The 70,696-nt window shown below is 54.2% G+C and overlaps 1 protein-coding gene across 1 annotated transcript; it reads left to right on the forward strand.

Annotated features, from left to right (window-relative positions):
• The first annotated feature begins 2,084 nt into the window (after nt 1–2,084).
• On the forward strand, nt 2,085–32,988 carry CYTH4 (cytohesin 4). The gene is made up of 13 exons (XM_082635129.1): nt 2,085–2,173; nt 10,296–10,378; nt 12,322–12,386; nt 13,818–13,884; nt 15,376–15,494; nt 17,183–17,263; nt 18,818–18,930; nt 21,228–21,376; nt 27,131–27,242; nt 28,673–28,749; nt 29,093–29,164; nt 29,674–29,828; nt 30,626–32,988. Exons 1-13 carry the CDS (start codon nt 2,155–2,157, stop codon nt 30,696–30,698), a joined length of 1,185 nt encoding a protein of 394 aa, XP_082491255.1. The 5' UTR covers nt 2,085–2,154; the 3' UTR covers nt 30,699–32,988.
• The last annotated feature ends 37,708 nt before the right edge of the window (nt 32,989–70,696 follow it).

Genomic DNA, 70,696 nt, shown 5'->3' on the forward strand with positions numbered 1-70,696 from the left:
CTGCACAGGGAATGACACTTTTCTCTCCAATTCTCTTTTTGAAGTGACCCAGGAAATGGTTTTCTTGTGCCTGAGGCCCTGATGTGTTGAGAAAATTCTAGTTTACCATGAAGATAATTTCAACAAGTTTCCTAGGAAATAACCTTGAGCTAGGCAAGAACTGGCAGGCAGGGGGTGCTGGCGTGGGGGCAGGTTTGAAGAGCCTGACAGCTCTAGACCAGCAGTGAGTAGGCCCAGCTGCTGGTCCTCAGCCGGCTACTCACTCAAGTTCCAACTTGGTCAAGCGTGTCCCCTAAAGGAGCCTCAGTTTTCTCTTCTCCATGTGTCTCCATCCTCAGCAGGCCACCCGGGGCAGCTGGGCTACAAGGTTTCTTAAGGCCTCGCCTCGGAAGTCATATAACATTCACTTCTGTCACATTCTAGTGGTCAAAGAAAGACACAGCCCAGTCCAGATTCAAGGGGAAGAGAAATAGACACCACCTCTTGATGGGAAGAATGACTGCATCACAGTGCAAAGGGGTATGGAGACAGGAAGTGGTGAAAATTGTAGCCAACTTTTGCATCAACCACACCATCTCCCCTGTGTGCCCTTCATTCATTCATTCATTCATCCATTCATTCATTGCACGCTTGAACACCCCCTAGGTTCCCAGCATTTACCAGACGTGGGACACAGAGGTGAACTTGTCCTCATGGGGCCTCAAGACTGGTGGGGAAACAGACGAATAAACCGATATGTGCCACAAAGTTACAAGGAATGAGCATTTACTTTATAGATCTTTATTTACAATGCACCTTTTTCCATAAAGTATGGAATCAGCCTGCCAAAAAAAGGCACAAGCAATAAAATTATAAATTTTAACCCCCAAAGAAAATTTAAACCAAAAGGGTAAAGAAGATAGTGTTTATTGAATAGCCAAGCATCTTACACACATTATCTCCCTCCATCTTTTCCACAACCCTGAGGTAAGGATTATTATTCCCGTTTCGTAGTTAAGCAAACTGAGGCTCATGGCAGATAAGTGACTCACCCAAGTTCACACAGGTCCTGAGTGGCAGAGCTGAATCACACTGCTGAGTCTGGCCTTAAAGTCCGTATGCTACAACAGAACAGCTGTAAAAGAGCTTCAGATTTAATACTGACTATACTAGGTAAGGATCTTGACACCAGTACTAAAAGAGAGAAGAAATGGGTCTGTTCTTCACTGGAGCCTTTTGGGGTTTAAATCAAAGTACTGAACTGGCCTCAGTAAACAAGAAGGAGTATATTTTGGTGATAACCCAAATAGCCAGAAAGTAACATTCCTATTTTAGAGGAAATATTAAAAGCACAGAGAAAACAAATATAAAACTCTTGCTAATTATCCATGTAACTGAGTTAATATTCCATAGTTGTTGGACTACAATTTGTAATGTGACTTAATGATTCAAAGAAATTGTCATATATTATGACACACACATATTCATATATACACCAATTTCTACCGTACACCATTCACAAAATAAATTCTAAAAAAAAAAAAAAAAGAGCTTCAGATTTGACTGAGCTTCCTAGCAGCCTGGGGGAAAAGGGAAACTGAACATAATGCCTGACTGATCACTAGACAGGAAAAAGCCAGGCATTTCACTGAGGGGAAGCAAAGCCCTTCCTAGCACTCAATTAATTTTTCTTTGCTCAAGGGAGAGTTGATGAAAGAGAGCTTGTGGGGTGGAACTGATGGGGCTCCATGTTGAATGATACTTAAGCTTATATGCAGAGAGGTTCTGTCCTCCAGTAATCATCTTCCTCTGGGGTGTGTGTGTGTGTGTGTGTGTGTGTGTGTGTATCTGTGTGTGTGTGTGTTTCTCTGTGTCACCATCTTTCTCTTTTTATCCCTCTCTGTCTCTTTTGCCTCCATCCCTCCCTTGCCCACACCCACAATGCAGAGTCCCTGCTACTCAAAACTCTGCTGGGTTTTAGGAAGTGCTGCCACATCAAGAGACTATGCACCAGACCCCAGCAGGACAGGACTTCCTCCCCACACTGTGCTGGGCGGGGCAAACGGGAAGGGGCCTGTGGTAGCTGAGATGACGCATCCCTGCCTGAGCAGCCCGAGCAGCAGCTGGGTCAGTGGGCCACAGGAGCACAGGCCACCTTTCCCCGGGGGCTTCAGAATGGACTTGTGCCACCCAGGTAAGAACCTGGGCTGACCTGTCAGTTTCCTGTTCTGTAGAATGGGGTAATAGTGCCTGCCTCACAGGAATCGGTGTGTAAATAGATATAACACAGATGGGACATGCAGAAGCAGGCAACAGATATTTATGAGCTTAGGCTACGTGCCAAGCTGTGTTGCATATGCTGGGAGTCCCGCGAACAAAGCAGGCATGGCCCCTACCCTCATGAGCTTACGCTCTGGAGGGGGAGACAGACAGTAAATATATGAATGTACTATGTCAGGTGGTGACAAGCAGGCTGAAGACCAGTAAAGTGAGATAAGGAAGATGGGTGGCTGGAAGTCCTCAAGAGGAGACACCGTTTGAGCAGACTTGTAGAAGGGAAGGGAGTGATCCATGTGGGTTTCTGGGGAAAGAATATTCCAGGCAAAGGAACAGCCAGTGCAAAAGCCCTGAGGTGGGACTGAGAAAGGTTGCTTGTGTTGAAGATGATGATGTCTGTGAGAATGATAACTGTTTGGGTGGCACAAGGGCCCTGCAGCCCGTTTGGCCTCTGGTGGGTGACAGTGGCCTTTGTGAGGCTGAGGGCACCACTTTTGCCAGTGGAGCGGCCAGCAGGGGACCATGGCTGAGACCCTACCTGGTAAGCAGGAGAGGAGGCTGTCAGTTGGTACAGGAAGAGGACAGGACTGTGTTGTGGTGTGTTTCTGTGAGACCGAGAGGAGAGCGGCCAAGTCTCTGCACCCTGCATCTCAGAATGTTCCAGCATGGCCTGGAACTTCAGAAGACAAGGGTTGCCAGGAGCTGTCCAGTCCCCCAGGTCCAGATGACGTGAACCCTGTTAGCAACAGACCCCTTTCTTCAAACAAAACCTAAGACAAAACAGTCTGAGTCCACTCACTGGGCCTCCCCTCACCCCCAAGTGTTCTGGGGAACACAGAGAACCACTGATCCATTTCAACAGCCCCCATTTACAGCTGGAACAAAGGAGGCCAGGAGAGGGACAGTCTTGCTGAGGCAGAATGACTCCCCACCTCCAAGCTCCCTGTCCAGTGCTCTCTCCCCGAACCCCATGCTTCTCCTGGGGGCTTTTGGGGGCAGGTGGTTTGCGGACTGTATGGCTCAGTGAACACATCTTAGGGGCAAGTAGGGACGCAAGCGGAGACCCAGGAGGAACAGTGCCTGGCTCGAGGTCACTCAGCAGATGCGAGGGTGACAAGAAACAGTGAAGTAATCCCCCTCACACTGCCTGTCTTTCCACCATTATTCTTGGGGTCTTCGTGTACAGAAGTCCTTAGGATGTTTGTCCCCATAATGCAAAGAGGAAACTGAGGCTCACAGAGGTGAACTGGAGGAGAGGACGGAATTGCCCAAAGTCGGGTGGCCAATAAGAGGCCGAATAAAGACAAGACCTGAGAAGAGCAAGAGCCCCAGTTGAGCCTGGGCTGTCAGGGAGAGGAGGGGCGAGGCTCCCCCAGGGAGGCCAAAAGATGAGTCACTGCTTTGCTTCAGGCTGGTCCTGGGACGACAGGGATTGAATGGAGTCACTGCAGGCAGTCTCTTGGGAGATGTGAGGACTCCACTGATCAATTCATCTACTCATTCATTCATTCATTCATTCAATAAGTAGTCCTCTGGTGTGCAGGTCCTGGCCTGTGCAATGCTAGAGACAGCAATGACCCAGCCACAAGCCCAGCCCTGAGGGAGCTGCTGGCTTGGGAAAGGGGGGAAGGGGGAGAAAACCCTATAGGACAGTGACCCAGGACAGATGTGCAAATGGGCACAGACCTGCAGCCTGGGAGGGAGTGACTCTCTCTACCCGGGGCAAGGGAGATCTGGGAAGACTTCCTGGAGGAAGTAGAGGGAAGGAAGGTCATTTCTCTGCTACCCAGACTGGGTCTTACTCGGAGCTCCTTCACAGCCTGGTGACTTTCCCTCTCTGAGCTCTGATTTGTCCTCTCTAAGTGGGCACCATCATCCTGGCCTCACCCCGGGGAAGTGGGGAAAGAACAAGGATTTGGAGTCAGCCCGACCTGGCTCAGATCTCAGCTGTGCACCAACCTGCCAGTGGTCATGATGGGCCTCTTCCTTCTGTGGGTTTCAGTTTCCCTGCTCATACAATGGACAGGATGGTGGCAAAGGGGCTGCCTGCCCTCCTCCTCCAGCTGTGGGTGTCTGACACCCAGAAGCAGGTCCCTTCCCCCTAGGTCTGCTGAAAAGCTGAGAGGTCCAGGTAACAAAGCCCCAATGTGACCAAAGACAGCCGTGGGGCTGGTGCAACAAGACTGCAGATTAAAAATAGAGGCAGATGGCTTGGGGGAGGAAGCCACACGATTTGATGCGCCTGCAGGCCCTCTGGGGCTGGGGCGGGGTGCAGCTCTGCTAGCCGCCCCCCCATCTCAGACCCCCTCGCACCCAGACTCTGAGAAGCCTCCGCCTTCAGGACCCCAGGATCGCACCCTCCTCCTGCCCTGGAAAGGGGAAGCGGAGCCAGCTGTCCTGGAAGCCAGGCTGCGAGCAGATTTCTAAAAATATGATGGGAAAGAGGAAGGACAAAGGGGAAGTAGAGAGGAGCTGGGGTGATGGCCGGGGCGGCACCTGGGCACACTCAGCTGGCTGGGCACGGGGTGCGGAGGGCAGCCCAGCCGTGGAGTGTACGGGTCAGTGTCCAAGGGCAGCCTTCACGAGGTGTGGGAAGCACAGCCCAGTGAGGAGTAAACAGAGCTCACGGTGGTGGCGGTTGTTACCATCATTTTAATACCTTTGTGTTTTTTAATCATTATTGTCACTATTATTATCATTAAAATCCATCTCCCATGAGCTGCACCAGTGCCTGAAACTCCATCATCACTAGGCTTGGAGTCAGTAGTGACCCCCCTCAGGCTGTGTCCTTGTCACCGTCCCTGCACCTCAGTGTCGTCAGCTCTGAAATGGAGAGAAATCCCCACTTTTAAACAAATAGGTGAAGGGTTGGAGGACCCCCCATGCACCACGGGGTGAGTGCCACCAGCTCGGGGCCGTCAGCACTGTTTCAGGGTTCAGATGTACTCAGCCAGCTGCCACCTGTTGGGGTCAGGACCTGACAGAAGGGGACAGTGGACTGAGAGGGTTCAGGAATGCGCCTGTCAAACCACGAAAAGAGCTGCATGAAAAAAAAAAGGCAAGGGCTTCCCTGGTGGCGCAGTGGTTGAGAGTCCACCTGCCAATGCAGGGGACATGGGTTCGTGCCCCGGTCCGGGAAGATCCCACATGCCGCAGAGCGGCTGGGCCCGTGAGCCATGGCCGCTGAGCCTGCGCGTCCGGAGCCTGTGCTCCGCAACGGGAGAGGCCACAACAGTGAGAGGCCCGCGTACCACAAAAAAAAAAAAAAAAAAAAAAGGCAAATAAAAAAACCGTACCCTAACTCTAAACTGTAGCCATAGCCTCAACTGTACCATAACCCTAACCCGTACCTTAAAAGAAAAAAAAAGGCAAATAACCCCTCTCTACCCTCATGCCAACCCACTCTCCCAGGAAAAAGAAAAAAGCACTTTCCCCAGCTCTACCATGTTGGCCTTGTTTTTGTTTGTTTGTTTGTTTGTTTTTGGCTGTGTTGCGTCTTCGTTTCTGTGCGAGGGCTTTCTCTAGTTGTGGCAAGAGGAGGCCACTCTTCATCGCAGTGCACGGGCCTCTCACTATCACAGCCTCTCTTGTTGTGGAGCACAGGCTCCAGACGCGCAGGCTCAGTAATTGTGGCTCATGGGCCTAGTTGCTCCGCGGCATATGGGATCTTCCCAGACCAGGGAAAGGCTCGAACCCGTGTCCCCTGCATTGGCAGGCAGATTCCCAACCACTGCGCCACCAGGGAAGCCCAGGAGACACAAGGTGGTTGGGAACCCCAGGAGACACAAGGTGCCTCCTGGGGTTCTGGCTAGGGTATCTGGGGGGCCATTCCCAGAACTTGAGAACTCAGGAAGAAGGCCAGGTTGACGGGAAATTCTAGGAGTTCCGTTTCAGTCACAGTGACAAATGAGCTGTTGGTCAGGACACAGGGGGATGGAAGGGTCTGAAGCTCGGGGAAGGGGTTGGAGCTGAGGGTATGTGTGTGACTCCTTGGCCCAGGAGGGGAGAGGGGGATTAATGAGACCCCATGGGGAGAGAAGAGAAGTCGGCCTGGGACCCAGCCATGGGATCCACATTGGGGATTATCAATAGAAACACGGAATTCCCACCCAGCTTCTCTCCAACAAGCAGCCTGTCTGGAATCCATGTGGCCTCCAGCAGCAGGTGTGCCCTGGGCCAGAAACAGGCTTTCAGGACACAAGCCCCAGCCAACAGGAAAACAACGAAAAGCAAACAAACAAAACACAAAAGTCTGATCTTTCACCCCAAAGTCAACTAGAGGTGATTGGGTTTTTCCACCGTGGAGCTCAGCCTCCCTTCACTCCTGACAGAGGAGTTCCGGGTCCCAGCCTCTAACGCTGCCTCCCTTGCTATGGCCCTGCTCCTGTCTCCGTGTGAGGGGATGGCCCCTCACTCCTTCTGTCCCTGCATGTCCCCAAAGGCATGCAGAATCCACCTCTCCTGGGATGGAGGCTTAGGTGTTGGCAAACTAATGTTTTGATCCCAGCACTGCCACTTCTTGGCTATGTGACCCAGGGCAAGTCTCTTCACCTCTCTGACCCTCAGTGTCTTAAACTGAGAAAGATCCACTTGAAAGAGTTGTGAGGATTAAATGACATAATTTACATGGAGCTGCTGGCATGGAGTAGGGGTGTTTGAATTTAGAGGTTGATGAGACTCTTGCTTTGTCCCCTGGTGTAAGTGCCACCTCCCTTCATCCCCCAGGAAACCAGGATCTCTAGACCTCATAGTTGCAGGGACGGAAAGGAAAACTCCCAAGTGGGTCACTAGAAGGATGGTACCACTCCTATTCCTTCCTTGTTCCTGAATCCCAGGAGATTACCTCTTGGGGAAAGAGCACCATCTAATGGTCATTGATTTATGGTGTATAGTACATCTTGGAGGATGATGCTCCATCCAAGCAGTATATCATCTCCAAGCTGACACCTCAGCAGCACCTTCCATAGGCTGCTCCATCGTTCCATCAGGCCAGCATCCTCTGGTGGTGAAATGTGTAAGAGGACCATTGGATCCCATGGCCACATGCTCCTCCCACACCTCCTTTACTGTAAAGAGGGTCATCCTTTAGTCTAACATGATGTGTTGCAGGGTTCTGGGTCAGCAGATCAAGCCCTTGGATAGTGGTGCTGGCCAAGGCTCTGTGGGCAGGAAAGGCCACCATATCCAGAACAAGGGATCCAATGTAATCGGTTTGCCACCAAGTTGCTGTTTGGTCTTCTCAAGAAACAATGGGTCTCTGTTGCTGGCAGGTCTGATATTCAGCAGTGGTGGAGAGCCTGGGTGAGTGGGTCCACGCAGACTCTCCACAGAGGCCACATTCATTCGTGTACCGTTGTACCAGCACTGGGCTAGCCAGTCAGAAACTGGCTGATGTCAATTGGCTGAGTCATTCTATCTGCCTGGTGATTTAGTGCCTCTCCTGTGGTGGCTGCTTCCTGGGGAACATTAGTGTGCTTTACAAAAATCTTCATACTCTGTGCCCACTCCCATAGGGCCACCCACTTGACTCTTCCCCAGACCTCTCTGTTCCCAAACTTCCTTTTTTCCTTCCTTCTGACTGAGAAGTCAAGGCATCTTCTACTGCCCATGAATGCATGTATATTCTTACTTCATGCCGCTTCTCTTTCCACATGAAATAGATGACCAGGTGCCCTACCCAAAGCTCTGCTCACTGGGAGGACTTCTCACCACTCTCTTTCTGGAACACCTTGAGCAGGTCTGTAGTTCAATAGCTGTCCAGTTTTACTTGTACACAAACACTGAGCCACCCATCCTGGAACCGAATTCAGGCATTTTTCTCCTTTGTCATGAGATCACAAGGGACCCATCCATAAAGACATAGTATGAGCTGAGGGACCTGGTACAACAGAATGACAACAAGTGGATGACATGAGGGTCTGGGTCACCTATCCCTGGGGCTTCCTGGAGCCTTCTGTCTCTGCTCATACCTGTTCCTGGGCGAACCACTTACGAAGGATTGCTGTTGGGCTCACTTGACTTTATGACTAGGTGGGTCAGACCCATCCTGGCTGCTTGACAGGGGAATCATTACCATTTACACTTGACACAGTGTTGCAGGAGCCTTCCTTCCGGGGGCCTGACCTCTTCTTCAGTCAGTGGGGCCTGGAATCTAAAACCTGCTCAGGTCCACAAACCAGGCAAGGGCTCTTGGATTTTCATGTAGTGACTGCCCTTTGGGAGGGGCGTATCCTTGGGCAAGGCAGCTCCATTTGGGCTGAGGTAAGTTCTTGAGGAGGGACTCAGCTGTGAGTCATCAGGAGGCTACACACACACACACACACACACACACACACACACACACACACACACACACACACAGAGCAGCTGAGGGAGTGGGTGCCTTGGTCCTGAGGGGGAGAACTGGGTAACACAACATGGCTCCCATTATACGTGTGTTGTACCCTTCCCGTATGTCAGATCCTCACTGAGTGTTTGACAAAATTCAGATTTTTTTAATCCTGACCACCACCGTCTAGGTTATGGTTCATGCTTCAGAGACAAGGACACTGTGCAAGTTGAGTTTCAGGTGTGGCGGATGTAACAAAAAGACTCAGAATAACAGTGACTGAGACATTCTCAAAACTTATTTCTCTCTCATTGAAAAGTCCAAGTGGGTAGCTGGTGGGGGTGACCGTGATGCCTCTTCTCCACATGGCTGCCCAGGGCCCAGCCTCCTTCCAGCTTGGCGCTCTGCCACCTCAATACCCAGCTAACATCTCAAAGTCCAAGATGACTGCTCAGTCAACAGGAGGGGAAGTAGGGAAAGGGACCTCTTGATATTCTCTGCTTTTATTTGGAAGAGATCATATCTGTCCTTGCAAAACCTTTAAGAAACGTGACCAGGCGCTTCCCAAAGCTAGGACTTGAGAGTCGAGAGGATTTGAATGGGCAGGAAAAGGCATCACAGGGTGGAGGAGCTGTAGAGGCAAAGGTGGAGAAGTAAGACTGAGAGTTAGACCATTTGGGGGCAGTGAGGAGCAGGCAGGCTGGACTGGCAGGCTCTTGTTGAGAATGGTGGGGAATAAGCCTGGCTGGATGAGGACTTTTCCCCCTGTGGAACAAGGATTCCATGGAGATTTTGACCAGGAGAGTGTTATGGATGGGACAGGAAGCGGGGGGCGGGTAGAGGTAGGTCAGCTGACCCAGGTGGGGGAATGGTCATAGCACGTTGCCAGAACATTGGCACACCTGTGTCTCCTTTAATTCAGTTCCAGGTGATGAGGAAAGAACTCAGACTTTGTCGTCATCCCAACCCAAGTCCCACCCTGGCTCAGCAACTTGTCCCTTTGGGACCCTGATCAGGTCACCTCACTTCTCTGAGCCTGAGTGTCTGGGGCAGGCACTGTGAAATGTCCCCCCAAATTCAGTTTCCCCATCTTACATAGTAAGGATATCAGGACCACCCTCTTAAAGGCTCATTACCCAGCCTCCCTTGAAGGTAGCTGTAACCGTGTGGCTACATGTGGCCAATGGGATGTGAGGCAAAATGATCACCACTTCCTGGTCATACAAACAAATGAATAAATGACAGATGTGTGATCCAGTGAAGAAGTAAAGTTGCAGCAAAGGATGAATGCCTTCAGCAAGTATTGCACTGAGCACCTGCTACGTGTCAGGCTCCTTCTACGTGCTGAGGATACAGCAGTGAGCAAAATTGTTGAAGTGCCTATTCTCATGGGGCTGAGTGGAATGAGTAGAACACAAAAGATGCAAGTAAACAAGATGGCTTAGGGAGTCTGTACCCAGAGGGGCAGAAGAAATATAAAGGTGGTAGGAGGGGAGTGTGGGGAGGGACTGCTTTAGACAGGGCAGTCAGGGAAGGCTTCTTGGAGGAGGTGACATCTGAGCCAAGGCCTGGATGAAGAGAGCAAGCAAGTCATGGGTTTCTAGAAGGAAGATGGCCCTGGGGAAGTGAGAGCTAGCTGGGGTGGCTGGAGCCGAGTGATGGAGGGGAGGGTGGGGAATGAGCCAGGGACCACCAGTTCTTCTCTCTCCAGACCCAGGGGAGCAGAGCAGCAGGGAGGCGGAGGAGCTGCAGCGGATCAAATGGCATCGGAAACAGCTTCTGGAGGACATCCAGGTGTGCTCACACTCACGCTCACAAATACACATGCTCTTGTCCACCCACATGTTCGTGCTGACACACCCTCAAACCACACATACCCACAAGCAAGCAGTCATACATGTTCGCACACCTCCTGACCCAGCCTGGGCCAAGAGCGGGGCCAGATTCCAGCCCACATGTAGCCTCAGCCCCGGCCCCCAGGAGTGGGGAGAACTGAATTCTCAGGGAAGTCCCCACTCCTGGGTTCAGCTGCCAGGGCTCAGAGAGAGCCAGGAGAGCAGGGGAGAGAAAAGGAACCATCAGTTCAGCACATACTATGTGCAGAGCCCCACCTGCATGGCCTCAGTCTGGTCTCATCTCCAACCCAGACCTCAGATTCCTCCCCCCGAAAATGTAGACCATTTGGTCAGGATAACACCATTATCTGCCCAGCACTTGTCAGTTCACCAGTTTCTCAGACATTAGCTCATTTGATTCTCAGCAACCTTGTGAAACAGGCCCTGCTTCTGCTCCTGGAATGTGCCACCATGCTCGGTCCTGCCCCTGGGCCTTTGCACTCACAGTCCCCTCTGCCTGAGACTCTCCTAATCCCTCCTCATGGCTCCTTCTTCTCCTAGTTCATTCTCAGCCCAAATGCCTCTCCTTCTAGGGGTCACCCTGTCCACTCTGGCTGTAGTTGGTGTGGGACCCCACTTCCCATCCCAACACATGTACACCTAAGATTCCAGAGAAAGACGAAGGCACAAGATAACTCCCTCAGCAAGTACTTACCATGTGCCAGGCTCTTTCTAGACCATTACTCTGACCATTTTCTGCATGGTCATTTCATTTGCCCCATGATCCAAAGTCCAGTGGGGTGAGCTCCATGTAAGGAGAGCCTGGGTCTGTTTCCCACCACTATATCCCAAGTCCAATAGTCAGAGCATAGTAGGTGCTCAGTTAATACTTACGAGTGAACCTTCATTTTATTTGTGGGGAAGCCACTCAGTGACTTGGCCAAGTTCACGTGGACAGGAGCTGACTGGGCTCAGAAAGATGCTCCAGGCCCCATGCTGCTCCTGGGCCCCAGGACAAACCCCTATTAGGACTACCCCCATCCCAAAGTTCTTGAGGGAGGTGAGGGAAGGCTGAGGTGCCTTTGGGGGCCCTTTCTGCTGCCACTGAGTCAGGGGGTCTCCTCTGCCACTGGGCACCTCCCGCCAGGTCAAGATGGAAAAGGCTAGGGGGGTGTCAGGGAAAGCACAGGCTTGGCGTCAGATGTTGGACATGTCCCTTCACCTCTCTGGGCCTCAGTGTCCTCTTCTGTAAATTGCACTGGAATTGCAAAGTCCCTGAGAAGAGGTCCTGTGCCATCTTGTACCCTGTTGACCCATAGCACCTGGCTCGTAGTGGCCACAGAGTCTAGGGAGCGGGACAGGGTAAATGGATGGATGGAGGAAAACCAGAGAGGAGCTGGGGCCTGATCATTGGGTGAGAGTTTGTACCTCCTGCCTGGCAAGGCAGTAAGGAGCCGTGGATGGAGTTTGAGCGGAAGAAGGGCCGGCACCAAGCTGTGCTTCAGAAAGATGGCAGCTGGGTGGAGGAGGGCTTGTCGGGAAGTTTTGCCTCAAGGGTAGGACACTTTTCAGCTGCAGAGATGAGAGATGGGGAGACCAGAAATAGAGTGGGGGAAAGGCTAGGGACTGGGGACTCCCTCACCCCAAGAGAGGAGCCCCGGGAGAACTAGGTATAAACAGAGGCAAGAGGTTTGCCTTGGGATTTTGAGGATATGAGATATTCGGGAAAGCGATCCACCAGGGGGAGGGTCCCTTAGTGGCAGCTCAAGACAGAGGTTTGGGAATCATGCCTGGAAGTGGGAATGGTTGTGTTTGGGGTTGGGGGGTGGGTCGTGAACCCCTTTCTGTCCCAGTCTCCGCCCCCTGACTCTACCTCCCCACCCTACCCCCGCCACCCCACAGAAGCTGAAGGACGAGATCGCAGATGTGTTTGCTCAAATCGACTGCTTCGAGACAGCAGAGGAGAGGTGAGGGGCCCGGTAGGGGACCCTGGGAAGCTGCCACAGTGGCTTCCTGAGGATGTCATATGCCATGAGTGAGAGTGAATGAGCCCAGGCCCTGGTGAAATCAGGGGTCGGACCCCCAGAGGGGAGGCATAGGCGGGTGAAATAGGAACAGGGCGGCCCTGACACTCCATCCCATGGTCTGGTCTGGTCCTTACTTCCAGCAACCCCTCTCTTCAGCAGCAACCCCGTTCTCCCACCTCCTCCACCCAAAGCCTCTCCCAACTCACCCTGACCCAGCCCCTGACCCAGCCCCTGACCAATCGCTGGCCAGGAGCATCCTGGGTTGGGCCAGGGAGAGGGGAATTTCAGCCCCAAGGATGAGGACAAGGAAGCCAGGGGCCTTACGGGGACAGGAGCCTGGCCTGTGGCAAGGCCAAGGCTGGTCCACTTCACTCCACCCATAAGGTGTCATCACCCCACCCCTTCTATAGGAAGACTGCCCCTGGCTCTGTGACCTGCGGTTGGTCCTCCCCTCACTGGGCCTCAGTTTCCCCACTTGTACAATGAGAAGGTTGGTCCCTACATAATCCCCTAGGGCCCCAGGGCACTGACTCCTCCATACGGTGTCCCAGGAGACCCCCACCCTGCCCCTGCCAGCCTTCAGTTCTCTGATGCCTCTGATGTTCACCTTCCTAGCCCGGACACGTGCATGCACTCACGCCCGCATACACACGTGCACTGCTCCTGTGCCTCCAGCCCCAACAATGACAACAACATAACATTTTTTTTTTGCAGTACGCGGGCCTCTCACTGCCGTGGCCTCTCCCGTTGAGGAGCACAGGCTCCGAACGCGCAGGCTCAGAGGCCATGGCTCACGGGCCCAGCCGCTCCGCGGCATGTGGGATCTTCCCGGACCGGGGCACGAACCCGTGTCCCCTGCATCGGCAGGTGGACTCTCAACCACTGCGCCACCAGGGAAGCCCAACAACATAACATTTACACAGCACCTAACACTAGCTATTTTCAATGATTTAACCTCTCAACAATGCTTGGGGGGCAGGTGGTAGAGTCACCGCATGCTATAGGTGAGGAAACTGAGTCCCAGAGAGATGAGTGGGACTTGCACCAGAAGCCTGGCTCCAAAGCCTGTGCTCTCACCCCCAATCTCCCTGTTATCTTCCTCCCCCTCTAAGCACGGGGCCCCCCTAAATCCCTCCCCAGGAGTATCTCTGGCTCCTGAGGCCACAGCTCCAGAGCTGGGCCCATTGGAAATATGGTCTTGTAGCTCAAGAAGGGGCCCAGACCCTGCATTTCTCACGTTCTCCCCAGTGATTCCAGCCCCACTTGGAGGTCCTTAGGGAATACTGGCTCTAGCTGAGGGAAGCATCCTCGGGGATTGGAGGGGTGTCCTGGGGTCCGGGGGCGTCCAGGCTGATGTCTTCCTGTCTACAGCCGCATGGCCCAGAAAGAGAAGGAGCTGGGCATCGGGCGCAAGAAATTCAACATGGATCCCGTGAAGGTAGGCAGTGCAGGGGCCGAGTCAGGGGGCTGGGAGAGCTGCATGCTGGGTCCCTCCACGATGTCCTCTTCTTCCCCTCAACTGACACAATTACCCACTTTACAGATGAGGAAACAAGCCCCGCCGGGCTCAGCATCTTATCCTGCGCCCCACGCCGGTTATGGCTGGGGCCTCCGCCACCCCACAGCATAGTAGCCCCGGGGCATGAGGTGGGAGCCAGGAGAATGGGGTGGGGTCTGTGATGTCTGTCCCCAACTCTGTGAGTTGGACTTTGGGCAATGGGGCCCTTAAACTCTGGGACTCAGTCTCCGGAAGTGTCTACCAGCCCCCTCCGCTGGGGGAGCCAGTCCTGGGACGCTGGCGTGGAGCCCTGAGCGCTCAGGGCTCAGCTACGCTCTAACCCCACCCCCACTGGCCTCAGAGCAGCCCCAGTCCCCACCCCTCGCCCAGCCAGGTGGCCCTGGGCTCCTTTCCTGTAGGAGCCGGGACAGGAGGAAGCCACAAGTTGACACACGGAGGTGGGGTCAGGGAAGCCAAGGGGTCCCTGGAAATTTACTGCTCTCGCTTAGAAGGCTGCCTCTTCCCCATCACAGGCCTCCCGTGTCCCAGCGGCACAGCAATCAACCCCTGCCCCCATCCACACGGACCACACAGACCACACACACACGTGCACACAGGCGTGTGCACATGCGCTAACTCACTTCCTACCTGATCCTGCCTGAGCTCCCCTCAGGGAGGGGCCACTGAGGGGTCCCCTGGGCCATCTGCCTGTCACTCAGAGCCGTCCACAACCTGTCCCCCGTCTCCCCTCTTCTCCAAAAGAAATAGGGACTCGAAGGCATCATCATGGAAAACCAGACACCAACCCCTCAAACTCCTAAAATTAGATGACAGACTTCAAGTGCCTGGATTGTGGGGAGAGATGTCTGAGATATTGTCAAATCAGAAAATCGGGCGAGACACACTCCCATTTTCACACAGAAAAGGGAGGAAAGGACCACAAGGGAAACTGTCTACCTCCGAGTGGTAGGACTGAGCAATTTCCTCTCTTTTTGACTGAGCAGTTTTTTTCTAATTTTTATACAATGGACATAGATTACTTGTAAGAAAAAATGAAACACTATGTTTAAATAATATGAATTTTAAGGGGGACAAAAGGAAGGGCTGAATCATTCAATCTTAAAATTATAAATTCATAGAATCATCGACGCATATCATCAGAGTGTCAGACTGAAGGGCACCCTGGGGAGCACCGGGCATGAGCCTGGTTCATGGCAGGAACCCCATCTCTCTTTGCACGTCTCTGCTGACGGAGAACTCACCACCTTACAAAGGCAACTTCTATTAAGGAGGGGACACAACTCCCCAGAACAAGCTGTGCCAATGCTAGAATGCCAGGCCCAGGGCTCTGGCCACAGTGGCTCCCTTGCTCCCTCCTCCCAGGTCAGCTGCTGGGCGGGGCTACTCACGGGCTCTGTGTACCACCTCCAGGGCATCCAGTATCTCACTGAGCACAAGCTGCTGACCCCTGATGTCCAGGATATCGCCCAGTTCTTGTACAAGGGCGAGGGCCTCAACAAGACGGCCATCGGCACCTACTTGGGGGAGAGGTAAGGAGGGCGGGGCCTTAGGGAGGCAGAGAATGAGGGTGTGCAGGTGTGCACAGGCGTGGGTGAGGGGATTGTGTGTGCAGGTAAGTAAGGGAATGAGTCATGTTAGGAAAGTCATAACTCCTGGGGTTCAGCGGCCTAACTGATCACACCCCTCCAGACCCTGAACCCAGGGCTGCCTGCCTGCCTTCTTTCCTTCCTTCACTCATTTAGAAAACAAGTAGATATTTTTAGTGTCTACCGTGTACCAGGCAGTGTTCCAAGCCCTGGATTTACACCAGTGAACAAGATAGACAAAACTCCTGGTCGGGGGGCAAGCAGGGGGGTTAAATTGGGAGTATGGGATTAACAGATGCACACTACCATATATAATAGATAAACAACAAGGATTTACTGTGTAGTACAGGGCACTATATTCAGTATCCTGTAATAAACTATAATGGAAAAGAATTGAAAAAAATAATACAGATATATACATATATATGTATAACCAAATCACTTTGCTGTGCACCTGAAAATAACACTGTTGTAAATCAACTATACTTCAGTTTAAAAAAAAAAAAAAAACTACTGGGAATTCCCTGGATGTCCAGTGGTTAGAACGCGGCACTTTCACTTCCATGGGCCTGGGTTCAATCCTGGTCGGGGAACTAAGAGCCCTCAAGTCACGCAGCCCGGCCAAAAACAAAAACAAAACAAAATCAAAAAACTCCTGCCCTCAAGGAGGTACATTCTAATGGGGAAGACAGATCCCAAAATATGTAAAATAAGTTAGAAAATTATAAATTATTTGGAATACAAATAAAGCAGGGAAGGGAGATGAGAAAGTTCTGGGAACCATGCTTCGAAGGCTGTGACTTTAAATAGTGTGGACACAAAGGGTCTCACAGAGAAGGTGAATGTCGACTGAAATTTAAAGGAGGTGAGCATTGTAGCTCTGGGGGAAGAGCATTTCAGGCAGAGGGAACAGTGCATGCAAAGGCCCTGGGGCAGAAGCCTGCTTAAAGAACAGCAGGCTAGTGAGACTGGAAGAGAGAGAGGAAGGGAGAAAGTTGTAGGTGACAAGGTGGGGATCCCTGAGAGAGTTCTGGGCAGAGAAGTGGTCTGAGGGGACCCTTCTGGCTGCTGGGTGGCAGATAGACTATAGGGGACAGGCGTGGAGCTGGGCCAGCAAGCCAGGAACCCTTCCCCCAGGCTCCCCAGAGGACACTCTCCTTCTAAGCAAGCAGGGAACCCAGGTGGCAAAAAAGGCAGCGCTTTCTGATTTCAGATCTGGGAAGGGGAAGGAAATGGGGGTGGGCATTTTCTCTTGATTTTACAGATGTGGACACTGGGGTTTGGGGAGGTCAAGTGGCTTGTGTGGGGTCACCCATGAAGGAAGTGACAGAGGAAGGATTTGGCTCAGGGCAGGCCGTTCTGAAACCAGAGCTCCCCTCCTGGGTGAGGACAGTGCTGGTGAGCCGTCAGGGGGCGGGGCGTCTGCTGTGTGTGGGAGGACATGGACGTGCACACGGGGGCGGGGGGACAGTGATGTGGGCTCAGACAGATGTGAACAGTCCAGATGGTGGCTGGATTCAGAAGGAGGACATCTCTCCCCTCCTTGGCCTACCCCACCTCAACCGTCCCCAGGAGGTGGGTGCCAGCAAATGCCCGAGTGTGTCCCGCCCTCCCTTCTGCCTCCTCGCCAGGGACCCCATCAACCTGCAGGTCCTCCAGGCCTTCGTAGATTGCCACGAGTTCGCCAACCTCAACCTTGTCCAGGCCCTCAGGTGAGTGGTCCAGGGGGCAGGGGCCTGACCCTGGCACGGGAGGAAGGGTTGGGGCATCACCATCCACATGGATAACAGCACAAACAAAGCATCAGGAGAAAGAATGAATAAATGAGGGAACTCCCTGGCGGTCCAGTGGTTAGGACTCAGCGCTTTCATTGCTGAGGGCCCGGGAACTAAAATCCTGCAAGCTGCGTGGTGCGGCCAAAAAAATTTTTTTAATAAATAAATAAATAAACTTAATTAATGACATTATCCCCCACATAGAGCTGAGGTTAGATGAGATAATAGGTGTGGACTGCCTGGATCAGCACCTGGCTCGTTACTACTACTAATTATTATATTACATCATTATTATAATAATATTTAATCATTATTACTATTATGATGCCATTCCCATCCCACTGCTCTTTGGATTAGTGCTTGTTTTACTTATTTTATTAATGCAGCTTAGTGTGTACTGCATTTATTATTACTTATTATTTTCTAATTAGGATATTATTGTTGCTACTCATTTTTATAACAATGGGAGGCATTACAGTATATGCATTAGGAGCACAAGCTCTGGAGCCAGACTGCTCAGTTCATATCCTATCTCTGCTACTCAGCCCTTGGGAAAGTCTCACACACACACACACACACACACACACACACAAAAACCTCTCGTGCCTCAGTTTCTTCATCTGTAAAATGTGGATACTAACAGTACCAACCTCATAGGGTAGTGAGGACTAAATGAGAAAATGTTTAGAATTGGTCCACTGTAAGTGCTTAGTTAAGTCTTGCTGCTGCAGATGATGCCTGGAAAATCAGCTCCTGAGTGGGGGCATTTGTTCTGGGCTTTGATGGATGATTAGGAGTTTGCTAGGCAGAGAAGGAAGAAGCCACCACCATCTAAGCAATGTGGCCTTCCCTCTAACTCCCATGCTTTTTAAAGGAGAGGGGTAGGTTGGGAGTCTCCAACATTCATTCGTTCATTTATTCACCTGTTCATTCTTTCACTCATTCAGCTAGCCTTTACTGAGCAGTTACTGGCTGTCCCAGCTCACCAGGAGATGTGAGAGGAGCAGGCACTGCCCTTGCCCTTGGGGAACTTAGTTGGAAGCTGTGGAAATCACTCACTTCTAAGAAAGGGATGCCCAGCCAAGGGAAGACACTCCCCCAGGGTCCCACAGTCAAATCCCAGGGCCCAGTGGCCAGGCGGGGAGGGGCCTCAGAACCCGGGAATCCACAGGGCTAAGGTGGACTGGGCCGCAAATGGTGCTGGGTCTCAGATGGGCAGTGGGGTGTGCCCGCTCAGCTCCTGTATTCTAGAAGAAAAAGCATTTCTTGGATCCCCCCTGCAGTCTTGGTGCTCAGAATAACAAATTCCACTGACCACCCCCCCCACCCTATGAGCCTAGATGACAGGTGCAGAGTCTCTCATTTACAGGATAAAGAGACTAAGCCTGGGAAACACAGAGCAGCTTATGGTGGGGGGGGATGGGGTACCCCCTAAGCCCCCTCTGAGAGCCTCCCCCACCTCCACTGCCCATGGTTTTGTTCTTCCCCCAGACAATTCCTGTGGAGCTTCCGACTGCCAGGCGAGGCCCAGAAGATTGACCGCATGATGGAGACCTTTGCCACCCGATACTGCCTCTGCAACCCAGGTGTCTTCCAATCCACAGGTGCCAGTGTGGGAGGGGACCCTGCCAGACACAAATCTGCCTTCCGAGGCACCTCGGCCTCTCTACCCCCTCAGGTCTCTCCCAAGCACCCAGACCCTGGGAGCCCAGATCCCCTCATGAACACTCACTACTGAGTGTCAACTCTGTGCCAGGCCCTCTGCTGGGTGCTTGTCAGGCAGAGCTGCCTCAGGGCATGATCCTTGGGAGAGAAGGGAGGAAATAATGGCACAGGGTGCTAAGGCACCAGTGCCTCATCTGAGGGCAGGGATGGGGGACTCAGCGTGTCCAGGCTGGCTTCCCAGAGGTCCTGAGGTCTGAATGGGGTTTTGAAGGATGAATAGGAGTTCTCCAGGAGGTCAAGGGGAGAAATGGCCTTTTGGGCAGGAGTTCTAGTTTGAGCAAAGGCACAGAAGCATGAAACAGCCTGAGCAGGATGCAGGGCGCAAAGGGGTATAGAAAGATATCAGCAAAGCTCAGTCGTCCACATCCCCCAATATGGTGGGCGAAAAGTCATCATGGAAGGCTTGTCCTGGCCTCTTCTCTGGGTCTGAAGATACCATAGCAATAACCAAGTCCATATACTGAGCACTCCCCAGGTGCTAAGTGCTTTACCCATGCAAAGTCATGTAATCCTTACATCCACTCTACAAGCTCATCAGTGTTCTCATCCCTGCAGAACACAGACTCCGAGAAGTGACAGGAGCTTTTCAGCAGTATATCCATGGGCAAGTCCTACAGAGCATTTGCCTACCTTGTAGTTATATATAAATTAGGGATTTGCTTGTTTGTTATCTGTCAGCCCCACAAGTCTAAATGTCTCACAAGGATGGGGACCATACAGATTTTTTCACCAGTGGATCCCCATTCTGTAGCACTTAGGAGGTACACAATAAATATTTGTAGGAAGGAAGGAATTTTAAAGCACCAGATTTGAATCACAGTCTCACTACTTAATTTTGTGACCTTGGACATGTAAACTCACTCTCCCTGTGTCTCAGTTTCCTAATCTGTAAAACAGTGGTGGTAACAGTGCCTACCCCATAGTGCTGTCAAGGGCTGTAAAGAGCTTAGCACAGGGGCTTCCCGGGTGGCGCAGTGGTTGAGAGTCCGCCTGCCGATGCAGGGGACACGGGTTCATGCCCCGGTCCAGGAAGATCCCACATGCCGCGGAGCGGCTGGGCCCGTGAGCCATGGCTGCTGAGCCTGCACGTCCGGAGCCTGTGCTCCGCAACAGTGAGAGGCCCGCGTACCGCAAAAAAAAAAAAAAAAAAAAAAGAGCTTAGCACAGGGCAAGCACCAACATTAGTGCCACTGCTACCAGAGGCAGAATCATTGATGTTCTAGAACATGAAGCTACTTCAAAGTTAAACCTCCTGGGCTTCCCTGGTGGCGCAGTGGTTGAGAGTCCGCCTGCCGATGCAGGGGACACGGGTTCGTGCCCCGGTCCGGGAAGATCCCACATGCCGCGGAGCAGCTGGGCCCGTGAGCCATGGCTGCTGAGCCTGCGCATCCGGAGCCTGTGCTCCGCAACGGGAGAGGCCACAGCAGTGAGAGGCCCGCGTACTGCAAAAAAAAAAAAAAAAAAAAAAAAAACAAAGTTAAACCTCCTAATATTGCAGATGGGGAAGCTGAGGCTCTGGGAACTCAGGTACTTTCCAAGGTCAACCAGAGAGTTGGGGACACAGCTGGACTTCCCTGGCTCTGGACCCAGGGCTTTAAAACATCATAAAGAAAAAAAAAAAATCATAAAGTAGCGATCCCCTCCTTCCCAAACGCTCAGCCCAGCCTCGCTCCCAAGCACATGGAAGTCTGAATAATGGAACAGGAGCGCGGCTCCGGGAGCCCCACAATGCTAATTAGATTACCAAGTGGCACGTGACGAAGCCCTGAACAGTGTTGCCAATAATAAGCATCCTCTGAGTTCCGAGAAGGCAGAGAACAGAGTAGGCAGGGGAGCTGGGAGGGCTCTGTGGGGAGGAGGGCTGGAGCTGGAGCCCAAAGAGGGGGAGGGTTTAAGTGGGTAGAAAGGGAAGAGGAGGCCTGGCAGGGGCCCCAGCAGGAGCAGAAGTACCAGGGTGGGAAGGCACACAGGGGCTGGGAACTGACAGCTGAAGCTTGTTTGGAGCAGGGAGCCCCATAAGAGTGGGAGGCATGGCCAGGCCTCAAATGCCAAGCCGGGAGGGCAGAGTGGACCTTCAGGACATTGAAACGGCCCATTCTTGTTCCCTAGAAGGGATTGGGGCAGGGGAGGGAGGAGTGGCCAGGGCCAAGACTGTGACCGCTGTCCCGTCCCGCAGACACGTGCTACGTCCTGTCCTTCTCCATCATCATGCTCAACACCAGCCTCCACAACCCCAATGTCCGGGACAGGCCACCCTTCGAGCGCTTTGTGTCCATGAACCGTGGCATCAATGATGGCAGTGACCTGCCTGAGGAGCAGCTGCGGGTAAGAGGAGTGTGGCCTCACCCAGCCCCATCCCCAGGCATCCAGGAGGAGCCCGTCCTTAGGTCCATGGCCCAAGAGGGGCTCCTCTAAGATAGGCCGCTCCAGGAGAGGGCGCTGCTGAGACGGCCCTCCCAGGTTGGTAACTGCCTTGAGAGGGACCATCACAAAAGAGGTTGATCCCAAGAAGGGCTTTCCCAAGTGGGCCCATCTTAAGAAGGAGGTCCAAGACTGAACACCCAGGAGGTCCTCCCAGACCTCAGCCTTTAGGGAACTCTGGGCACCCATCATTCACACCTTCCAGAAAGGGTGCCTCACGCAGCCTAGCTCTATTTTTTGGAATCCCAGATTCTTAGACTCTCAGTGGGTCAGGGCTGAAAATCCCCAGACTCTGCTCAAACCCCTCCCTCTTTCAGAGAGGAAGGAACAGGTCTTCCACAGGCTACACATCAGCTCGAGAGTCGAGCAGAACCCAGGTCTCCCATCCCCTCCTCAAACAGCTCCACCCCTGCTACACTGCACCGAGCCCTGTGCCTGGCACGGGGCACCCAGGGATGAGTAAACCCACGTTCAGGGTCTGGTGGGAGGATGATATACATGTGAATTATAACCCTGCATGATTCATGCTGCACTGACCATAGGAGACACAGCTATGGAGACACAGAGGACACTATTATCACTCTCCTGGGAGCAGGGGAAGGGTGCCATCCTGGAAGACTCCACAGAGGAGGTGACTTTTGAACTGGGCCTTGAACGTTGAGTGGGAGTTTGCCCAGAGGAGAAGCAGGGAAAGGACATTCCAGAAAGAGGAACTAGCTAGCACCTGACCTGGTTGGGAAAGGGAGGGGCATCCAGAGTGGCCAGCTGGGTACATACAGACAGTGATGGGCACCGAGGTTGGGCCAGAGAGACCATAGCTTCGAACAACAGCCTCAGGAGTTAGCCTGCTTCCTATGGGCAAAGCGGAGCCAGGAGCTGTTTTAGAAACACAGGAGTGAGATTCAAAGCCTGGCTCTGCAAAAATGAATTGACGGTTCATTTCTAGGACCAGAGACGCCCCAGAACTCAATAGAGCTTCACTTCCCTCCAGGTCAGAGCGCGGCAGGAGGGGAGGAGACTGTGTGAACCCCACCCTGGCAGCTTAGCACCCTGTGTACCTCCGACAGCAGAAGTCTGGTCGGTGGAGGGGAGAGCCTGAGTCTTGGAGCGATTCTGGTGCCCCTCGGTGTTTGAGAACAGCTTCGCCCTTAGCCCATCCCCCTCCTTGGTCCCCAGAGACAGTTTATCCTGGTGGGCGGGGGGCACGACATAAAATGAGGGCTTGAGAGTAGGTTAGAGCTCAGGTCAAGTCCCATCTCCCCGTTTGCCTGCTGGGTGACCTTAAATAATGACTCACCCTCTTGGAGCCACCATTTCCTCAACCAGGAGAACAGGGATAATGATGTCTGCATCACAGAGCTGCTGTGAGTAGTCATTTTAAAACATGTAAAGGGCATAGCCCATGCCAGTACATAGCACAAGCTCTAAATGGTAGCTTAGGTCAGCATTAAGAGTAATTAATAACAATTTAAAATCCCCAGCCCTCAGTAAAATGCCTAAAACGTGAAAAGAATTTGAAAACTGGTAACGCATCTCATTGTGGTACTTGGGGCAGGAAGCTGGGCGCACCTTGTCCAGCAGGTAATGAGTTAACGACTTGCAAGCACCAGTCCTGTGGGAGCTCCCAGGTGCCACTTTATCGCTTCAGCCCCCAAAGAGCCTCCTCCAGCAGCTCCCTCCTTCCGTATTTTTCCCAATTCAAGCCTTTTGTTAATAACAATGCACTGCATTTGTACAGAGCTTGTAACTTTCTTCTCATAGGGCTTTCCGGTCTATTATCTCAATTTAGCTTCAAGCTCTTCCTGGGAGGTCTGGGAAGGGTTTATTATCCTCCTTGGCAGTGGAAAGGGGCAGGCACTGAGCAGGGAAAAGAACAGAGTGTTGGAGTCACAGCCACATCCAAGTCCTGGCTCCCCCATTTTCAAGTTGTGTGACTTTAGGTAAGTGGCTTGACCTCTCTGAGCTCCTGGTTTATAGGATTAGTGTAGGTAAGCTTATAGGATTAGTAAGGTATTTAGCACAGCACCTATGTCGTTGGACTGGCTAGTTAATCCAGAAGCTTCCCAGGACACAAAGTGAACCACACTGGCCTGGTCCTTGCTCTTCAAGGCTTTCACAGGAAGCTGCTCAGGACCGGGGGTCCTCTTGCTTTCTCTTGGGGTCTCATCTTCCCCATGTGTAAAGCAAGGACTCGGCTTTAAGCACCTTCAGGTATTCAGTTTGCAGCTTTGCAGAAGGATTCTCCAGGACACGTAACATTTTTAAGTGACCTGATTTATGAAATTAAATTGACACAGATACATCATCTAAAGAGAGGTCACCCCGTGACCATGAGGGTGCGCAGCTGGGAAAGGCTTCAAAGAGGTGCATGATGGGAGCTGGGGCTCAGGCATGTTGAGCGGGTCTTGCCCTGGCCACCCTGATGGGGACAGGGTGAGTGCCTAAGAAACTCAGCCCAAAGGTACAGGGTGTAGACTCAGAAGATGGGAGATCAGATCCCAGCTCTGCCCTTATGGTTGTGTGCCCTTGAGTGTGAGCCTCAGTTTCTCCATCTGCAAAGTGGGCTGATGACACTGACCTCACATTGTTCTCCTGAGAAGCAGACAAAGCACTTCAAGCACCTGGCACCGCTCACCTTGACAGGGTTGCCCAGAGAGGGAGCCAGGGTAGAGGAGGGGAAGAAACAGAGAGGATAGAAGGAGGGCTTGTCCACTCTCCAGTGTCACAGGTGAAGAAACCGAGGTCCGGGCAAGGGAACAGTCTCCCAGTTCAGGGCATCTTCTTCTGCAGGCAAGGCCGGACCTCCTGGGTTCCTGTCCAAGAGTCTCCATCAGAGCTGACCATATACTGGGCCCATTAAGTCATCTCGACAACCTTAGGCAGCAGGTACCATCCCCAGTTTACAGCGAAGGAAACTGAGCTCCAACAGAGGTAGCTGGCCAAGGGTCTCAGTCTGTGAGGAGTCCAGATTCAAACCCATGTCTGTCTGACTCCAAAGCCCTTCCCTCTGCAGAGACCAGAAAGCAAGATTAGGGGATGGAGATCTTGGCCATGTTTCCCAGCTTCCAGTTTCTTCCTGGCTGGAGGAATCTCAGCTCATATCATGGAAAAGATGAGGGATTGATGGTTGGCTTCAGGCTCGGCTAGATTCAGTTGCTCAGTGAGGTCAGAAGAGCGCAGTCTGGTCTCTCCATCTCTGAGCAACCTCCTCTTCCAAGTTGGCTTCCCTCTTACATAGGCTTTCCCCAAGTTGCAGCAAAGATGGCCTGGGCAGCTCCAGGCTTCTATCTTGCTTTATACTTTAAACTAGAGTCCCAGAATTAAGGTTTATTGAATTAAGGCTTATTGACTGGCATGGGTCACAGGTCCCCCTCTGAACCCATCGCTGTGACCAGTAGGATGAAATGCTCTGATTAGCCAGATGGGAGTCATTTACAGTCTCCTGAAGCCTGGGGGCGTGGCAGGTGGGCAGTGAGTATCAACCCCCCCCCCAGCAACCTGGACAGAAAGTCCAGGTGCAAGGATGTTTTATTACAGGGGGCGGGGGCGGGGGGAGCCTGGGGTTTACAAGGTACAGGAAATGTGGGTGAACTGAGCTGTTTCCCTTGTGGGGGCAGATTGTGTAGGCTGTAGGGCGCCTGCCAAAGCTGCCATGGTGCTCCCTGTGGGTGTCATGAAGGATGAGGCCCTCTCTGTCCCCCTGCTCACCTCCTTGGGCCTTCAGAATATTTGTCTGTGCTGCTTGCTTTGCTGACAAGGCCTTGCTACCACAGATCTTGTTCAACCAGCCACCGCCACTTGGGGAATCCCAGGGCCAGGCTGGGCCAGGGCAGGAGGGGTAAAACGGGGCTTCCCGGCTGCTTTAGGGATGCAGGGGCTCCAAACAGAGAAAGTGGTCCCTGCTCTTCCCTGCTCACCCCGCCACAGCCAGCGGAGCCCACTCCATCAAACCCAGGAAAACCTGCTTCCAGCCGGCACTCTCCTCACCCCATCTCTTACCCCTCCTCCACCCCTAAGCTCCTGGATTAGAAAAGACCTTTAAAAACCAGAAAACACCATTTCTAAAACTTTGGGGAATCGAACAGTACTTGGGAAAATTTTCATTTAAAATTTCAAGGAAACCATCTGAACAGCAGCACAGGCAACTGCAACAGAAGGAAATGATGTCATTATCTCAACGATAGAGACCCAGCATTGTGTCTGGTTTTAGTCAGCAGAATTAGACAATTTAGAATGTTTTTTCCAAACACTCGGAAATCTGGGCAGCTCGTCTATGGAACGCAGTGCCCCACGGCAGGGGGTTCAAAACACACAGGGGTGATCTGTTGCCAACATCCACATCTCTCCCACAGGGAGGTCTTAGCCCTGGCTTGCATACTTCCAGTGACAAGGAACTCATTACCCTACAAGGTTGCTCCTTCCATATTTCAGCAGCTCCAACTTCTAGAAAGTCCTCCATAGAGAACTAAAATCTGCATTCTGAGAAATTCCTACCCCCCAGAACAGGTCTCTGGTCTCTGCCTAGAAGAGGGGGCTTTAAGAGCCTAGGTCAGCATCCCACCTTGAGTCACAACATGGGCAGCCAATCTCCAACTCCCTAGCAGGTCCTCTGTGTCCCCCAACCCACGGTACACCTGGAAGTCTAGCTACTGCACCTAAAAGAAGAGGAGACCCCTTCCCCCTTAGATGTTGTACAAAGAGGCCCTAAATCTGGCTGCTGTGCCCCAGAGTGCGTGTGTGTGTGTGCACGTGCGCACGTGCACACGCACGCACACTGGTGAACATGTGTGTGCATGTACACATCCCAGCCAAGCATCCTGTCTCCGACACTCTCGGACATGGGGGTGATGGACCCTGACTCACTCATCTGACCCTTACGAGCAGTACTGGGTGGTCAGGGTGCAGGTGGGGGCTTCTCCTCATCATCATCTTCCCCTCGACTTGGGGGCAGGGAGGGGCTCTGACCCCAGTGTAGTCCATTTACTCTCCCTAGAACACTGGGGGTCAGCATTGTCCATTTTTCAGATGAAGACAGAGCAGCTCAGAGAGGTTGAGGGATGTGCCCAGGGTCACACAGTCATCAAGTGACCGAGCTGGGATTTCAACCCAGGTGGCCTGACACTGAGCAGGTGCTCTTGTTCCGCCACACGTGTTCTCCTGCCACTGGCTGGGATTCCAGCAGGAAGGTGGGGGATGGGAACCATCAGCGCTAGGTCAGCAAACAGTTGCTAACCTGCTTTAGGCCAGGCCCTGGGGGAGGCTCTGGGGTTATGACACCCAGGCCTTTCCTGGAGGAGCTCCCCATCTACTTGGGGAAGTCAACCTCAGCAAGCAAACTGACAGCAAAATAACTGGCAGCGTGGGGACCATGGGTGAGGCAGCCAGCATGGTCTCTCTGCGGGGCTCACCCCACCCGCTCCATTCTACAATAGCACAGGGGGAGGCATGACATGGGGTTGGGGACAGGGGAGCACCACTGGGCCTGGGGGGACCGGGGAGGTTTTCCCCAAGAAAGCCAGGGACCAAAGAAGAGCTAACAGGAGGGGAAAGAGTTTGCCCAGAGGGCCAGTGACCTGCCCGAGGCCACACAGGCTGGACCCAGGCCCTGGACTGGGATGAATGTCACAGCGGGTCTTTCCCTCCCTTCTCTGGGGGCAGAACCTCTTCGACAGCATCAAGAGTGAGCCCTTCTCCATCCCCGAGGACGATGGCAACGACCTCACTCACACCTTCTTCAACCCCGACCGCGAGGGCTGGCTGCTCAAGCTGGGTGAGAATGTCCTCATGCGCGCTGGGGGACATGCACCGACGTGCCTGCACACTCACGCAACGTGGCTGCCACTCACATGCACTTGACATGCAGCCTCGGGGGTGCAGTCAGGTCAGCCCCAGGTCTCCTGACCCCTGGAGCAGCAGTCTGCCCATCCCATCCGTCCATCTGTCTGTCCTGCGGATGAGGGGACAGTGCGGGAGGGGAACGATAAGCAGGAAGTGGGGACGGGAAGCTGACTGATTCATAGATAAACGCTTCAACCGCGGGTCATTCTTCCTGAAGCGATTCTGAGGAAGCCCAGACCCAGTGAGGTTAGGGCATCTGCCCAGGGCCACACAGCCAGCCAGTGGCGGATTTTGGTGGGCAGAGGGTTGGGTGCCCTTGAAAGACAGAGGGAGGGAGTGTGACAGGATGTGGCTCGGGGAGCCTCCCCTCAATGGGACTAGGGGACACGGAGGGCCTCGGGCCTGCAGAGGGGAGCTGTGGCGTGTGCCACAGCTGCAGCGGCTGGAGGATCTGGCAGGGGAACTGCAGGGCCCGGCCGTATGCTCCGGCCACCCACACACACTCCTGGGCGCCGCCCCAGCAGGGGCAGCCCAGCCAGACACAGTGATCTTCCAGGGCAGGGGAGAACAGACGCCTCGTGCTGGAGCAGGGGTCCTGGCCTGGGGTGCCCATCCAAGCCCTCCATCTCTCCAGACCCACCTCCCAGTTTACCCCCCTGCAGACTGCAGCCTCCTTTCTTGCCCAGCTGACTGTCCTCAGTCCCGGGGAAGCTCTAAGTCACAGATCCCAGCTCCTCCACCCACCCTCAGCCTGAGTTTCCACAGCCGCAAAATGGGGATAATCATCCCTGGGACAGTTAAATGTGTGGGAAGCCAAGCACTTGGGTTCTGGGGCTGGGACACTGGGGTTCGAATCCCAGCTCTGCAGCCAGACCTCGAGCAGATGACTTAGCCTCTCTGCACCTTGGTCTCCTCATCTGTAAAATGGGGTTAATAATGGTCCCCTTCTCATAGGTGGTTATACGGATTAGTAAGTGAAAGTTTTTTGAAACCTCTAGAACACTGCCTGGCAAATGAAAGATGAAAGGCTTAGCATAGTGCCAAGCAGGGAGCGGGCCAAGGCATGAACGGAGGGGTGAGGGCAGCAGGAAGGTGCAGAGAATGACCAGCCTGCCCCAGGGCCTGATCATGGAGCAGCCTGGGTCAGGCAGCTCAGGGGCAGTGCAGGGGTGATAGAGCCACTCAGGTTTTAAGTCAGGAAGGGATAGATAAGGGGGAAGGTGAGGCAGGCAAGGGGTTGGGGGCTTGCTGCTCAGGTGGGGGCCCAGAGGAGAGTGTCTGAGGCCCTGCTCTTCTGTGGAGGGAAGCTCTGGTGGCCCAGGGCAGAGGAGGGCTGACTGACTCCGCCACTGGCTTTCGCAGGCGGCCGCGTGAAGACGTGGAAACGACGCTGGTTCATCCTGACAGACAGCTGCCTCTACTACTTTGAGTTCACCACTGTGAGCCTTACCCTGCCCTGCCACTCCCCCCAAACCCTTTCCAGACTTCCACTAAGCGGTCCATTGACAGAGCTTGGGGCCCCTTGAGATCTTTCGGACCTCCTCCATACCCATTGTACAGATGGGGAAAACTGAGCTACAAAGAAGGGAAAGGGCTGGGCCAAGGTGCAAGGCAGAGCCGGGGCTCTTCCCGTGCTGCTCCCCTGCCCTCTCCAAGGCTGCACAGAGTCGGGGGAGATGGGCACACTCCTCCCTGGGTCTAGGGAGCCCCCAAGGTCACTCCCTGCCCTTGGCTTTGATGCTCCATTTGCAGGTCCTGACCTTGTCTCCCATTCCCCTGCAGGACAAGGAACCCCGGGGAATCATACCCCTTGAGAACCTCTCAGTGCAGGAGGTGGATGACCCCAAGAAGCCAGTAGGTATCGGTATGGAGGCCCGAGGCCAGAGCGGCTGCGGGAATTTCCAAAACAGGGTGGGAGGAGAGGGGGTGCCCATCACACCTTCCGGGCAGCTCAGGGTTGCCTCCGTCTCCCTCCTGGGGCCGTGGATCCTGGGGGCAGGTCGATGGCATCAAGAGGGCCTGGCCTCGCTCTCTCAGAGCTTGCTCCTGACACTGGCTCAGGGACGTCCAGTAAGCCTCTGCGCATTTCTGAGCCTCAGTTTCCCCATCTGTCAACTGGGTATTTTCAGAAGAATCATGGATTTAGGTCGAGCCAGGCACGTAATAAGTTCTCAACAAGAGGGGCTGCAGCTTCCGCCCCTTTGCCTCTCACAGGAAGGCCCGGGGGTCGGGTATGTCCTGCCGCTCATCCAAGCTCTGGTCTTGCCCAAGTGTCTAGGCCTCTCTGAGCCTGCCGGAGAGCCCAGTATAGCAGCCCTTTCCTCCCACCCCTGCCCTGCCTTCACCTGGCCACTTCCCCACAGTTCTGCCTGGAGCTCTACAACGCCAGCTGCCGGGGCCAGAAGATAAAGGCCTGCAAGACAGATGGTGACGGCAAAGTGGTCGAGGGCAAGCACGAGTCCTACCGGATCTCAGCCTCCAGCGCTGAGGAGCGGGACCAATGGATCAAGGCCATTCGGTAATGGGTGGCCAGACTGGTGGGGAGGTGTCTCCTGTCACCTTCCAGAAGCGCCTGCTTCTCTTGGAGCCCTGTTTCCTTGTCTGTAAAGAGGGCTAACTCTAGAATCTCCCTCCTGTTTCTGGCATGCAAATCCCTTCCACACATATTCTGTGAGCATCCCCTCTGGGCCAGCACAGTGCCAGGTCCAGGGCATAGGGGAGAGAGGCACCGCCTTCATAGGGATGGTGGAGCATCACGGGAGATGTTGCATGTAAAGCTCTTTGCCCAGCGCCTGTTAGCATCAGGACCCAAAGTGGCCCTGGAAAGACCTGATGGAGGTGGAGAGGAGGCCTTTCTAGGTGGAACAAGCAGTGCAGGCAAAAACAAGAGGGCACGTCAGGCCAAAGCCACGCTCACCTCCATTTTACAGATGAGGACTGAGGCCCAGAGAGGGGAGGGACTTGCCCAGGGCCACACAGCCAGTGAGGGGCAGAGCCGGGACCGGCAAGCAGTTCTGCTGGTTCCACCTGGGCTCTTGTCACCTGCTTCTGAGAGTCTGATGGGAGCCTGGGGAGGGGTCCAAAGACATTTGGGGGCAAAATTCCCAAGGCTCTCAGACCTCAGCCTCACCCCCTCTGGCCCCGCCCGTGGGACTCTGGGTTAGGCCAGCAAAGCTGGACACACCCTGGCTTGGTCCTTGCTGGGGTCGTCTGGCTTTTCCCCTGAGGCGGGGCAGGCCGACCCCTCCCTGGGATATGGGACTCTTTAAGTCAGCCTGCCCAGCTCTGAAATCTTTTCACCTCCTCTCACTCCAGAGCCAGCATCACCCGTGTCCCCTTCTATGACCTGGTCTCTGCTCGGAAGAAGAAGATTGCCAGCAAGCAGTGAGCTTCCTGGGGGGTGGTGCCCAGCTTCCTGGGAGGTGGTGCCCGGCTTCCTGGAAACCCCGTGACCTGTGGTACCTGGAGACCTACCTCCCACCCCAGGGCACCCTTTCCTGGCCCGCAGACACCCTCCCTCAACCACCTTCACTTCAAGCTGACAGCAGAGGGGAGGAAGGGCTCAAGAAAGAGGGTGGGTGGGAACCACCGAGGGCTCAAAGCCTGACCATGAGGCCGCTGGCCCTGGATACCCAGGAAAGGCCCCGCCCCAGCCCCAAGTCCACCGCAGTAAAGGGTGAGGAAGGCAGCCCAGAACCCGGCACCCCGCCCTCTCTCTGGGGCTCAGTTTCCTCTCCTGTCAGACGTCTCCTTGCCCTCTGAAATGCTGTCAGCCCTCAGAGCAGAAGGGGCCTGCATGCTTCCTACCCTCCGCCATGGTGATGACCCCTCCTTCTGTTCAGGGGGTTTCTCGGCCAGCCCCTCCCCCATCCTCAGCTGGGGCTTGGTCTTCCCGGCCCAAGGGACACACATACACATCTCAGACCCACCGACAAGATCTCTGGGAGACCCAAGAGCACTGGACTAGAAGCCCTGATGCCTCAGTCCCAGTCCCAGCTCTGTCTCCAGTTTGTTGTGTGCCCTCATCCAAGTCACCCTCCTTCTCTGGTTCCTGGAAAAGTGCGATGTTTGGTGAGAAATGTCTTGGCCCTTCTGGCTTTGTGCACTTTCCCCACTGCAACCTCCAACCTGCCAGCAATGGCCCTAGGTAGGTCCCAGCGAGGTGTGAGCTGGCCACCTCCCTCCTCTGAGACTGCTTCCTCTTGGTAGAAGGACAGGATTGGACTGGGTCTCCCAAGGAGCTTCTGGCTGGAGATGTCTGCACCAGAGCTGGAGGGGACTCTGGACTGAAGGCTGCTGGGAGGCAGAGAGCAGAGTGGGCTCCATCCTCAAGGATGTCCATCTTAGAGAATGGGCTGGTGGGACTCCTCAAGAAAATGGCAGACAGCATCCCAGACAGATGTACTCAGGCGGAACTGGCGGTACAATCAAGAAGTCAAGAAGAGGGCTTCCCTGGCGGCGCAGTGGTTAGGAATCCGCCTGCCAATGCAGGGGACACGGGTTCGAGCCCTGGTCCGGGAAGATCCCACATGCCGCGGAGTAGCTAAGCCCATGTGCCACAACTACTGAGCCTGTGCTCTTGAGCCCATGAGCCACAACTACTGAAGCCTGTGTGCCACAACTACTGAAGCCTGCGTGCCTAGAGCCTGTGCTCCACAACGAGAGAAGCCATTGCAATGAAAAGCCCCCGCACCGCAACGAAGAGTAGCCCCCGCTCGCTGCAACTGGAGAAAGCCAGCGCACGGCAACGGAAGACCCAACGTAGCCAATAAAATTAATTAATTAATTAATTAATTAATTAATTAATTAATTAAATCTTTAAAAAAAGAAAATACTAAAAAAAAAAAAAAGAAGTCAAGAAGAGAGCTTTGTGAGCTGTGGTTAGCAAGAGGGCTACCTGGAGGCAGCGGCCATGCCAGTGAGTGACACAGAAGCTTGTAGCAGAGTCTCAGCTACAGCTTCCCTGCTGGACCACTGCCCAGGGCTCCCGTGGTGGCGAGCAGGGTCCCAGCATCCTGAGATCCTCTGGAGTAGCACCATCAAGAGTGGAACTGACTTCCCAGCCTACAGGCAGGCAGCTCTCCAGGGAGATTCCAGCCTGGAGGAGGATTCCACGAACAGGTTTCTGCTCAGTAGCACTTCTCACCCCATCGCACAGGCCCTGGGGGAGTCCCTGGAGGGAAGTTCCCTGGCAGGAAAGCAGGATATGGGGTTACGTCTGCCCCACTCCCAGCCTGCGTGGGCAAGCGGAGCAAGGTGGATTCCCCCGGGGAAGGGAGGCAACCTCTCCTCCCCTCCACCTCCCACATGCACACATGCACACTCTCCAGGGTGTCAGGATAGAGTAGCTGCCTTGCAGTGGTGAGACCCCTATCTCTGGAGGTGTGCAAGAACCTGGTAATGATATTGCACTGAGGAGCATCTGGTTGGGCGTCTGCAAGAAGAAGCCTTACAGGACGTCTGAGGTCCTCCACAATCAGACTCCATGTCAGCCTGGGAGCTGAGCGCCACCTCTGCTGCCTCGTTTGGCCCCTGAGGGGGCAACCAGGCATCATGGGCTCTGAGGTTCTCTCCTGCCACTGGTTATACACTGGCTGTGTGATCTTAGTCCACTTCCTTCCCCTCTCTGGTCCTCAGCTTCACGCCGCCCACATCATTGAGAGGATGGAATGGGGGATTTTCTGGGCATGAGTGACTGTTCTGGGAATCACTCAGAATAGAGAATAAAGCTCATGATTCAGCTCGTGAGTGGGGCTCTGTCCTGCCTGTGACTACATCTCCCATCCTTGAGCCCACCCTGCCCCTTCACCATCCCTTTCCCAGCCAGAGTGCAGGAGGGCCAGACAGGGAAAAGTGGACACTCCAAGGACCCTGGACCCTCATCCTCTGGGCACTGGGGCTACCACACTGGGCAGATCTCCAGGGGCTGCATTTGTGTCAGGGGTCCCTCAGAGCATGGGCAGGAGTGCACTGGTTCTGCCAAGGCCGGGGGAAAGCAAAAGAACTTTCCAATAGGCTGCACTGTCTAAAGAGAGAAAGAATGCTGCTCAGGAGATAGGTAATAAGCTCCCTGTCTGCAGAAGGATGCAAGTACAGATTGGCTCCAATGATCACTTGGGGTGTTACAGAGGGACTTGAATTTGGTCATCTTCATTTATTTGTACTTTCCACAATGTTTATTAAGTACCTACGGTGTTCCAGGCACTGGTGGAACAAGACAGAATCCCTGTCCACATGGAGCTTACATTTTGATGGTCCTGAATTCTAGGACTCTAGGCAGCACCCTCGGATGTGTAAGGCACTGAGGGGACCCCTACACCTTAACCCAGCCCCCTGCCTGAAATTCCACCGTTGAGTCTCTCCTTGAAGACCTTAAGGTGTTGGACTGATCAACATGCTTTCATTTGGCCCAGGCTTATGGAGCACCTACTATATACCCGCCTCCACACACAGAACCAGAGATCCAAAGATGATCAAGGCAAATCCCTTGACCTCAAAGGGAGCTCAGTCTGCTGGGGAAGACAGGTGCAAATGAGCAGTGACAGCCCAGGCCAACAATTGCCCGTTATATAGAGTGGAGCACAGGGGCTGGTGGAGGGCTGGGCTGGGCTGGCCGGAGAGGCAATCCAAGGGGCTTCACAAAGGAGCTGTGCTTGGGTGTTGGCAATCAGGTGGGAGAAAGGACACACATTTGATATTGCAGTGAGCTCACCTCATGTCTGCTTCTCCCCACCACACACACACTGACTGCAAATTCCTCACATGCCAGACTGTCACTGCTCGGTGCCTGGCACACAGGAGGTTGCACAATAATTCTTGGTTAAACTGAAGTCAACTGAAAAGGCCCTCTGGGGCTCCACATGAGGAGATGCAAATATATGGAGGCGCAGGGAACTGTGGGAACGGTGGTGTCGGGCGGGGGGGCGTGTCTAGAGAGGCGAGCAGGGCCACATCGCAATCTGGTCCAGCTCTGACTTGCTGGCCCAGGACTCCCCTGCTCCCGTGGCCTCTGCCCACCTTCACACCCTTCTGCCACTCTTCACTCTGGGCAGCAGGGGGCTCCCACCACCCGTGGATGAGAGGTTCCACGACGCAGCCAGACCGGAGATGGGACGGCTGCCCCTTTCAGGGATGAGGCCTCAGCCCAGAGTAGAGCCTTGAACTGGGCCTCCTGGAGAGGGATGCACCTGGTCAACTAGGACCTGTGGGCTTGAGCAGGCCCAGACACCCATGGGCACAGATAAGCATGGGCCTCCCCTCTCCCCTCATGCCAGGCACAGTCAGCCCTGCTCAGCCTAGGAGTCGGGATACCCTGGGCTCTGGCTTTCTGGCTGTGGGACCCTGAACTAGTAGCTTACCCTCTCTAGATGCGATCTTCCTCCTTGAAGGGTTCTGACAGGTGAGTTATAGGACACAAAACCTTTACCGGGGACTTCCCTGTGCAAGGGAGTCTCAGACATGGGTACCAGGCAGCCCCTGCCCTGGGATGAATTGAGACTGTTGTGTGTGGCAGGGTGGGTGGCAAGTGAGAAGGTGCCACAAAAGCCACATACTGTAATAGGCCACAGGGGGGCAGTAGTGAGGCCATCCAGAGGCCCTGGGTTCAAGGCCCAACTCTACCCTGTATCTTAAGCAAGTTTCCTAAGCATTCTGAGACTCAGATTTCCCATCTATAAAATGGTAATGATAGAATATATGCAAAATACTTAGAACAGTGTTGAGTACCTACTCAGGGTTACATGCTACTAATATTATCCATCACAAGGCAAACTAGGTACATGCTTTTATGGAGATACAAAACAGGCTGGACCACTGGAGGAGGAAAGATTCAGGGGGGGTTGGGGAGTCATAGATCTGGGTAGACTTCTTGGCAGAGGTGCCCATGTAAGGTAAGATAAATGGAGGCCTGGCTCTTCCAGCCAGGAGGAACCAAAACAAGGATGCTTGATAAGGCAATGTATTTCTGGAACTCCCTTGAGCCCCCAAAACAAGCCCCCAAAGCAAGAGGAAGAAAGGTTGAGGGGAGCTGGGCCCTGCCAGGGGCTGAGCTGTGTGCACGATGCTGTAGTCCCTTGCGTCTCCAAGGCCATCGTGCCCCTTGTCATGAAGCTCTGGCTGGGGATCCAGTAACATGGCTGCTGAACTAGGCCATCACAGAACGAGGGAGAATAAGCTTAGCACCGGATGGCCTGGGGTGGAGCAGGAGGTGGGAAGGGGGACCCCTGCCCAGTGCCTGGGAAGTCGGAGCGCTTCTGGCCTGGAAACGCAGAGCTGGCCCTGGGACCCTGCACCAGGGTGCCCAGGGCCAGGAAATGGGGGGCAGGCAGCCAGGAGTCGAGCGGCAGGTGTGAGAGACCTGGAGAAATTGATTTATTAGAGACGATGAAAGGAGCTAAATATGTTTGCCAGCTCAGCGATGACTCAGGCGCTCCCCAGGGGTCCACAAAATGTGAGCATCAAAGAATCAAAGACAGGCCTCCTCCCACCCGGGCTCTGCCAGCCTGGAGCCGTCCTTTGGCAATGGAAGGACCACTCCAACTGTCCTGAGAGCCTGGTCCTCAAGGGGCAGCAGAGACCTAGCCACTCCAGCCAGCATCCCCTGCCCGCCCCCCACCCCGCCAAACCTCCCCAGAATGGCTGAAGAGCGAAGCTTCAGAGTGAGACAGATCTGGGTTGAAGTCCTGCCTGGCCCCAAATTGCTGCGTGACCTTAGACAAGTAGCTGACCCTCTCTGGTCCCACATTCACCAGGGAGGACAGATGCCCACCAAGCCAGGGCCCTTCCTCCCTCTCCCTGTCTGGCAGTGTCATTCCTACCTAATTTGGCTTCTTCCAGACAGCTGTGAGCACAGCCTCCTCTGCCTGAAATCTACCAACTTCCCTCCAGGAGACAAGCCAGATTCCACAGGGCCTCATTTCCGGAGAACATGCTCTTCCAGTACCAGGTTCCAGGCTGGTACTGTGTTCCAGGAGAAACAAGAATGAATCAGAGTCAGAGGCCGGAGGCAGGACAGAGGAGGGAGGAATGATCTCCTTGTGGGGCAAAGGGCTGGGGGTTGCAGTAGGGATGTGGGAAGGGGGCCTGCGGCACCTGGGAGGACCAGTGGAAGAGGGGCTGTCAGGGGTGAGAAGGGACATCTGCCAGGCAGTTGGGGGGACATGGCAAGGACTGTGCAGGGAAAAGACTGGAGCCCTCACACAGCACCATGGCATGGCTGGGGAGTGGTGAACTGTTCACTGGGCACAGAGGGGGCCTGTGCCTAAAACAGCAGCAGTTGGAGTTGAATAGAAGCTGGGACCAGGCTGGCCAGCGAGCAGTTAGACTCTATGTGGATGGGGAAGGGGAAGAGGTCATAGCAGGAGACAGGCGGGGCTGGAGGCTGTTTGCAGGTAGTCCTTCTGGCTTCGTAGCCTGGGGCTGCCAGGCTCAAGTGAGGGTGTGAGATTTGATTCTGCTGCTGGACTCCAAGGCCCACAAGCCCCCTCCTTCTCCCCATCTCTCTGCTTCCACAAAGAGACCTCCAGCTCCATCCAGGAATTCCTTGGCCTGTAAAATCATCCTTCCCCTTCTTCATGCAGAAACTGAGACTCACAGAGGTCAAAGGACATGTGCTAAGGGGTCACCCACCACGGAGGCTCCGCGAGGAAGACAGAGGCAGAAGGTACCAACATTTATTGAGCATCCTTCATCTCATCTATCCTCCCAGTAGCCCACGAGGGAGACAGGATTATTCCCATTTAACAGATGAGGATGTGGAGGCTCAGTGAGTCTGTGACTTGCCCAGAGTTACATGGCCAGGAAGTAGCATCTGATCAACTTGTTTTTGTTGAGCTGTTGAGGCCAGGAGGAGCCAGGAACCTGCAGGGAGTTTCCAGCAGAAGTGGAGGATTAATCCATGACCTTTACAATCCCCTTGATCTCTTGAAAATGAAGCTTAACTCTCTTCTCTTCCTGTTTCCTCCAAAAGATTTTCATTTAATAAAATGAAAGAGCCCAGAAAGGACCCAGTTTTGACCCAAAGAAATTATTTTTTGAATAAAATATCCTCTATTAAAAAAGAATAAAACAGGGCTTCCCTGGTGGCGCAGAGGTTGAGAGTCCGCCTGCCGATGCAGGGGACGTGGGTTAGTGCCCCAGTCCGGGAAGATCCCACATGCCGCGGAGCGGCAAGGCCCGTGAGCCATGGCCACTGAGCCTGCGTGTCTGGAGGCTGTGCTCCGCAGCGGGAGAGGCCACAACAGTGAGAGGCCCGCATACCACAAAAAAAAAAAAAAGAAGAAGAAGAAAAAAACTTAGATCAAGAGTTCTTCTACCTGATATCATAAACATTTCAGATTATTTCCAGCACACCTATACACTCTATATGTTACATCTCTGCAACGCTTCTACTCACAGACAAGTTTGTAACAAGTCCTTAACACCATGGAATCAATATTTCCCCATGTGTACCAGTCTGCACAGGCTAGTTTATGCTGTGGTAACAAATAACCCCCAGATCTCAGCAGTTTCACACATAAGAGTTTACGCCTTGCTCACACTGTATGTTCGGTGGGGTGTTGGACAGGGGCCTCTGTTTATCACAGTCACTCAGGGACCCAGGCTGGGGAGGTGCCATCCTGACACAGGCCACTGGGAGTACTGTCTTGGACATGTTATCACTTCTGCTCACATTTCATTGGCCAAAGCAAGTCACATGGCCACCTAACTTCAAGGAGCCAGAGAGTTACCCTTCTACCACCTGCTTATCAAGAAGGGAGAATAGAAATACTTGGACTGCAGCACTAATGCCCATTGTAATTAGGATGACCAATTGTCCTCACTTGTCAGGACCAAGGGCTTTCCTGGAATGCACTCTCAGAGCCATAACTGAGAACGTCCAGGGCAAACCAGGATGAGTTGTTCACCCTCCCTGTACCATGTTATATATTCTTCACAAACTCATTTCTCAATGACTACACAACAGTCCATCTAGCAGATGAGTCATGGTTTTCCTCCCTAATCCCCTATTGTTGGAGACTTAGATTGTTTCCAGTTTTACACGTTTATAAATCCACTGTCTTAATAGCTTCATGAATAAAACCTTGTCCATATAGCTTCTCAGAAGTGCAATTACTGGCCATTTTTCAGTCTCAGAATACCCGCCGTGCCTTCATATTTCAAAAGAGTTTGGAACAACACAACCTGCCTTCTACAGCAGAAGCAAGGTCCACTCCTGAACATTCACCCGGAGCCCTGAGCAATATTCTCCAGTCTTAGCAGCAGAATCCCCTGGAGGGCTTGTTGAAAGAAACTACTGGGCCCCACCCCCAGAGTTTCTGATTCGGTAGTCCTAAGGTGGGCCCAAGAATTTGTGTTTCTAACAAGTTCCCAGGTGATGGATGATGCTGGTCTGGGACAACCCTTTGAGAACCACTGGCCTAGTGGTTTAATGCCCCTGCTTTGTAATTTGACAGGTGATTCTGCTCAACTACTCACCAGCTGTGTAACCTTGGGCAAACTGTGTGACTGATCTCTCTCAGCCTCAGTTGCCTCATCTGTGAATTGGAGCCATTGTGAGGATAAGCGCAGCTAACATTTGGAGAGCTCTTTTTTTTTTTTTTTTTTTTTTTTTTTTTTGCTGTACGCGGGCCTCTCACTGTTGTGGCCTCTCCCGTTGCGGAGCACAGGCTCCGGACGCGCAGGCTCAGCGGCCATGGCCCACGGGCCCAGACGCTCCGAGGCATGTGGGATCTTCCCAGACCGGGGCACGAACCCGTGTCCTCTGCATCGACAGGTGGACTCTCAACCACTGCGCCACCAGGGAAGCCCTGGAGAGCTCTTAAAAGCATGTCACAAGAGCTCAGTTAAAGATAGTTACAGTTATTCAGTGGTAGATTAAATAACTTCATGTTTTAAAATATTTGTTAATCTGAATAGAATTGCATTTATTGAAGTTTTCATGCCTTTTATGTCTCTGGGTGGGAATGATTTTTTTTTCCATGCAGTGATGAAGCATTTGTATTTCTTTTTTTTGTTTTGTTTTTGCAGTACGCGGGCCTCTCACTGTTATGGCCTCTCCCGTTGCGGAGCACAGGCTCCGGACGCGCAGGCTCAGCGGCCGTGGCTCACGGGCCCAGCTGCTCCGCAGCATGTGGGATCTTCCTGGACCGGGGCACGAACTCGTGTTCCCTGCATCGGCAGGTGGACTCTCAACCACTGCGCCACCAGGGAAGCCCCTGTATTTCCTTTTTAATATGAATCGTCGGCTCCTGTCCTTTGCCCACAGGTTTCCCTGTCTTTCCTCGTGGTCTGCCCAAGCTCGTTAGAGAGCAAAGATAACAGACAGACCCCATGGCTGGTCTTGTTTGCTACAAAAATTTTCCAGGGTTGCTGCCTGCCTTTCTACTGAGGTCATTTTTCTGGTCATTTTACAGAGTGGCCAAATCCATCTGACTTTTCCATTTTTATTCCCTCTATCACTTTTAAGCTGAGATTGTCCCCCTTCCCCAGAATGTGAAAAAAAATATAAAGGAGGGCTTTTAAAAATAAATTAATTAAATTAATTTATTTATTAATTAATTTAAAAAATAAAATAAAGGAACTGGATTTCAAATGATGGGATTTGGTGTGTCCTGACAGTTGGGGGTGGGGGTGGCGAGTGGGGAGAGGGTGCCCTCCTGGCTCACCTCAAACCCTCTCTCAGAGTATTGGGTACATGCAGAAACCCAGGGCCTAGCAGCACTGCCCACCACGCTGCACCCTCAGCTCTGCCCCAGACACAGCCATGTTGTCTGTCTCCCCATCTGCAGAGACCCCCTCCAGAGAGGCACGGGGCAGTTCAGGGTTGGATGGGGCCACTGGAAATGCAAGGGGACAGGATGACCAAGGGTGTAAGAACTGGCCATAGACCTTAGACAGCCTCAGGTTCAGATCTCTCAAGTGTTTGTCCTATGAATTCGCCTGAGACTCTATCTTCTCATCTACAAAATGGGAGTGATAATGCCCGCATGAATGGAAGATTTTAAATAGATCACCAGCCACAGCGCGCTTAGCACACTGCTGGGTGCAAAGTAAGCACTCAATAAATGGGTCTTGTCGTTTTGCCCAATTCTGTTCCCAGGGCGGAGGCATGAGCCCCACAGCCTTTTCCTCTGTTTGGACTGAAAATACCCAGCACCGCGGGTCCCAAGTCCCCAGGTCTCCGCAGAAATGAATCTCGACGCCTCAAAGAGCCCTTGCGCGTTCAGGCTTCCGAGCGCGACCGCAGACCCTCCAGGGACAGCTCAGCCCAGCAGCCCTGCCCGGGAACTGCATCACCCGGGCGCCGGGGCTCGGAGAGGCCAGAGTAGTGCCGGGAGGGAGGAGGAGGCTGCGCCCCTCCCCACTTCCCCCGGGCAGCTGAGTCCGCGCCGAGCGGCCTGCAGACGAGCCACGCGCGCCTCCCCGCTCCCGCGTCACCGCCACCAGGCGCGCCGCTGGGCCTGATTTCCATAATAATCAGCCGCAGATCTTCCGAAAAGACGGGGAGCGGCCGCCGCCACCCGCCAAGGATGCTCCGGCGGGCGGGCGCCCCTCTCCCGACCAACCCCGCCACCCCGGAGGGAGCCTCATTCTTAAAAGCTTTCGAGATACCGTGGGCTTGGGAGGCAGCTGCGAGACACCCGGGACGTCGCTCTCGCCAATAAGGGGGTTGGCGGGGTGGGGGGGGAGGCCGGGAGAGGCCGAGGCTCGAATATAGACCAGTCTCAGAGACAGGAGCAGAGGAGGGAAACTGAGGCAGATAAGGGCAGAGGCACGTCTCCAGGCAGGTTCTCACAGCCCCCCTGAGAATGGGTTCTCTGCTAAGCCCCAGTTAACAGAGGGGGAAACTGAGGCCCGGAGAGGTTTCGGGTCTTCCCAGCTGATGAGGGCTGAGCAGGGACCCCCTTCCCGGCTAGCAGATCCAGAGCTCGCGGCCTCCTCCCAAGAGCAGGGCTGTGCGTGTGCATCCCAAGATGAGCTGACCTTGGAGACAGACTGAGCAGAGCCCGCAGGAGGGACGACGCCGAGGCTGTGCACGGCACCTGGAGCTGATCTGGTCTGGAAGTCCACCGGGCTTGCAGAACCGAGTTCGAACCCCAGCTCTACCACCTGCCAAGCAGGGGTAAGCAAACTGCAGCCCACCGGCCAAATCCTGTCCACCAAGCTGCCAGGAGCTAAGCATGGTTTTTACATTTTTTAATATTTAAAAAAACCAAAAGAAGAATAAGATTTCCTGACATGTGAAAACTATATGAAATCCAAATTTCAATGTTCATACGTATAGTTTTATTAGAACACAGCTATACCCTTTTAATATTGGTTACTGAAATCGCTGCTTTCCACTACAACGGCCCAGTTGAAACGTCTTAACGGAGAGACATGGTCCTCAAAGCCAAAGACGTTTACATCCTAAATCCTTTCCAGAAAAAGTTTGCCCACCCTTGCACTAAGGGGACAAGTGATGCAGTCTCTGAGCCTGTTTCCTCATCTGAACAAACGGGACTAACATTAAATGAGGATTAAACGGGGCTTCCCTGGTGGCGCAGTGGTTGACAGTCTGCCTGCCACTGCAGGGGACACGGGTTCGTGCCATGGTCCGGGAGGATCCCGCATGCCGCAGAGCGGCTGGGCCCGTGAGCCATGGCCGCTGAGCCTGCGCATCCGGAGCCTGTGCTCCGCAACGGGAGAGGCCACAACAGTGAGAGGCCCGCTTACCGCAAAAAAAATAAATAAATAAGGATTAAATGAAAAGACCAGCAAAGCACCAGGAAGTTAGCTCCTTTCTCCCCCCCACCACCCTTGGAAATACCTTTCGTTTTCTCCTAGCCCCTGCCACTTGCTCCCTCTCCCATCCCGGAACACAGCCACCTGGATGAATGCACCTTGAACCCAAAGTGTCCACCGCCCACTGCCTAATCCTGCTTGTCCTCATTCCATCCTTATCAGCTGAGCCCCCAGCCCCCTACCCAATCAGTGACCAAGGCTGGCTGGCTCCCCATCAGCTCCCAGCACAGTCCCTGGCACACAGTAGGTGCTCAGCAAACATGGTCTAGATAAATGGATGAGTGGATACTTGGCAGTCTTTCTCTTTTCTCGATTCTCTCTGCTCTGACCTCCGTCATTTCCTGCCAAGTCTCCCTGACCCCATCGAGCTCTCTCCATTCCATCTCTGACCCTACAGACAGGTGACCGGCCTGTGTCACACCTCCCCCCCACCCCCCACCCCCGGCTCCTCACTGCTGTCTCTGTTCAGGCCATGCTCCCCGGTGCAGCACACAAGGAGCTCACCTACCGCCCTTACTCAGTCCTACCAAATATCCAAACCGCTAGCACATCCCAGAACACAGAAGGTTGGATCTAGCCTCCAGGTGGCTTCTCCTGCTATTGCCTCTTGCCTGGAATCTTCCTCCTTACCTCCAATCCAATGTGCCCGGCATCTTCTACTCGACCCCTCCCCAAGACTCAGTTCAGGCCCCAACTCCTACTGAAAACCTGCCAGATCTCTCACCCACCTCCACTGCCCCCAGTATACAAAGCTATCCTGGCACCGGTGGGATTTCAGTGCCATTATGAATATGCATGATTATGAATGCATAAATATGCATGCCCCTCATGAGCCCTTGAGCCCCTTGAGGACCAAGATTGTGACTGGTATTTCTGTATCATCAATCCCAGCAAAGGCATGGCCCAGAGAAGACTCTTAGTAAAATTTTTAATAAATGCATCCATGAAGGAAGGAAGGGATTAATACATATGGGATCTTGTCCCTCCCTTGCTCAACAACTTTCAGTGGCTCCCCAGTTCTCCCGTATAAAGGCCAGGCACCCAGCCTGGTCTTCAAGCCTTATATGAAGTGGCTCTGATCACATACACACCTGTTGGGGGTCGGGCAGGAACAGAACTTGGTCCTCCAGGCCTGTCTCCCCTAAACAGCCCTAACCTCCAAGCATTTGCCCATGCATTTCCCCCTCCCTGTACGTCTTCTTCACTCACCCCCATTTGTGCCTATGGGAGCCCAGGCCAACCTTGGGGACCTCACAGGGCTTTAGGGACCCAGGGGCACCTGATGTAGGGAAGCCCACTACTGTCACATTCCCCAGATCCCACAGCAAAAGACAGTGAGCAGGGGCTCTGACCACGAGGACCTGGGTCCAGGGTGAACCCTGCCATCTACTATGGGGACATCACTTCACCTCTTGGAGTAAAATGGAGAATAACACTTGCCTCATAGGGCTACTGGGAGGTTAGAGATGCTGTGGTCTAAAGATTCTGGCACACAGTAGGTGTTCAATAAACAGCAGCTCTTCCAGTCCTGGTCAGAGCCTTTTTGCCCAGAGAAAGGGCTCAGGGAGCAGACCTAGAGCTCCCCGCAGCCTTCAGCCCCAACCTCTCTCTTCCCCTCTCTCCCTCACCCCCGACAGCACCTGCAGCCAGTAACTGATGCTGCTGTGGACAGAATGACAATGAGGCCAAGACCTAAGCAAGCCTATCTGGGAACCCAAGGCTGGAAAAGGGGCTCAGAATGAAGATGAGGCAGAGAGGGGCAGGACTGAGGCAGGGGCAGGAGAGGGGCAGCGGGTGGGGTAGGAGTCTGGATGAAGATGGGGCAGAGGCTGCATAGGAGAGGGCAGAGCAGGGCAGGGCAGGGACCATAAGGGCTGGAGCAGGGTTTGGGTTCACTGGGGAGATGGGGCTGGTACAGGGATCAGGACAAAATCATGCCACCCCCAGGGGGGCAGAAACAGAGACTGTGAGAGAGTTAGGGGTCCTCCCAGGTCAGAGGAGAGAAGGAAGCAGTTTGAGAAAAAGGTGGAGAGGAAAGGAATCTAAGGGGGGAGTGAGAGCAGGGAGAGGAGAAGAGGAAGCCACTGACACTTGAGTCCTGGGGACAGTCCCACCTGTGCCAATCTCCTCCCTTGGCAGGTGGGACCAGTGTAGCCAGAGAGGGCCAAGGACTCACCGGGGCCCTGGCAAAGGAGAAGCACAGTGGAGATCAGCTTATCTCCAGACCCAGAGAGGAGGCTGGAAGGAGGGGAGTGGGAGGGGCTAAGATAGGGGGCAGGGTAGGACCAGCACAGACTTCTGGGGCTAACAAGCCAGAAAGACAACTGCCATCCCTCTCAGCGTATGCAAGTCGGCAACACAGATGTCGGGAGCGATTCCTGCCACGTGCCCTGCTCATCCCACCTCCCTGCCTTTGCTTAAGTCAGTGCCCCCACCCCCCGTAAGGGAAGCCTTTATTTCCCCCACTCCAAACACTTCAACTCATCCCCAGTCCATGTGCCCTGACTCTTCGGCCCTCAGACACTCCAGCCCCGGCCTCCCTCAGCAATGACTGTCTCTCCCTCACCCTTACAGCTTGATGCTACTGGGATTACATTCGATGTAAAGGTGCATGCTGGGCCCCCATAAATGTGCTTAGTCCTCACAGACAGCTTGAGAGTCTGCTGGGCTAGGTTCAAGTCCCAGCAACTTCATTTTTTAATTTTATATTGGCGCGTAGTTGATTTACAATGTTGTGTTAGTTTCAGGTGTACAGCAAAGTGATTCAGTTATGCATATACATATATCCATTCTTTTTCAGATCCTTTTCCCATATAGGTTATTACAGAATATTGAGTAGAGTTCCCTGTGCTATATAGTAGGTCCTTGTTGATTATCTATTTTATATACAGTAGTGTGTATATGTTAACTCCAAACTCCTGATTTATCCCTCCCCCACCACGTTTCCCCTTTGGTACCCATAAGTTTGTTTTCGAAGTCTGTTTCTATTTTGTAAATAAATTTATTGGTATCTTTTTTTAGATTCCACATATAAGTGATATCATATGATATTTGTCCAGCAGCTTCATTTTTACATAGTAGGTGCTTCATAAATGCTGTCCCTCCCCCTCCTTCCATCACATTGGTAGCTCAGGACACACACACACACACACACAGAGTATGTGTCCAAGAGTGGCTCCTGGGCTGAGCTGAGGTGCCCTTCTGTTCCCAGTGGATCCCTCAGTCCTGAGAGGAGTCGTGGGTGTCTCCCCTGCCTTGGCCTCTCGGCCCAAGCCTGAGCTATCCAGCTTGGGAGAAAGGCCCATTGCTCATTCCCCTTGAGTCTCTGCAGCTCAGGCAATCAATCGGTCGCCATAACAACCAGGCCTCCAATCAGAAGCAGGCACTTCACGGCTGAGCCAGAGCCACCCACCCACCCACTCAGGCCAGGCTGTGCAGGTCCCTCACCTAGGACTACTCTGGGGGAGACAAGGGGGCCCTGGCATAATCTGCGGGCACCTGCCTGCATCCTCAAGACCCAGGGATCCCCAAAGAGAGAGCATTTTCTGGGGGGCGGAAAGTGGGGGGACAGAGCGACCACTCCATCTGACCTGATTTCCACAAGCTTCATTCCCATATGTTACTGCCCTCAGTGTTCAGAACAGGCCTGAGGGGTGGGGATCATTAGCCCCCTGGGCAGAAGGGGAAGCCGAGGCCCAGCTGGAGAGTTGGTGGCAAAACTGGGCATATATTCCCTCCCTGAGACCCCACCTTCAACCCTCTCCTTCCTGGCCAGAAGAGTGGGAGCAGGAAAGGGGGGAGCAGAGAAAATCTTGACCCCACTACAGCCAGCAACTACCTTCCCACTAAATCTATGCGTGACACTTCCGGTACCCATTAGCACCAGGCCCATCAGGGACCATTAGCCGAGATCTACGGGCTGCCCACCCACAGCCGGCTACAGCCTCCAGCCCCGATCTCCCATCTTCCACACAGTGCCAGCCAGGTTGGACAGAGCCCAGACTCCGAGTCAGAGTGAGCCCCACGTTTGACAACTGGCTCCTTGCTGGTGAGCCTCAGCAAGCCAGGTAACCTCTCTGAGCCTCAGTTTCTCTGTTGGGAAAGTGGGAATAATTATCCCTGACTTACAGGGGAGTGGTGAAGTCAAACAAAGGGTGTATAGACCTTAGGACAGAGCCTGGTATGTGGCTTATACTCAGGAAGTGGAGAGAGGACCCCTTGGAGCTGAGCTAAGGCTCCTCTAGGGTATCTTCTCTAGGAGGAGACAGGAGGCAAATGCTACCGTTATTAATAACCAGCCCAGAAAAATGTACGTTACAGATGAGATTTAGAAAAGGGAAGCAACTTGCCCCGCACCTGACGCAATGAGGAAGAGGCGAGATTCGAACCCAGGTCTGTCCGATTGAGACCTGAGCCCTCTCTGCTGCAGCCCAGCCTCTCCTGGCCAGTCCAGCTGCAGCCAGCGCCCATCACCCTGTGCCACTGCTGCCCAGCTCTCCCCAGTGTTCAACACTGATTGAGGACCTGCTGTGTGCCTGGCTCACTAGGCGCCCACCACAACTCACAGGGCTACAGAAGGGAAGTCAAGGGGATGCTGAGATGCGCTGGGGGACCGAACCTGGTTTAGGGTGATGGGGAGACTTCTGGGATGAAGGAAGAGGTTATTTTCACTCCTCAGGCTGGGAGTAGCATCACACAAGCTGCTCCTGCTACCCACTGTTTGGAGTTTTTGCCCTCTGCCAAAAGTCCCCCATTACTGTGCTCTGTCTGCTGGGACCCAAAATGTGCTGCAGAGAGAGCCATGTGGCCCAGCACTGCAGGCCCAGCTGTAGGTGCCAGTTGTCTCAGCCCCACCCAACCTGATTCCAGCTTCCTTCTCCTTCCTGCCAACTGGACTCCAAACCCAGTGGTCTCTCTCTTGTCACCTTTCCTGAGCACCTACTATGTTCCACAGACTGCATGAGGCACATTTACAAATGTTAGCCCAGCCACCCTGCTGAGCTGTCCCTCTCTTGGAGATGAGGAAATGGAGGCACACAGAGGTGAAGTGGATTTCTCAAGGTCACACAGCTGATATAGGCCAGAACCAAGATTTGAAATCAGGTCTGTGAGACTCAAAGGCCGACACATCAGTGCAAATACCTAGGAAGACCCCAGGGCCCCGACTTTTGGATCAGTCTCTTTTCCCTGCCCCCCTTCCTAATGACTCCTGTAGGACAGGATGGAGCAACTTGATTTGAGTTATTATTATATTTCTGCTTCCCTCTTCCCTCCTCCAGAAAACAAATGGATTCATCAAATTACACCTTTAATCTGTCCTGGGGAAGGGGAAGGATGAGCCTCAGCACCCCCAGGAGGAAGCATGGCTGATAATCAGCCCACCCATCCATGCGCTGGGAACGTTCCCCTGTGCTCTACCGTCCCATGATTAAACGCTAATTGCCACCATGCTCTCAAATTGAGGACTTTAATTTCCCGAAACGAAAAGTACATTTCAATCAGTTCCTCTCCCAAACCATCCCTCCTAAGAGGAGCCAGGAGCAGAACACAAGCTCCTCAAGGCCACAGACAGATGAACCTACTTCCTACATGCCTGTCTTCCCCCTCCCCCACCAGCACCACGTCTGTCCTTTCCAGGTACCGTCCAAGAGATTCCTACAATTGGGGGTTCCGAAAAGTGAGGCAGGGCTCCCAGCGCTGAGGAAATAACCAGATGACAGGGGCACAAGGAGGGTCAGCCACAGGCAGAGTCACAGACGCTTCTTCCACTCCCACTGGGTCAGTCTGGTCCTGCCCAAGAGAATGGGCAGAAGTCTGGACAGGGGGCCCAGTGAGAGAAGAGACTGGGAGGAGGGCAGCCAACCTCCCCTCTCTGGGTCTCAGGGTCCTCATCTGTCCCAAGAAGAGACTGGGGAGGGGCAGAGTCAAAAGCTAGAAGGCTCTTCAGTCTGTGCCTCCCAGGAACAGATCGGGGACCAGGACTCAGCTGGCTGCAAATTCACCAGCTCAAATCCTGGAGGTGCTGGGCTCACCAGGTCTTAAAAGGGGTCCAGGAGCTGACTTTTTTTTTTTTTTTTTTTTTTTTTTAAGTTCTTCAAAAGACTCTAATATGCTGCTGGGGCATTTGGAAACTGCCAGGCTAGTCCAGCCCCCTCAGTTGACAGGTGTGAATGTGGGCCCAGAGAGGGTGAGTGTCTAGCTCAGGGTCACACAGCAAACCAGAGGGTTAGGCCAGATGATCTAACAGCCCTTCCAGTTTAAACACTTCAAAGAAGGTGGCAAAGACAGAGTGAAGGGGGCTCAGGTGTGGCACCCACTACCAGGGAGAGGAAGTGTTGCCAAGGGGTCCAGAGCTGAGAACACTCAGATTTCCACTTGGAACCACCTTCTCTCCCCAGTGTTGGTTGTGATCCTGAGCAAGTCACTTCACTCCTCCATCGCTGAATGTAGAGGGGGCTGAGGATTCGCATGATGTCTCTCCGAAGTCCATTCTGGCTCCAGAGTCCTGCAGTCAGGCCTGCTGGAATCATCCTCCTCCTCCTCCTCCTCCTCCTCCACCCCACCCCCACCCCGGCAGACATTTATTGAGCATTTACTAAGTCCAGGCACTGAACTAAGCGATCGGCATGGATTTGTCTATCCTTTCAACCATCTAAGAGGTGTTCCCTTTTTCTCCACCCTCCCCCTGCCCCCGCCAACCCTTAGAGAGTAGCAAAGTGAGGCTCAGGGAGGGATCTTTCACAGCAGATCAAGCAGGGAGAATCAGCTCTGGTCGAATTCGAACCCAGTGTCAGTAATTGACAGCAGCGCTCTAGGACCCGGCGGTGCACGGAAGACGGGGCGGGGCGGTGCGCACCCCGGGCCGCGCCCCGGGGGCCTTCATTAAAGCTCAGCGACGCGGAAGCTGGCGACGGCGGCCCCGCCCAGGCGCTCCCGGCACAGACCCGCAGCGTCGGCGGGAGAACAGCTGGGAAGGGGGCGCGGGCTGGGAGGCGGGGCGGCCGAGTCCCCTCCACTCGGGGACCGCCCTTCCTCCAAGCCAGGCGGCGGGGGAGGGGGGAAGGACGCGAGTGCACTACGGGAGGAGGATGGGGGGGACACCAAATTGGGGTGCGGTGCCAACACAGAGACTAGCCCCAGAACGTCCACTTTCCGTCATCCCATTACTGCGTCCCCCGACTCACGCCACACACCCATTTTACAGGTGGTTCGTCCTAGGTCGGGAGCAAGACTAGAACCAAGTTGCTCTCCACCCAGTTGCCAGACCTCATCGAGAGACTAGGGATGAGGGGAGAAAGCAAGGACCCGACCGGCACTTAGAAGAGGGTTTGGAGGACACCCAGGAAGGCGCCCCCCGCACCCGCCAGAGCGGAGGCGGCGGGAAACTGAGCCTCGCCTGCCCCAGCGCCGCCGCTCCCTCCCCAGCTAGCGCCTCCGCGCTCGGCTGCCCACCCCTCCCCCTTCGCGCGCCTCCGCCAGTCTCCCCGCTCCCGGAGGGCTCCCCTCCTCCTCCCCGGTCTCTTTCCGGAAACTGGTCCTCTCCCCCGCCCCCAACCCCACCCGGCTGGTTTACCGCAGTCTCCGCCCACTTCTGTGTCCCTGCTGTGTGACCTTAGATGAGTGTCTTAACCTCTCTGAGCTTTAGTAGTGGCCTCCGGTATAGATTTAAGTGGAAAAAAAATTAGAAGACCCCGGTGATGGAATGCCACCATGTAATGGGTTAAGAAAAAGGGAAGCGTATGTGTATATATTTGCTTTCCTCTGCGTGTTTGCTTCTCTCAGCGCAGACACCCTGGAAGGGAAGCAAAGTCGCAGGCATAGCCGGCTGCTTCCAGGAAGAGAAGCCTGGTCCTCCGAGGGAAGGGACGGAAAGACAGAGACCCGGCGTAACACACACTTACCTTTTAACTACTGAGATATAAATGCATTAGCAATTCCAATGAATAGATTAAATAAAACGCAAACATTTACAAAATTGAACTTTAGAAATAATACTGGTACCTGGATGTGTTGTGAGATGTGTGTGTGTGAAGCAGACAGACACAGGGAAGTTTCAGCGAACCGTCCCTATTTTGATTGTCACTGCCGGCTCGCTAGAGCTCTTGCCTGCTCTCAATTTCTGTTTTCCTTTTCTCCCCCACCTCCTCCCTGCCTCTTCTCATCTCCCTCCCCTCCTCCTCTTTTTCTCCCCAAAGAAGCACCTTGTTGCCCACCCCACCCACCCCCGCCGTAGCCTATCTCCTTGGAGGGTGGAGGGCAGCAGGGATGTGTGACAGTGGAGCCAGGGGAAGGGATGGGGACAGATGCACCTCCCACCAGCCTCTCACAGCATCATGGGGACCACATCATGCTGCACACTGCAGAGCCCCTGGCCCACTCACTGTCCCTCTTCTCATGGACAGGCTCCTCCTCCCCTCCCTTCCCCAGCCTCCTCCACCTCTCCTCTTCCCATATGGGCAAGACTGTACCCAGAAATGGCACCAAGTAATCAGTACCTGGGCCCAGTCTGAGGTGTGGCAGTGTGGCCTCAACCCACAGCAGGGTGGGGCTGGTCCAGGAACTGGGAACCTTTCCAGAATCCAGGCAGCAGCATCTGTCAGGGCTCCAGGGCAGGGGAGAAGGGATCACCTAGCAGCCCCAGGAAGGCAGTGTGGGGCGGGCTGGGGACCCCCTAGAAAGAACCCCCTCACTAGTCCGTCTCCAGCCTCACTCCCTCCAGGCCGACACCCACAATGCAGGTGTTAAGGGGCCCCTTTCACAGACGAAGAAACTGAGGCTCAGACAGATTAAGAGAGGGAGTTCCCTGGTGGCCTAGTGGTTAGGCCACTCGTTTTCACTGCCGTGGCCAGGGTTCAATCCCTGGTTAGTGAACTGAGACCCCACAAGCCATGCGGCAAGGCCAAAAAAGAGAGATAAAATGACTCGTTCAAGGCCACACAGGCCGTGTTTCCTGGGCTTCCATATCAGTTGGCTTCCAACTGGATTTGGTCAATGGCTGGGAGCCTGGAGGATGGGAAGAAGGGAAAAGTCTGGGTGTTTCTCCCTCTCTGTCTGCCTTGGGCATGACTGTGTCTCCTCCAAGACTCCAGCTCCTGCTGGAAATGCTCGGCCTGGTTCCAAGGCCCTTAAACTCCAGTAATTCTACCCCTCCTTTGTCCCCCTAGCCTAAGGGAATCTCTTCTCCTTGTCCCCTTCTAACTCTTCTAGTCACCCTGTGTAAGCAGCCCCCTATGGTGAGTCACGTGTGTCCAGACCTCAGCCCCGTTGCCCCCAACTCTCACTCTCTATGGCTGCTGCTCCCTCACCTCGTGTAGGTTCTCCAATCTCTCACTAGGTGCCTCTGGGCCCTTCCATATGCTGTTCCCTCTGCCTAGGACACTCTTCCTGAAGCTCTTTGCCTGGCTGGTCTGTCCATCCCTCTCCTCAGCAACCGCTTAAAGAAGGCCCCCTCCATCTCCCAATCTTAATCCAGCTTGCTTCTTAGTCCCTCACGAGGCCCTGCCTTCTGCCTCAAAGCCCTGGACGCTGCCTGTGGTTACACATCATCTGATTGTTTGCTAAATGTCGGGTTTTGCCACTGGACCACATGCTCAGGAATTCCAGGCGAGCAGGGCATGTTTGTCTTCTGCACAGCTGTGGCCATGGCCCCAGTGTCTGATACTGCACCTGTGCATAGCCATCCTCAATCAATACTTGCTGAATGAATGAATGAATGAATCTATGAAAGGGTCAGTGCATAGCAGGATTTGCAGATGGACACATGGGCTGGGCCAGATCACAAAAAGCCTGAAGTGTTAGACTAAGAAGGTGAGTGGGACATGGGGAACATCTTTCCATCTTCTCTTTCCTCATCAGATCCCTGACTTGCTTACGTCCCCAAGCTCACACTGAGAGCACAGTAAATGTGTTTCCCAATTCTTAAAAGCTTCCCAGCCACCATGGCCCTTTCCAAGCACACACGTACTGAGCTTGGGTGGCTGGAGAAGGAGGCACAGGGGACTGTGTCAGGCAGTGTGGGTCACCGGGAGGCCAAAGCCCCTGATCAGGCTCTTCTCTGCCTAGGGAGGCCCCTCAGGCCATGTTGCTCTGCTAGCCTGTCCCCTCCCTTACCCTGAGAGCCCCAGGGAGGGGTGATGTCAGCACAGCCCAAGGCAACCCGCAGGGTCTGGTTATGGGGTCAATCTCGGGGAAAAAAGACCCTGGGACCTGCAAAGAGACATGGCAGTCCCTGGCATGTTCCCCTTCAAACACTGGGACTGGACTTCCCTGGTGGCGCAGTGGTTAAGAATCCACCTAATGCAGGGGACACGGATTCAATTCCTTGTCCGGGAAGATCCCACATGCTGCGGAGCAACTAAGCCTGTGAGCCACAACTACTGAGTCTGGGCTCTTGAGCCTGCGAGCCACAACGACTGAGCTCGTGAGCCACAACTACTGAAGCCCGCGAGCCTAGAGCCTGTGCTCCACAACAAGAGAAGCCACCGCAATGAGAAACCCGTGCACCGCAACAAAGAGTAGCCCTTGTTCACCGCAACTAGAGAAAGCCTGAGCACATCAACGAAGAACCAACACAGTGAAAAATAAATAAATAAAATAAAATTATTTAAAAAACAGAAAAAAAACACTGGGACTGAACCAGCCCCTGGACCCTCCTGGGCAGAGCTGGGTGGCTGCCCTGACTGTCTGACCACTGTACTTGGAACCCAGGAGTTCTTAGTCCCTTGGGGCCTCAGAGCTCATAGTTTCTCTTTCTCTGTGAAATGGGGGCATGCCAGGCGAACTGGGACAGTGACAGGACTATGGCAGAACAGAAAAGAAATGGCAGTAAAGGATATGGGATAGGGCACAGCTCAGGAAGCCCCATGGTCTCCCTGAGCCTCAGTTTACCCCTCCGTTAAAAGAGACCATCCGATTTCCCTATGTGAAATAAGCCAGACCCCAAAGGATAAATATTGTCTAATTTCAGTTATGCAAGGTGCCTCAAATAGGTGAATTCATACAGACAGAAAGTATAGGGTGGTTACCAGGGGCTGGGGGAGGGAGGGACAATGGGGAGGTATTGTCTAATGGGTAGAGTTTCTGTTTGGAAAGTGAAAAAGTTCTGGGGATGGATGATGGTGATTGCTGTGTAACATCATGAATGTGCTTAGTGCCACAGAACTTGCCACATAACTGTACACTTTAACATGGTTGAGATGGTAAGTTTTTTGTTACACATATTTTATCACATTTTTTTAAAAATGCAAAACAAAGAAAGTGGTCAGCCCTTACCACGCAGGGCTGGCTGAGCCCCCGCCAGGGAAGGGTGTGGAAACACAAGCTCTGAGGGGCTGTGTTGAGCCGGGGGCAGCAGAAGGGCTGCCCGGAGCTCTGCCTTCCTCCTCGGGCCTGGGGCCAGCCCTGAGCTCATGGCGGGTGGAGAGCAGGAGCTCAAGGACCCAGGGATAAGCCAGGGAGATGCTCCGTGCTCTGCCAGCCAACCCTGTCACCGCAGCACATCGTCTGCACCTCTGTCTGCAACTCGCAAAACTCGGTCCTTTCCCTGGGGGCAGGGCATGGGTCATCAGGCCCATTTTCCAGGAGAGGAGACTGAGACCCCAACAGACTCAGAGACCCCTCCAGAGTCCGACAACCTGGACTAGGGTCAATGGAACCTTCGACCCAACTCCAGAGCCTCTTCTGCTACATTTAAACCCAGCCCAGCATCTGGGAGCTATTCTGGAAACAGGCACTGCCTGGTCCACGTCCTGCCCAGATCAGACCCCCTCCCATCCCTAAGTGCCCCTCTTAGTCAGTAAATGCCTCGAGTCTCCCCTCCTTCCCTTCCACTGCAGCCACCCTGGGAATATCTTCACAGCAAAGAAAGAGGCAGAGGAGACTCCGAAAAAAGCCAAACATCCCAGTGAGAAGCTGCTTTTAACCTCCTGGGAGGCTCCAGAGGAGAAATAGCAGGAGTGGGGAGCTTGCCCACCCTCCCCCGCTGTGGTGGAGCGGTGGAAGGCGGGTGTCAGGTGGTGGGTAGGCGGTGAGGTGCTCAGAGTCCAGTGAATTTTATCACAAATGCCCATCACCGTCTGGCAGCTACCGCGGAGCGAGCACCTGCTGAATGCTCAGGGGCCTCTGTAGACATGGTGAGCCTGGAGAGGCTGGCACTATGGGTATTAACCCCATTGTACAGATGAGAAAAGTGAGGCCTGGGCAAGGCAGTGGACAGATGGGCATGGCTCCACGCAGGTCACACAGCTGAAAAATGCTCGGGCTGGGACTTGGAATCCCCATCTGTCTGAAGCTGAAGTCTGAGAGACAAGGGCAGATGAAGAGGGAGAGGGAAAGAGGGAGAGAGGGAGAGAGATGAAGAGAAATGGAGAGAGGGAGGGAGGAAGGGAGGGATGGAGAGAAATGGAGAGATAGAAAGATCAAGCAAGAAGGATCTTGAGGAGAAAAATCCACTGTCCTCACCAACAGCCATGGGGGCGGCCATATAAATGGAAATTAGGTGCCGAGTGGAGGTGGAGGACTTGAGTTGGCCAGGCCTGCCCCTGAGGGCTCTAGCTTGGGGGTCCCAGGAGCTGAAGGGGGCTCAGCGCCTCCTCCCACACTGCTGTCCAGTTTGTAGCCTGCTGCCCATCACTGTGGCTGGTTGCCATGGCACTTGCCCTTCCTCCCTGCCCATCCAGGGCCCTCCTGCCCAGCTTCAGAGCCGGGGAGCAGTTATCATAGCTGGGCAGCCTTTCCTGCCCAGCTCAGGGCTGAGTCCAGGGAACTCACCACCTGGGCCCAGAGTCGGGGGGAAAGTCTGAAGACCTGGATCTTCGTCCCTGCTCTGCTACTGTACAGCCTCGGGCCGTCACTTTCCCTCTCTGGGTCATGTTTCCAAGATGGTTGAACATTTCTCAGATGGTTCTATTTGTGGGGATTTCATGCTGACAACAGCGCCAGCTCAAAGAAAGCTCTTTGGTGCTATCCAGAGAGCAGTGATTCTGGAGTCCAGAGAGGGGGTTCAGATCCTGACTCTTGTCCTTTCATTAAGCACCTACCGTGTGCCAAGCACTGGTCCAGAAAGACTGGAAGTACTGAAATACTGGTTTATTTGGTGACCTCTAACACTTAACAATTCTGAACCCTGGTTTCCTCATCTGTAAAATGGGCCAGTGAGGGCAGAGCCTCACCCTCAGAACGAGGAAGAGGCACAAACGAGACCATTTAGTGGAATCTCCCCCCAAGACAGAGTGCTACCGGGATCCTCTTCCTGCTGGGGCCCTATTTTCGGATAGACTTAGGCTCAAAGTCAGACTCAGCCACGTAGCACTTGCGTCACCCTGTGGGGATCCCTGAGATAACCCGGTCCCCTCCGTGTTAGGTGGGCGCCTGCCCGCAGCCTCCCTCCCCCTGACCCACTGCTCCATGCACTCCCATCCCCCTCCCCAGGATGCGGGCTTAGGTCCTTGGAGGCTGAGTCTTCCCAGGAAGGCCCCCTCCTGAAAGGGTGCAGAGGAGACAGGCGAAACAGAGATTCCTTTACACACCTGTTTCTCTCCTGCTCCAAAGCTTTCTGTGGCTCCCCATTGTCCACCAAAGGAGCCCGTCTTCTATGGGTTTTCAGGGCCTTCAGAACAGGACGCCACCTCCCTTCAGTCTTTCTCTCCCACCATCACTCCCCTGGCTCTATCCTCCCCTCCAGCCAGGCCTGCCTACCCCCATCCTCTGAGCGCGCCCACCATACCACCCTGGTTTATTCGGGCCATTCCCCATGGAAGGGACCAGCCTGTGCAAAGGCTCCCGGTGGTGATAAGAAGGGTTGGGGCGTGGGAGGGGGGACCTAGGCACACTGTTGAGTGTGGCTGCCCCTCTCCGGTGCCCCCCACTCCCAAATCCCAGTGCCACCCCTGGGTTTTTTCCACCCTGTTCCTCTGGAAATCCATTCATATTTCTCCAGGGGCCTGGGAGCCGCTGAGCTTCACTGTTGATTTTTCACAAGTGATTATTGGCGGCAGAATGTGTCACCTGCTCAATGAAAGGAAAATGAACCTTTCATCAGAACCAGCCCCTGCAGAGGCTTTAGGAGATGGGGAGGGGAGGAGTGGGGAGGGGAGGCCAAGGGAGCCGCATTCATCCCATTACTCTGTGCCTAGCTGGGCAGACAGATCCCTTTCAAGCCCCCCATTGAAGCAAGGGGAAACTGAGGCACAGAAAGCTTGAGAGAGTTGCCCAAGGTCCCACAGCAGCTAAGGGACAGTCCTGGCTAGGGAGCTTAGCTGGGCCCACTCAGCACCCCATTAATGCTGGCAAGGTGAGTCTCGTGGGGTTCAAGCCACAAAAGCTGAAAGAAATATGGCAGACGGTCTGGTCCAAAGCCTCCTCCATTTCACAGACAGGGAAACTGAGCTCCACTGAGAGGCAGGGACCTGCCAAGGACACACAGTGAGGCCCCCCCCCCCCCCCCCCGGCAGGGCGGAGAGCAGAACTAAGGGCTCCTGCCCTCGGGCCAGCCTCCTTCCTCCATCCAGGAAGCCCCAGTGGGGAGGCCCTGGAGTCTCCAGCCCAAAGGTCTAGACCACACACAGCCCCACCCTCTCCCTTCACTCTCCCTCCTCCCATGAGGAAGGAGCCCTGTGGGCCCTGGGATCCCAGCTCTGACTGGAGGGTTGCCGGACTAGCCGCCTTCCCTGAGCCTCAGTTTCCCCAGGGAAACTGGGCACCACCCCAGCCGAATTCTTGGCCTGCGGTGAGGACCTGGCACAGAGAGGTGCCCGCCTCCCCGCCCCCCACCACCACCAGCCGCCTCCAGTCTGAGTTTCTGTCTGTCTCTCCGTCAGCCCCCATGGCTCCGCTGTGTGTGTTTCCTGCCTTCTCCACCTCCACCTTGGCGGGCTTCCCTCCGGCTGCTAACCCGCCTTGCCCCATCTCGATGCTCCCTCCATGCTCAGCGCTGTGAAGATGATCAAAACCCCAGCTGCCAACCGGGGAGGGAGGGAGGGAGCGCGGCAGAGAGCAGCCTCGCTGGCACTTTTCACTGTGGCTCAGAAATCTCTGTGGTCCCCACCTACTCAGACTCCCACCTCCACCTCCAGCGCCCCACCCTCTTCTGCCCCTCACCAGCCCCCTTCCAAGCCCCCAGATCCCTGAAGGCCCCCAACTCTGTCCAGTCTCCAGTCTCCTCCAGCCCCTAGCCCCCTTCCAAACCCCCAGCGCCCCCCCCCGGCTCCCCAGCCCCCCACCCTTTCTAGTCCCCCATCCCCAGACCCTTCCAGCCCCTCAGCCCTGTCCAGACCCCTCCTGATGTCCCCAACCCTCCTGCCCCCTAGCCATTCCCAGTCTCCTCTAGTCCCCCTGCCTCAGGCCTCTGGATCCCTTGGGCTCCCCGAAATAGAGGGGCGGGGCAGAGCAGTGGGGAGGGGGGAGAAAGGGCAGAGGGGGTGAGCACTGCTCGCCCACCTGCCCACCTGTCTACCAGACCAAGGGGACCAGCAGCTTGGAGAGCCAGCCCGCCCACTGCCCGGCCCCCAGGGCTCAGCACCCTCTGCAGACTCTGCGTGAGAGATACCCTCCTGCCCTGGGCTGGCTGTGTCCCGTCCACACCTACCACCAGCACACACACACATTCACACACACACAGAGGCATAAAAGTCCACAGATACACACATGCAGCCCTGTCCACACACGCGCGTGCACGCGCACACACACATACACTACCCCACAGACACCTCAAACTCACACACACCTACACACACACGCAGGAGCTCTGACCCCATCACAGAAGCCCCCGGTGCTCCGCACTCTCAGGGGCCAGGTGGACACAGCGCTGGGAGCAGACAAGACCTGGTCACACCCTAGGAAATTCCGCCTCAGAGCCCACCTCGGCGGCCCCCTCACAGGCTGCCTTCCTCTCCTGGCCCTCACCCTGCTGCCTCTGCTGGTGACAGAGGAGGGAATAATGTGACGTTGGCCCTGGTCACATTATCGCCCCCCACCCCTTCCCTGAAGGCTCCCACACCCCAAGCCTCCAGGGGGAGCCTGAACTCCTTAGCATGGCCTTCAAGGCTCCTCACATGCCGGCCTCCTCTACCCTCTTTCTCCTCCCCCTGCCCACAGCCATACCCTCAGCCAGCAGGCACCCTGCCCTCCCCGCTCCACACCCCCGCTCTTACCCAGCAGCCGGCAGTGACGGGCAAGCCTGTGTGCGATTCCCAGCTTAGCCACTTCTTAGCTGTGGCTTAACTTCACTGAACCTCAGTAAAGCGGGATAGTCGTGGTACCCACCCTGTAAAGTGGGATAGTCGTGGTACCCACCTCATCAGGTCATCAGATTAGTTAATACGAGACCCTTAGAATGGCACCTAGCACCTAGCAAGCGCTCAGTCAGTGAGCCATCCTCACCACATCCCCCCACCTCTGTGAGCTCTGCCAGGCACCCTCCCCGTTCCTCTTCTCTGCCTGTTGAGCAAACTCTCCCATCAGGAGCTGGCCCAGGGGCATCACGCCGGGGCTCTGGGCCTCCCTCCACCTCAGCACTCCCTTCCCCTCCCATCACAAGGGTTGAAGGGGTCTGTTCCCTGCCTGTGCCCCCTCCAGACAGTGAGCCTCCTCCTTGCCATCCCCACTTTTCCCACCCTCTGCTGCCTGTCACTGTGAAGTTTCCTCTGCCAGGAACACCCTCTCTGCTATTCCCTCCCCATCATCCTCATAAGCAGGGGTCTCACCAACCCCACAGGCCGGGGACTGGTACTGGTCCTTGGCCTGTAGGAACCGGGCCGCACAGCAGGAGGTGAGTGGTGGGCAAGTGAGTGAAGCTTCATCTTCACTCCCCATCGCTCGCATTATCACCTGAACCATCCCCACCCAAACCCATCCGTGGAAAAATTGTCTTCCATGAAACCGGTGCCTGGTGCCAAAAAGGTTGGAACCGCTGCTCAGAAGCCACCTCCTCCAGGAAGCCCTCCCCATATGCTCTCTGTGGTGATCCTGGGTGGTGTACAGGCTTTGGACTAGGATGACCTGGGTTCTCTCCCTGTCTATGAGACTTCAGGCAAGTTGCTCCTCCTCTCCGAGCCTGAGTTCCTTATGTGTAAAATGGATTCATAAATGCCAATGGCACACAGTAGGTGCACAACAAATCCTGAGGCATACACCTCTTCCCACCATGAAGGACCATCCCTGGACTTGGCTGTAACTCTCCATGGTGCAGGGGTCCCCCCAAGCCTGTTGACCCCCATACTGATCCTAGGTACAGTGCTAAGCACTTCTCATCTGTTCTCATCTGAATCCACTATCCCCTCAAAAAAAACTCCCTAGCCTATCTGGGCCACAGTTTCTTTGTCATTAAAATGGAATGATAATACAGAACGGGAACTGTTATAAGGATTAAATGAAAACACGGTGGCTACGGTTATTCCTGGGTTTCTTTTTATCTTTTTTGGCTGTGTGGTATGCAGAGCTTCCCCAACCAGGGATTGAACTTGTGCCCCCTGCATTGGAAGTATGGAGTCTTAACCACTGGACCACCAGGGAAGTCCTCCTGGGTTTCTTGTTAAGACACATTTCCACCCCAGAAGACCTCAGGCCTGTGCGTGGGGGAGACACTTCCTGAAGCCTTCCACACCAGGCCACTTGTGAAGGGTCAGAACTGAGGGGCTGGCGGAACTAAGATTGTCCCAGGAGAGGCTGGGGAGAAACAAGCAATCCAGCAAGGGGTCCAGAATTCCCAGCCCCTCCTCACCACCCCCCTGCCCTTGGAGGCCCTGGCAGCTACTCTGACCCCACCTTGTGCCCCCTTCCACCTTCCTCCTCTTATTTCTATTTGGAATCGCTTCTCCAAAAGTTCATTTTGAAAGAAATCGATTTCCAAGCTGCTTGGAGATGCAACTGGGTTTTTCATTTTGAAGAAATGATGGTTAAGGAGAAGTTCAAGACTTAATCACCGTGGAAGGCCATGGAAATAAAGAATTCCTCTGCTCTTGTCCGGAGACTGCAGGGTCTGTGTGCATCTCTCTCTTTGACAGCAGAAAACATGTGTGCACAGGAGGGCACGGGGACCTGACATGCACACATGCACATCAGCACACACACACAAACCACACACACAGTCACACACACAACACACGAGCATGCGTGCATATGCACACATACACGCAGCCCACATTTGGTGAACAGCCTGCACCCACCCCTCAGGGACCTCAAGCCACCTCCCTGCAACCCCCTCAGCAGGGCAGGGAGGGGGCATGGTTGGACGACCTCCACCCCACAACGCCCCAGTGTATCCTGCTCTGGGACCAACCTCCCCTTCATTATTTCTTGTCTGTTCCAGAGGTCCCTTCCAGATCTGAAGCTGCAGGTATGCATAATCAGACATCACCGCCTCATTCATTAACATTCATGGGCTCCCTATTACCTGGCTGGACAAAGATCACAACCAAATCCATGGTGTAATAACCCTCACCTCCTGCCCCTGGAGCACATCTGCTCTTGATATCACATCTCTCCCAGCAGCCCCTGCCAGACAGGGCAGTTCCTGTGCTTGGGACTGTGGCCTCCACGTTGTAGATGAACACATTGAGCTCAGAGACGTTGAAGGATTCACCCAAGGTTGCACAGCTGATAGGTGGCAATACACGCACGCACACACGCACATGCTCACGCGCGTGTGCACGCTATTCACTGGGCTTCCAACCTACCATTATCATCCTATTCTTTTGCACCTGGAAGATTTCGAAGGTTTCTCTCTAAAGATGCATTATGCCTGGGAAAGTCATAATGTCTGATACTCTAAGGCCAGGAACCCCCAAATTCCTTAAATCTGGGGCCAGAAGAAACTAAATTCCATCTAGTCCAACCCCTCTGATATTCAGCTCCCTTTACAATATCCTTGCCTAGGGCAGTTGGTCCTGTACTTGCACACCTCCAGGACTGGGCAGCTCACTCCTACCTGCTCTCCACAATCTCCTGTGAAGGTTGAGGCCCTCCTCCTTTATGCTGAGCTGAACTCTAGCCCTCAGGGCTTCTCCCACCTTGGATCTTGGGTTTTTTCCCTGGGGCTCCAAACTGTCTCCTCTTCTGGCTGCTGTCAGCCTCAGAGGACCTGCAGAGGTTGCCCTCCCCTGCCAGGCCTATGGACAGAAAACTTCCCCAGGCCACACATGCATGCACGCACATACACACGTAGGAAGCAGGGGCTATCCTCTTGGGGTGGGCAGCCCCTAGGGTCACTGTGCAGAGAGGGTGAGTGTTGGGGGGTGATGGACATGGGGCCCTATTTTGAGCGGGGAAGGGATGAAGGGCTTCATGAAAAAGTAGGCAGGGCTGGGATGAGCACAATGGCCCTGACTGAGGAGTGGGCACCCTTCCTGGGGAGTCCATGGTCTGGGCCTCTCTCCTTAAGGACAAGCTGCCCCAGGGAGGACACTCATGCGCCTCCCCTAGGCCCTCCCTCTGCCTGCAGCTCCCAGGCCCACCCATCTGCCTGCTGTCTGAGGAATGTACAGCCCTCCCCCACCAAGGGGGCCTGGGTGGGATAGTGGGAGAGGATACAGAGTCAGACTCTGCAGGACTGGGGCTTGGGGAAGATCCCAGTTGCTTGGTGGGATATGAAGGGAGCCGAGATGGGCAGGGGTGATCTGCCCAATAGGGGCCTCCTGGGAGCCATCGTGTCTACACCTCTTACATACTTACCCACTAGCTTACTTCCCATTTGTTGAGCATTTACTACATGCTGAGTGCTTTACACCACCAGGCAGTCCCCAGATGTCTGTGGAGCACCTGCTAAGTGCCAGGCACTGGCCGGGGCCGGGCTGGTGACTCCGACAGGCAGTCCTGGGTCTCTGGCTCCCCGACAGCAAGTGTGATGGTCTGGAAAAGGCCAAGCCCTAACATCAAGGAGGCCTGCCTACAGACCCCCAGCGCCGCCACTCAGCTCTTGTGGGGTCGCAGATGGGTTTGCCTCTTTGGGCCTCATGACTGAGCCAGGGGTCACAAAGAGCTGTGAGATTGTGAAGGGCAGGGACCGACCAGTGGGTAGGCAGGTGGCCCTGCCCTGTACCCCCCGAGCAGGGGCGGGCAGTGGAGAGGCGTCAGCGCACAAGGCATAGCCCTAGGGACCAGCCAGACCTCCGGCCCAGATTCCCTGCACCTGTCCCAGTTTGATGCACCGGCCTACTTCTGCTCAAGGATGCTTGGAGGTTCCTGAGAAGCCCTCCAGGGGCCTCAGCCAGCCCTCACCTCCAGCCGCAACTCCATCCTAGCCCCACACCCCTGACTCCCAGTTTGGCATAACGTAAGCCCTGGCACGAAGAAACCCCTTCATGGACTTTCCTCCCTCTGTGGGAAGAAGCCCCTGTGGGTTCTGGGATCCGAGGGGCTGAGAGGGAACCCCCAGCTCTGCCCACAGGGGGCAGCGCCCTGCAGCCTCTGGGGCTCCTGGTGCGGGCATTGCCCAGGCCGTGGGACAGGGAGGGCTGCCTCATCCGACAGGGCCTAGCATTGCCAACCCCATCACATCCTGACCCTGCCAAGGGGATGCCTGTCAGCTCACATGATGAAATCCCCATTTAGGCTGAGATTGTCTGTAAGGGGCTAAGCAGCCGAAACATAAAAAGCAGGAGGTCCGGGTGGAGGACAGAAAAAGATGAAGCTTAGTTCCAGTAAACTCCACCTGAATTTGTGGCCTGAGGAATTTCCCTCCCACATGCAGTGTGCTGCTCAGTGAGCAGACAGTGGCACCAGGCAGCTGCAGGGGACACAGTGGCCTCACCTGGGGGGTGAGGGGAGGGGGCGTGGACACTCTGGGCCCAGCGGCTGAGGAAACTCCCGGGACCAACCCAACGGTGCTGGGGAGCACTTTGAAGCAGGCCCAGGTCCCCCTGGGGGGCTGTGGCGCCCCTCCCCTCCCTGCTGCCCTCCCTGCTCCCCACCTCAGGCCTCTCCCAAGGCCCATCTGCCACCTACCTCGCACCTTCCCTCTGATGGCCTCCCAGAGGGCCCGCGTGCGTGTGTGTGTGTGTGTGTGTGTGTGTGTGTGAACAGAGCCCCCAATCCTGTCATTAACGCTAATTACTCCAATCAGCACCGTGGGGGACGACGGAGGGTGGCGGCTCTGGTGCGCACCCCAGCCATCTACCCAGGGTCAGAATCGCCAGTTATCCCTGCTCTGTACCACTCCTGCCATCAGTGCACAGGGCCTGTGGGGACACAGAGGGCAGGCGGCTGGTGCTCAAGCACTTTCCCATGAGTCGGGGCCACACGACCCCCCCAGACAGTCTCCCTTCACCCCCAGTCGCCCCAGAAGCCCCCTCCCCTTCCCTCTCAGGATTCTCTCTCCTCCTGCGGCCAGGAAGGCAGGAAACCAGGGCGCTTCTTATCCTGCCTCTGCCTCCCGTTGCTGGCTGTGTGACCCCAGGTAAGTAGCTTCTCCTCTCTGGGCCTGTTTCCTCCTCTCTTAAACCAGCGGGTGACATTTCTCGACTCCCTTCCAGCTGCATCACCCTGCGAACCCTCCTCCTCCCTGGCAGCCACCAGGGTCAGTGTACACCTGCCTGCCCCAAAGGGTCGGCTCTTCCTCTGCCCCCTTCTTCCCACCTCTCCCGCCCCCCTGCTCCTGCCCGCACTTGTCTCCATCCCCCGCTTCTCTCCCACCTCCCCTCCCTCTCCCCCAACTCTGTCCCTCTCCTCTCCCTGTCCTCTCCTCCTCCCCCACCCCCACCCCTCAGCAGCCTCCTGTCTCCCTGTCAATTAGACTGGCTCTGGCAGGATGCTCTGAGAGCAGACCAGGGCACCCAGCTGGAAAATTGGGTGTCGGGAGCTGTCTGGAATCCTAATGAGCCCAGCCCTGACCTCCTCCTCCCCGCTTACCTCTCCCTGGCAGGGCTTGGCCTGGGGATGAGCCCACCCCCCCTGCTGCTTCCCCTCGTCCCAGGCCTGCAGGCTCCCCTCACTTCCCCAAATGGGAGCAAGCCACCCACTCCTCTTGCTCGACTTTTCCCTCCCCTGAGCTCTGGCTGTCAGGAGAATTCACAGCTGGGAGGAAAGAGCACTAGGCTGATAGTCCAGAGACCACGTCCTGGCCAGTCTCCCTCTCTGGGCCTCGGTTTGCCCATCTGTAAAATGAGGTTCCACCTCGGAGCCCTTCTGGCTCAGGCTGTGTGGCCTACAGACCTTTCAGTTTTTCCTCTGAAGCAACACGCTCCGTACCTGCTCTGGTGGCTGGCCTTATTTTTTTGTTTTTATTATGAATGGTTTGGGGTCGGGCACAGAGTTCCAGTCCCTCACAGACTCTCTCACTCCCTCTGTCGCTGGGGCTGCCTCACTCATCTTTGCTGCTGCCTGGGCCCTGAACAGACAGTGTCCCTGCTCCTCCTGGGGCCCCTGGACTCCCCGACTCCGAGCTGGCAGTCACCCAGGGCCAGTGGGCACTTAGGTAACCCAAGCCCCACCTCCGCCTCCTCCCAGGCAAGCCCAAGAGGGTGCCTCTCCCTGGCCGCCCACCTGCTCCCATCCAAAGCCAACCCCAGTCTCAAGAGTCCAGCTCAGTTCCAGTTCCTCAGACCTTGTAGGTGTCAGAAATTGGCAAGGGTTGAGGACGCTGATGGTTCACCCAGATCAATAGTTTTCTTTTGTAATTAATATTACTTTTGTATCATTTTTTTTAATTACCCAGGTAATAAGAAACCCCAACAAGTAGCCTCTTCGCCTCCTCCCTCAGCTGGTAGAGGATACACAGGATCCCAGGGGCCCTCCCGTCAGTCCAGACTCCAGCAACCTTCAGGGAAGAATCGTTATCAAGAACCTACTGTGTGCCAGGTACCTGCTGGGATTCTGGGGACACAGCAAGGAAGCTGACAGACAGACAAGTCCTCTTGTCTCACAGTCTACAGACAAGTAAATACAAAGGTAGATCATTTCAGAGTGACCAGCATTACGAAAAACACAGAACAGAGGGAGGGAATAATGATTCAGGGCGGGGCCAGATTCCGAGGGCTCTGGGAAGACACCTTGGGAAAGGTGACACTGAGATGGGGCCGGAATGACAAGAAGCCAGTATGACAGGGTTGGGGGCGTATCATTCTGGATGGAGGGACCTCAAGTACAGATGCCCTGAGTCTGGAACATGCGGTTATCTGAGGATGGCGGCCAGCATGGCTGAAGCAGAAGGGGTCAGAGATATTGGCCCAGCTGGGTCGCATCTTGCCTGGTGGATCCTGGAAGTTGCTGGCGATGCAGTCTAAGCACAACAGACACCCAGTGGAGCTTTTAAGCACAAGGAAAATGTGTTCTATTGTTCATTTTAAACCATCTCCATGCTCTGGCTGCTGGCACGGAATAGGTTGTTGAGGGTGGGGTGGCATGAATAGAAGTTGGGAGGCCAGTTAAAGAGATGTTGCAAGAATGCAGGCAAGAGATGCTGATGGCACAGGCATGGTGGCAGCGTGGAGAGAAGTGGTTCTGGCCAACAGAGGCTGGTCCATGGGGTGAGGTCCATTGAACTTGTTCCATCCCTGAGAGAAGGAAGTGCTTTCCTAGGAACCTCTCCCTCCCTTCACATTCCTTTGCCCTTCACTCCATACCTTGGTTCTTTCTAATTCTCCACCAAAGTCCTGTCTCCAGCACGTGCTGTCCTGTCCTTCTCAGTTTTATCCAGTTTCTGCGACTGCTCTGGTGGGGAACGGGGGGCGGGCACTAAGGTCCTCAAGGGGAGGGGGGGAGCAGAGCCCTCAAGGGGTCTAGTCCAATAGTGGCACTTATGAAAAAACAACCAGGGCTTCCCTGGTGGCGCGGTGGTTGAGAGTCCGCCTGCCGATGCAGGGGACGCGGGTTCGTGCCCCGGTCCGGGAAGATCCCACATGCCGCGGAGCGGCTGGGCCCGTGAGCCATGGCCGCTGAGCCTGTGTGTCCGGAGCCTGGGCTCCGCAACGGGAGAGGCCACAACAGCGAGAGGCCTGCGTACCGAAAAAAAAAAAAAAGAAAAGAAAAATCAACCAGACCTTTCACACTGCAGAGATTAACCTTCGGCTAAGGGTGTTCTTTATCCCGTACCTTATTATATAATATAATGCTAAGAGTGGTTGTTACTTTCTCAGCCTTGAGCCGCTTTAAAAAAGTCTCCCTTCTATGACCTGAGCCTGGATGACATCCAGAAAAGGATGCAGCACTGTGAATGAAGGAAAAGCCACACAGTGGGAAAATACATTTGCAAGTAAGACTTCATTACAAATCAATGAGAGAAAAGGAGATAACCTAATAGAAAAATGGACAAATGACTTGAATAGGCATTTCACAACAGAGGATATCCAAAGGGTCAATAAAGATATAAAAAAGTGCTCAACTTTATTTACTCAGGGAAATGCAAATTAAACTCGCAGTGATTACCAATTCATACACCCACCAGAGGGGCTAAAATGAAATCACCAGACCGCATCAAGGGTTGCTAAGGACTTTTCACATACAGTTGGGGGACTTGTAAATTGGTGCAAGTACTTCGGCAGCTCTTTGGTCATATCTAGTAAAACTGAGCATACACACACACCCTATGGCAGAATGATCTAGTCCCAGGTACACACCCACCAAGAGGGAGTACAGATGCAACCGAAAGATGTGTGAAAGAATGTTCATACCAGCTTCATTCATCACAGTGCCAACCTGGAAACTACCCAAATGTCCGTCAACAGGAGAATGAGTAAAGAAATGATAGTATATTGCACGCAAGGGGAACAAACTATTGTGACACTCAACAACATGAATGAATCTCACAGATACACCGCTGAGGGAAAGAAGGCAAACGTGAATGAATGAATGCATGTATACATACGTACATACATACTGTGTGATTCCGTTTATATGAAGTTCAAAACAGGTTAGCATCCAGGAGAGGCGTTATCCTTGCGGGGCAGCGAGAGACTGGAAGGGGACATGAGGGGCCTCGTGGAATGCTGGTCATTTTCTTTGTCTTCATCTGGGGTGTCTTTGTCATGGGTGTGTTCACTTGGCGAAAAACCCATCATTTTCGTCTATGTACTTTGTGTGTGTGTGTACATATATATGTTAACTTTAATGACGGTTAACTTCAAATATATTAACTTTAAATAACTCTGCAGAAGGATTTAGAGTGACTACCACTCCTTTGGAGTGTGACCTCCATACGTTGTTTAGTTGGAATTTTAACGCATGTGGGATTCCACTGTATCTTACTGGATTGTTGCTTTTCATTTTATTACGGGGGTCCTCAGTCTTGGCACTATTTTTTTGTTTGTTTGTTTTTTGTTTTGCCGGTACACGGGCCTCTCACTGTTGTGGCCTCTCCTGTTGCGGAGCACAGGTTCCGGACACGCAGGCTCAGTGGCCATGGCTCACGGGCCTAGCCGCTCCGCGGCATGTGGGATCTTCCCTGACCGGGACACGAACCCATGTCCCCTGCATCGGCAGGCGGACTCTCAACCACTGCGCCACCAGGGAAGCCCATCTTGGCACTATTGACACCTTAGTCTGGATCCTTCTTTGTTGGGAGGGCTGTCCTGTGCCCTGTGGGATGTTTGGCAGCATCCTTGGCCTCTACCCACTAGTGCCCTCCCGCCAGTCGTGATAACCAGAAAAGTCTCCAGACGCTGCCAAAGCCCCCAGGGTAGGGTTGCCAGATAAAATACAGTACATTCAGTTAATATGCACGATCTGGGACTTTTTTTACTTAAAAAAGTTACCCACTGTTTACCTGAGATTCATATTTAACTGGGCATCCTGCATTTTCACTTACTTAATCTGGCAACCTACCTGGGAACCAAATCATCCCTGGTTGAGAACCAGAAGTATCTCCTGTGGCTGGTTCCCCTTCTGGATGTGAGGATCCCCTTCTTCTTTACAATGGCTCTACTGTGTTCCATAGCACGGAAGTGCCCTGATTTGTTAAGCCTTCCCTTCTGATAGACATTTTGCTTGTCCATCTGAGGTTTCTTGCTGCAAGCAACAGAAACCCCTGCTCGACCTTGCTGTGACCACAAGTACATCCCTATTTGTGCGCAGCAGGAAGCCTGGAGTGAGCTTTGGGTTCCTGGATGCAGGAAGCAGCCTCTTCCCTCATTTTGATCACCCCCATCTCATTGGCGTTGCAGATGTCACCCCCAAGCTGGCTGTGTCCATGGGCTCCGCAGCAGGGTCTGCGCCACTTTCCCTGATGTTTTCATTGGGTAGGGTTGGTCACATGCCCACTCCTGACCTATCACCGGCAGAGGGTGTGGTCCCCCTTAGACCAATCAAGAGCACCAATGGTGGTGGTGGTGGTGGAGGTGGTGGTGTTTCCTGAAGCACCTGTTGGAGGTGGGAGGAGCCAGAATGGGCATGGTTACCGCTAGGAAAAAGGGGGCATGGGTGCTGGTGGGCAGCAGACACCACTCTGCTGATTCTGAGTTTGCCTTGCTGCCACTAATACCCCCATCCGCACCCTGAGCGACATGCAGAGGGCTCTTTCAAAGCAGATCATGGTGCTCCCTGCTTGAAGTCCCTCAGTCCATCCCTCTGCTTTTTTTTTTTTTTTTTTTTTTTGGCTGTGTTGGGTCTTCGTTTCTCTGCGTGGGCTTTGTCTAGTTGTGGCAAGCGGGGGCCACTCTTCATCGCGGTGCGCGGGACTCTCACTGTCACGGCCTCTCTTGTTGCGGAGCACAAGCTCCAGACGCGCAGGCTCAGTAGTTGTGGCTCATGGGCCCAGTTGCTCCATGGCATGTGGGATCTTCCCCGACCAGGGCTCGAACCCGTGTCCCGTGTATTGGCAGGCAGATTCTCAACCACTGCGCCACCAGGGAAGCCCCATCCCTCTGCTCTTAGAAGCTAGAAAACCTTCACCAGGGCCTGCTCCCATCTCCCTGCCAGCCAGCTCTTGTGCCTTCTACCCCTGTGGCTCCTCCTCAAACAGATCAAACGCCACACAGCCTCAGGGCCTTTGAATCTGCTCTTCCCCCATTGCCTGGACCATGCATCCTGGGCTCCTTCTCCTTGTCAGCTCTCTGCTCAGACAGCTCCAGAGATGGGCTTCCCCGGAGCACCCCATCGTATGTAACCACCCTGGGATCTCCTTCCCCAGTGTTCCCAGAGGTCAAATCACCTTGTTTACTTACCTGTATTTATCGACTATTTCCTCCTGCTTGGATGTCAGCTCCTTGAGGGCAGGTCCTCAACATGCTGGTGGCTGCTGTGTCCTTGGGGCCTTCTGAGAGCAGTCCATGGTCCCTGAACGTTCTCCACTCACACTGACTGAACCGAGCATGAGAGGGTGCACCTTTGTGTATCAGGCAAGTACAGGCCGGTCGCTTATCCGCAGCCATAAAATCCCAGTGCTCAGAAAACCTTCTCTTTACCTATATGGCAGCAAACCTGAACCAAATTGATGTGAGGCTATTTAGAGTCTTTGTTTATCCCACTTACTATGAATATGTATGCAGCTTGCTGAAGAAATATTGTGTTTCATTAGGGGGTTATCCTGGGCTGGGCTCCCCAAAAGCAGAGCCAGAGCCAGGACTTGGGTGCTGGTGGTTTATTTGGAAGGTGATGCCAGGAAGCAGGTGGTGAGGACTGGGGAGAGTGAGCTAGGGACAGGGAGAAACCAAAACAAGTGTCATTGTCAAGGTCACTGCAGAGGGGAGGTCAAGCCCTCTGGGACCTCATGAGCAGCCTGGACCTCATGCTCGCCTGAAGGATGGAGGCTGCTGGGCACTTACCCACCTGCCCCTGGGCCCTAACTGAGGGTTGCCCCAAGGAGCATTCACTCCCCAGAACTTCCCAGCTGCACCTGAGGTAGGACCTTGTCTGCATGAGGCTGAAATCAAAAGTGGGCCGAAGACCCCAGCATGGGACACCCCCAGACCCTGTGGGAGAGTGACAAAGAATGTGGCATATGCACTAAATTACCTTCCTAAAATCTGGAACAAATCTGGCCCCAAGAATTTCAGGTTCCTAGAAGTAGAATTACTCCAATAGAGGGGACGCTTAGAAAGTGTCTTGCATGTACTTTTAAAGTTTTAATAGATACAACCAAGAGCCCTTTGGAATGGCTGTCTACATTTTACACTTCCTCCACCCAAGTCAACAGCAAATGTGATAGCTAAGTATCAACACTAAGGGCAGACACATTAATGCATACTCTGTATCAGGCACTTTTCTAAGAATTTATTTCTCACAATGACTCTACAGACTAGTACTATTTTTTGACAATCATTTTTTTTCAGGTAAGGAAACACCTGAAAAAGTCATGAGGCACAGAGGTTACATACTTCATCCAGGTTTCCATAGCTGGTAAGTCCAAGGCAGGAGCCCAACCCAGGTGCACTATTAACCACAGGGCTACACTGTCTCCAGTGACATAATAATCGTTTAATTCTTACCCATCTCATAAGTGAAAAGTGACAGTTCCTTTCTTATTTTGCATTTCTCTACTGTCATTTTATCAGTTAGGATTCGGCATGGGTACAAATAGCAGAGACCTAAGCCAGACATGTGTTGCTCAAGCACAGTCTTGACGTTGGTAGTAGTTGGTAGCCTGGAGCTGGCATGGCAGCTCTGCTCCACGGTGTCAGTCACTCAGGCTCCTTTTCCTGTTACTTTGCTGTGTGTGATCTCTGTTCCCACGATCTCTTC

The sequence above is a fragment of the Mesoplodon mirus genome, assembly GCF_964341445.2.
Source record: "Mesoplodon mirus genome assembly, chromosome: 11".
NCBI lineage: Eukaryota > Metazoa > Chordata > Mammalia > Artiodactyla > Ziphiidae > Mesoplodon > Mesoplodon mirus.

Bases quoted from the DNA above. Each gene is read 5' to 3' on its own strand.
- CYTH4 (XM_082635129.1), top strand. The intron at 12,387-13,817 runs GTGAGGGGCCCG...TCCTGTCTACAG, and splicing joins TTCGAGACAGCAGAGGAGAG to CCGCATGGCCCAGAAAGAGA. The intron at 15,495-17,182 runs GTAAGGAGGGCG...CCTCCTCGCCAG, and splicing joins GGCACCTACTTGGGGGAGAG to GGACCCCATCAACCTGCAGG.